General features: G+C 39.3%; 4 protein-coding genes across 6 annotated transcripts; all 4 read right to left on the bottom strand.

The window, feature by feature from the left end:
• LOC109224766 (SWI/SNF complex subunit SWI3B-like) lies at positions 9773–13565 on the bottom strand. Its single transcript, XM_019389278.1, has 6 exons — positions 13167–13565; positions 12631–13061; positions 11959–12330; positions 11379–11517; positions 10557–10681; positions 9773–10434 (listed from the first exon to the last, which is right to left on the bottom strand). Exons 1-6 carry the CDS (start codon positions 13486–13488, stop codon positions 10243–10245), a joined length of 1581 nt encoding a protein of 526 aa, XP_019244823.1. The 5' UTR covers positions 13489–13565; the 3' UTR covers positions 9773–10242.
• On the bottom strand, positions 35230–41371 carry LOC109224765 (RNA-binding protein 24-B). 3 transcript variants are annotated; one of them, XR_002067766.1, is made up of 8 exons: positions 40431–41371; positions 40099–40222; positions 38791–38920; positions 37902–37938; positions 37533–37770; positions 37247–37356; positions 36895–37007; positions 35230–35705 (listed from the first exon to the last, which is right to left on the bottom strand). XR_002067766.1 is itself a non-coding variant. In XM_019389277.1 (7 exons), exons 1-6 carry the CDS (start codon positions 40650–40652, stop codon positions 37259–37261), a joined length of 849 nt encoding a protein of 282 aa, XP_019244822.1. In that variant the 5' UTR covers positions 40653–41371; the 3' UTR covers positions 36893–37007; positions 37247–37258. The 3 variants fall into 3 exon arrangements, 1 of the variants encoding a protein (XP_019244822.1); XR_002067767.1 differs by having other exon boundaries at positions 37533–37635; XM_019389277.1 differs by lacking the exon at positions 35230–35705 and having other exon boundaries at positions 36893–37007.
• Positions 57962–62076, bottom strand: LOC109224764 (cinnamoyl-CoA reductase 2-like). Its single transcript, XM_019389276.1, has 6 exons — positions 61864–62076; positions 61394–61560; positions 60678–60863; positions 60216–60378; positions 58598–58787; positions 57962–58311 (listed from the first exon to the last, which is right to left on the bottom strand). The coding sequence occupies exons 1-6, from the start codon at positions 61982–61984 to the stop codon at positions 58179–58181; spliced, it is 960 nt and encodes a 319-aa protein (XP_019244821.1). The 5' UTR covers positions 61985–62076; the 3' UTR covers positions 57962–58178.
• LOC109224763 (cinnamoyl-CoA reductase 2-like) lies at positions 65524–70473 on the bottom strand. The gene is made up of 6 exons (XM_019389274.1): positions 70261–70473; positions 69371–69540; positions 68381–68566; positions 67917–68079; positions 66345–66534; positions 65524–65866 (listed from the first exon to the last, which is right to left on the bottom strand). Exons 1-6 carry the CDS (start codon positions 70382–70384, stop codon positions 65734–65736), a joined length of 966 nt encoding a protein of 321 aa, XP_019244819.1. The 5' UTR covers positions 70385–70473; the 3' UTR covers positions 65524–65733.

Genomic DNA, 72089 nt, shown 5'->3' with positions numbered 1-72089 from the left:
AAGGCGTTACAGGTCCTCCGTCTTTCTCTGCAACTGAAGTATCAAAATATTAATCTCTAAGTGTAGAAGAAGAAACATGCATCCCCTCGAAACAAAGGTTACCTGTCTCTCGAGGTAGCCTTCGTAGTTCCGGCTTCGACTCGCCTCGTACCGCAGGTATACCAACTCTTTTACCCTTTTGTCACAAAGAAGTCTGAGGGATTCTCTCCGTCAACGGCTTTTCCCAACCCGGCTTCACGGCGGAGCAGCTCGAATTTGAGCTTGTCAAAGGCCTATGAAAAAGAAGCCCAGTAAGAAAATGAAAATGCAAAATTGAAAAACCAATACAGTCGACCGAAACTCACCACAGAATAGAGCCGCTGAGCCTTCTCAAAAGTTGAGCGCACATCTACTGGCCTGGTCTCATCGGCCCCAGTAGAACCACTCCCGATGGGAATATGATCGCTCGAGAACCCGCTTGATTTAGGCGGCACCTGGCCTCGAACATCCCTCGAAGTACCTTCGACGGGAGAGGAAGACGGCGGCAGAAAATCTGTATCCCTCGAAGTGCCTTTGACGGGAGAAGAAGACAGCAGCAAAAGGTCCTTTTCCTCGAAGTACCTTCGACCGGGGAATAAGACGGTGGCAAAAGAGGATATCCCTCGGATCGAACCATTGATGTGTGGCCGCTCCCTTCTGCTGCGCCAATGTTCGCACAATGGCCATCAGGTACACAATCTACCTCAACGGTTGCATCTCCTTTTCGCCTCCGGGCAGACCCTGCTTCACTACAAATATCCTCGCCCACCGAGGATTCCTTACGCTTGTAATCACTCTTCGGCCCCGAAGCCGATGATCCTCCCTCCTCACCAAGAGGGCACGGTCTCATCTCGAAAAATTCTCCGACGAAGTTAGGAAACACAAAGGGAAATATTCCTTAAAGAGAAGAATCATACGGTACTCACCGTGGTGTTTTGCCTCCCATCTACCCTTCAACAGGTCTCGCCACTTGCGCTCATCGTAGGTCGAGCAAGCTACCAGTTTCCAAGTCCAATCCACCAGGTCAGGGACCTCGTATGGCATCCACGGGATTGCTGTAAAAAAGAAAAGGAAAACATCTTTACGGAGTCCACCTCCACCATGAACAAAAATAAAAAAAACACAAGTGTACCACTTACGTGTGAAATTCCATTCCTCAGGAAATGGCAGGAACTCCACGGGGATAATATCGACAGTCCGTACTCAGACAAATCGACTCATCCACCCTCGGTCCCCATCTTCTTCATCGTCGGCAACAAAGGGCCTGGTGGATCGACATTGTAAAGCTATCATGCCTCGGTAATGAAAGGGCCGGTACAATCTGATGAGATGGCTAAGGGTGAACTCAAGCCCGGCTTCCTCCGCAAAGACCCTTATCATCAATACTATCCTCCATAACGACGGGTGAACCTGTGCCAGGGTAGCCCGATATCTTCGACAGAAATCAAGCACGACTCTATTGAGAGGGCCCAATGTAAAGGGGTACGTGTATACGTTCAAAAACCCCTCTACATGAGCCATGATGTTCTCTTCCAGGGAAGGTACCTGCAATACCACCTTTTCTCCCCATCCGCATTCTCTCCTCACTGCCTCGAGGTGTTTCTCTCCTATTGATGACATGAACCTTGATGCATGCTCCCAATGGCCCTGAACATTGGGAGGTCTCTCTAACATAAAGTCCCTCCTCGAGACAAAACATCTCGAGGTTAGCTCACCGGACGCCGGCGGTGTACCACCGACCGAGCGGGAAGCAGAGACGGAACTCTCCTCTTCTTGGTGAGTGGGTTTGGGCGTAGCAGCCATAACAATGGCGAAACAAGAGAAGGGAAATGAAAACTTAGGGGAAAGCTTTGAATTAAAATGGTGAAAGAGCTGACGCAAGGAAAGAGAACTCTATAAAAAGGGTAGCTGCTCAAAGTGGCGGAATCCTCAAATAAGAGGAAAGCAAACTCATATATAGAGCAAGCGGCGACTGTCCGCCTACTGTAAAGGCCAATTAATTCTGACTAGGCCATTATCACTTTCGGGGAAGTGTACCGGCGGGACCACCTCGGTCATTTCATGGTTGTGTCATACGAATCACGATGTCGTACAACGTTCGGGGGGTCAAATATTCCCATATCAACCTAGCCTCGAGATGGTGCCCGATCTCGAGGATCTCTATTGCTATAACGATGGGCTCTAAGGAGCTATCCACATAAACCTAGCCTTGAGATGGTGCCCGATCTCGAGGATCTCTGCTATTACAAGTGCGGGTCATTCACCCGATTCTTTGGCCCCCGGGCAACCTGAGCCCGAGTTAGTTCCCACTCGAGGGTTATTATTAAAGCCTCAGGGATATCTTCGCCTTCAGTTCAATTTAAACGCTCTCTCGATTACTTCAGCCCAAGGGCCATCCGAGTTCGAGTGTATCCTCGCTCAGGGACCATCTATAACGCCTTAGGTGTGACGACCCAAAGGGTCATCACCGAATTTCTCTCTTTTTCCGTGCTTCAGAGTCCTTGAAAATCTCACCTTTAGTTTCCTCGATTTGCGTGCGCAGTCCGGGCGCGTAGCCGGAAAGATTATATGTTAAATTCTGTGAAAAAATTCAAAATGTGGCTTTAAAATGATTAAAGTTGACTTCGGTCGACATTTTTGGTAAACGGACCCGGACCCGTGAATTGACGGTCCCGGAGGGTCCGTAGAAATATATGGGACTCGGCCATGTGCCCGGAGTCGAAATCCGAGGTCTAGAACCCGAGGAAAAGAATTTTTCTGTGAAATTATTTTTCTGGAATTATTAAGGAAAATATAAATGAAAATTGATTTAAAACACTATGGTATCGGGCTCGTATTTTGGTTCCGACGCCCGGAACAAGTCTTAAATATGTGTTAAGCGCTTTCTGTAAAGTTTGGTCGAAATCGGACGTTATTTGACGTGTTTCGGACCTAAATATCTAAAATTTGAAGTTTATGAAGTTTGATGAAAAAGTGATGATTTTGAGGTTTGATTCCTCGTTTACGATGTTATTTTGGCGATTTAATCGCATGGTTAAGTTCGTAGGATGTTGTTGAGTTAGTGTGTGTGTTTGGCTAGGAGCCCCGAGGGCTCGGGAGTGTTTTGGAGGTGTGTCGGAGTGGTTTTTGAACTTAGAAAGTTGCAGAAAAATCTGGTATTTGTGCACAGGGATTTCCTTCTTCGCGATCGCGCCCTTCCTCTCGCGTTCGCGTAGTACTGAGTCTTCCTTCTTTGCGTTCGCGTCTTGGACCTCGCAATCGCGTAAGCCAAAAATAGGAGCCCAGTAATTTCCTCTTCGCATTCGCGTTCCACCGTTCGCGAATGCATAGCTTGGCTGATCCCTCCATTGCGTTCGCGTGGCCTTATACGCGTTCGCATAGAACAAACCTGGACCCCCCCCAGCATTTCCTTCTACGCGCTCGCGTTATCTTCCACGCGTTCGCGATGACCTGCCCAGTTTACCCTTCGCGAACGCGGTCCCCTTCCCGCGAACGCGAAGGGCATTTTTGCCCAGTGATTTTTAAAGCTCAAAAATAGACCAGTGACGGGATTATTCCCAAATTTCACACGAGCTCTTCTTCTCCACAGCCCCTAGGTGGCTTTTAGAGCGATTCTTCACCAAAGCTTCTTGGGTAAGTATTTTCTAACTCGTTTTCTTCATTTTCTATCATCATTTATCAAATTCCTAGACCTAAATCATGTAACTTAAGGTGTAAATTGGGGGAAAAGGGTAGAATTAGGGTTTTTCAATTTTCTTTGATTTAGACCTCGTTTTGGGGTCGAATTTGAAAACAAATTGTATATTCGGGCTCGTGGGGGAATGGGTGACATGGAATTAGTTCGAACCTCGGGTTTTGACCAAGCGGGCCCGGGGTCGATTTTTGGAATTTTGGGTAGAAAGCTTAGAAGTTCATATTTAGGCATTGGGTTTAGTTTGTTTAGCTATTATTAATATTGTAAAGCCATTATTTCATAGATTTGACTGAGTTGGAGCCGAATTCGAGGGGTAAAGCTGTACTAGAGGCTTGAGTTGATTTTTGGAGCATTTGAGGTAAGTGTTTGATCTAACTTTGGCTTGAAGGAATAGGATTAGAGTGTTATTATTTGCTAATTGCTAAATGATCGAGTACGGTGTATAGGCATGGTGACGAGTATCTATACACCGGTGTCTAGCATGACCGTGGGTCCTTGTTGTACTTATCCTGTTATTGTTATGACTCTTCCATGCTAATTGATGAATTCTACGTAATGTGAAAAGTATGAAGACTAATTATGAATTGTGAGTTCTTTGGAGCGTTGGCTCGAACGATAAAAAGGCTATTGAGTAAGAAATGAAAGAAATAGAAAGTGATGTGATTAATCCCTTGCCGGGATGGTTTGAGTATATTGATTATCTCCTTTACCGGGATGTGAAAGTATTGTTGTTGCTCCCTTGCCGGGATTTAGCTGTTAATTGTGTAATTCCCTTGCCGGGACATTTCTTATTATTTGTTTATCCCCTCGCCCCGTTTGGTTGTGACTACTGTTTGGGTGAGGAAGAGTGATAATGCATGGAGGGTCATTCCGTGCCATGTTTTGATTATATTTGCACGAAGGGTCATTCCGTGCCATATTTTGATTATATCTGCACGAAGGGTCATTCCGTGCCATGTTTTGATTATATTTGCACGAAGGGTCATTCCGTGCCATGTTTTGATTATATTTGCACGAAGGGTCATTCCGTGCCATGTTTTGATTATATTTGCACGAAGGGTCATTCCGTGCCATGTTTTGATTATATTTGCACGAAGGGTCATTCCGTGCCATGTTTTGATTATATTTGCACGAAGGGTCATTCCGTGTGATTATTTATGCACGAAGGGACATTCCGTGCTCTGATTTGATTATAATTGCACGAAGGATCATTCCGTGCCATGATATGAGAGTTATGTGAGGGAAAGCACGAAGGGTGATGCCGTGCACTTTATTTGATTGCTTTTGGTGAGAATGAGAGTAAAAGCACGAAGGTTGATGCCGTGCAACTATTGATTTTCCTGCTCTCATTAATTATTGTTATTGCCCTGTTTCTTACCTAAATTGTTGACTTTATATCCGGACTGTTCTCCCCCATAGTATGCTTCCCTCCCTCTTAACTGTTTAATTTCTGTATTCTTCCCTTTTATTGCATACATATATATTGAACTGCACAGGTTGGTTTGGTAGTCCTGTCTAGCCTCGTCACTACTTCGCCGGGGTTAGGCCAGGCACTTACCAGCACATGGGGTCGGTTGTGCTGATGCTACACTTCTGTGCTCTTTTGCACAGATCACGGTACCGGAGTAGCTTTTGGACCACAGCAGTAGTTGACTAGGAGTTGACTTCAGTCCAGGGACATTCGAGGTAGCCTTGCTAACGTCCGCAGGCCGGAGTCCCTTCCTATTTTATTCAGTTTGTTATCACTTGTACCGAGGCAAACAGTATTGTACCTTGTTCAGACTTTGTATGTAGTATTCTATAGACGTTCGTGAGTTAGTGACACCAGTCTTGGGTAGAAAAATGTTAAACTTCCGCATCTTTGGATTTTCAGTTATCTATGTTTTAAAGACTTCCGCTTTAATTTAAATGACTCGTTTTATTTATATTGTTGAGATGTTATCGGACAATGTTTTAATACTTGGCTAGCCTAGCTCCGATTAGTAGGCGCCATCACGACTCCCGAGGGTGGGAAATCCGGGTCGTGACAAACGAGGTCTAAATCAAAGAAAATTGAAAAGCCCTAATTCTACCCTTTTCCCCCAATTTACACCTTAAGTTACATAATTTAGGTCTAGAAATTTGATAAATGATGATAGAAAATGAAGAAAACGAGTTAGAAAATACTTACCCAAGAAGCTTTGGTGAAGAATCGCTCTAAAAGTCACCTAGGGGCTGTGGAGAAGAAGAGCTTGTGTGAAATTTGGGAATAATCCCGTCACTGGTCTGTTTTTGAGCTTTAAAAATCACTGGGCAAAAATGCCCTTCGTGTTCGCGGGAAGGGGACCACGTTCACGAAGGGTAAACTGGGCGGGTCATCGCGAACGCGTGGAAGATAACGCGAACGCGTAGAAGGAAATGTTGGGGGGGGGGGGGGTCCAGGTTTGTTCTATGCGAACGCGTATAAGGCCACGCGAACGCGATGGAGGGATCAGCCAAGTTATGCGTTCGCGGACGGTGGAACGCGAACGCGAACGCGAACGCGAAGAGGAAATTACTGGGCTCCTATTTTTGGCTTACGCGATCGCGAGGTCCAAGACGCGAACGCAAAGAAGGAAGACTCAGTACTACGCGAACGCGAGAGGAAGGGCGCGATCGCGAAGAAGGAAATCCCTATGCACAAATACCAGATTTTTCTGCAACTTTCTAAGTTCAAAAACCACTCCGACACACCTCCAAAACACTCCCGAGCCCTCGGGGCTCCTAGCCAAACACACACACTAACTCAACAACATCCTACGAACTTAACCATGCGATTAAATCGCCAAAATAACATCATAAACGAGGAATCGGACCTCAAAATCATCACTTTTTCATCAAACTTCATAAACTTCAAATTTTAGATATTTAGGTCCGAAACACGTCAAATGACGTCCGATTTCGACCAAACTTTACAGAAAGCGCTTAACACATAATTAAGACTTGTTCCGGGCATCGGAACCAATATACGAGCCCGATACCATAGTCTTTTAAATCAATTTTTATTTCCATTTTCCTTAATAATTCCAGAAAAACAATTTCACAGAAAAATTCTTTTCCTCGGGTTCTAGACCTCGGATTTCGACTCCGGGCACATGCCCGAGTCCAATATTTTTCTATGGACCGTCCGGGACCGTCAATTCACGGGTCCGGGTCCGGGTCTGTTTACCAAAAATATTGACCGAAGTCAACTTTAATCATTTTAAAGCCACATTTTGAAATTTTTCACAGAATTTAACATATAATCTTTCCGGCTACGCGCCCGGACTGCGCAAGCAAATCGAGGCAACTAAAGGTGAGGTTTTCAAGGCCTTGGAAGCACGGAAAAAGAGAGAAATCCGGTGATTACCCTTTGGGTCGTCACATTAGGGCTATCTTCATTTTATGTTCAAAGCAAGTTTTCGAGGCCGCCCGAGTTCAAGCAAAATCTCACTCGGGGACTATTTGTGAAAGTCTAAAGGCTATCTTTATTTTCAGATGATCTAGCAAACTCTCACTCGAGGACTAGCAACAAGGCCTAAAAGGGCTAAGCTCTATTTCAAAGAAAATCGGGACCCTGCTCTCGCTCAACTCGAACTCAGAAATCCCGGCGACCTAAGTTTGTACCAGATCAATCCAGACTTAGTCCGAGGGATGACAAAGAATCTCAAGAAATATCATATTAATCAATCGAGGACCGAAGGGATTACGATGTCCGGGTCTAGTATTCGGACCAATCAAAAGTAAAATAGAAGTTCAACACAAGCCAAAGGCAAATCGAAGAAACTTTTATATTGATAAACGACGGTTACAAAAGCCCACGAGGGGTCCTTACACAGAAACAAAGAAGCAAAAAACAACAGCTAAAAGAGCCTAATCTACTTTCGAGGATGCATCCTCGGGAGCAACATCTGCAAAGACCGTTTCCTCGAGGACCCCATTTCGACCTTCAGAGCAATATCTTCGAGAGTCTCCTCCGAAACAGCTATAGCCTATCAAAGAGCAAAAGCTTTTAACAAGCAGGGAAAATTGTGGCTTGGTGAAAAATTTGGCGAGTATGGGTCTCGTCAGCACTACTATTGTGAAGCCACTTCTTGAGACATTGTACCGGTGTGGGATGCAAAAGTTAGTAGATAATGACACCTCACTCCATGGAAAGCAAAAGGAATGAGGTGCCACACCAGGTTGAAGTTAAGAGAGATGAGCAGCGGTTCACGGTCCACATATCTTCTGATACGGGAAGAATTTGAGGCCCTTCCCTCATTATTTCGAGCCAACAACAACAACAACTCAGCACAATCCCACTCAATAGGGAAAAGCTTTGAAAGAGAGCCATAGCATGGCTGGCAACGTTGTTGCCGTATGACCTTATGGTCACGAGTCAGAACCATAAAGATGGAAATGTGGAAGGGGATGTAGAGAATGGAAAGGGCCAAAGATTGTTGAAAAAAGATTAAATGAAGTCTTGGCCCAAGCAACCCCCCATTTATAGGAGGACGAAAACGTAACCGACGGCACGATCAATGCCTTTGGGGAAACGTAACCGACGGCGCAATCAATGCCTTTGAAGAAATAGATCGACGGCACAATAAACGCCTTTTTTGAAAAATAAACCGACAGTGTAATCAGTGCTTTTTAGGGAGACGGACTGGTAGGACGTTTTCAGTCATTTGGAGCACTGACGTCACGGGCATGACGTCATCACAAGAGGTTCGAGAAAGTCAACGTCAAAATCGATTTTTATCTTTTCATTCTAAAAAACGCGGGAACTATCTGTATACGGCTAAAATCGGAGAGCCCGATTTTATGACCGTTATGACATTCCACGGCCCGCCTTCAGAAGCCTCGAGGCATAGTTCGAGATTCAACCGCGAGGGTCCCCTATGCTTGACCTTGGGGCAGCACAAATCGATGGCTGCCATGGACAAGCGGGAAATTGCCAAGACACGTGACTAAAGCTGACAATACCTGCAAAAAATAGTACTAGTCTGTACCAGACTAGTAAATAGTTGTACCAGCCATTTTTCTTTGTAATAATTACACATGTACGGTGTTGGGACTCCCCCTCCTATATAAAGGGGCCCCTTGTCATTTCTTACACATGATATTCAATACTAGAACAAGAACATTCTCTGCTCTCTACCTTAAACATATTTTCCCTTGATTTTATTGCTTATATTTATTACATTGCTTACATTTATTGCGTTTTATTGATTGTTCTTCATTTATTACTCATCATTGATCATAAAGAGTCATCATCAAAGCTCTTAGAACTGTTAGTCCTTCATCGGCCATCCACAGCCTAACGCTTTAGCTTGACCTCGAAGCCCAGAATAGGCTAGCTCGAGACCCCGATTCTCGGCCATTCGGTTTGTATAGCTTACTATCTTCAAGCTCTTACCTTATTTTCTAATCTCACACTTAGCATCTACTGCCTAACAACTAGCATCAAAATAAATCACGTATTTTTAAAACCACAAAATCAAATCTAATTATAATTACCATTTTCAAGGTAAACAGTGTTGTCGTGACTTGTGTAACATGCTAGGTTTCAACGACCTTACGAGGGCTCCCAAGCAATGGGAGGAGCCAAGGCTCTAACCACCGGAGCCAAGGCTCCCAAGAGTGCTCTTTCCATGCTGCTATCCGCTGCCGAAGCGCTCAACACCGTACCCTCAAAGTTCTCAATATTTGTTAAATGTGGATCCGGATCGGCTAATATAAATAACTTTTACACGAAAAATAAATTACTATTAACGGGATTACTTATCTATTCTGATCTAAGAAGTCATTTTTTTGGAAACAATAAAACCTAATACCTTCCTTTATTTAGCAATTTTTTATTATTTTTTACCATTTCAGAAGAAGCAAGTAAACAGTTTTTTGCCCGTCTCAGAGAAACAAAAAAAAAATGTCAAGCTTGAATTTCCATGATCCCATCCATTCCTTTCGTTTTCTGCAAATATTGTAAATTAATAAGGTATGGATGAGACCAATGTATTATGATAGGAGTTAAGAAGCAGAACTGGACAGGAAGCAAACAAGTGCAGAAACAATCCTCTAAGCTATGTTGCTCGGACTATCCGAAAATGTGGCCGGATACGTGTCGGATCCTCCAAAAGTAGTGCATTTTTTAAGGATCCGACACGGGTGCGGCTACATTTTGGAGAGTCCGCGCAACATAGCCTCTAAGAAGGTATAGCATTACATACATTGATTTCCATTCCGCTGTTAAATAGAAAAAACACAATAAAAAATGTAAATTACAAGTTCTGCAAGACCAGCTGACTTTAAATCCCTTGTATTGTTTTCTTTTAATATAGGCAACAGTTGCTGCTTCTCAGGGAACTGGGGAGAGGGGAATACAACATGTAAGTCAGAGATATAGAAAAGAACAGAGGTTAGCAGCTAAAGAAATTCATTCTGCTTTCTGATTCCTTTGGATTTGCCACTACCTAATATTTGACAAATAACTAGATCCCACTATGTTGGTAAGCAACTAATAAGAGACCATATTATACCAAGGGGATTTGTCATTCTGCCCTAACATTCATCACCTCCTCCCCAATGGTTTCTCCAGCGTTTGTAGCACCAACTTTATTTAGCAGCAAAGTAAGTTGATCAAAGAAGATTAGGTTCTTAAGCTGCATCAACTGTTGCCACTCCTTTTCCATCTGTAAATCACGTTCCTCAAAACGGGCAATTTTGTCCTCAAATTCCCTGGTCTGTAAAGCAAGGAAGCAAGAAAGCGAAAACATGTACAAAGATCAAATAGTGAGTATCACTGATGACTTCATCAAAGGGAGTTTGGAATATTTAGCACTTGATTTCATGTATATGAGTATACCTCGATAGCCACATCGGAGACGGCTCTCTCTAGGTCCTGTGCCTCCTCCTCAAGCTGAGACCGTGCTTCAACAAGAGCTCTTTCAAGTGTATCCTTGGCATGCCCATTGGAAGTGCCGTCCGTTTCTGCATAGCATAAGACCATGTCACTTACAGCAGGAGTTCATTGAGCCATCTAGAAGTTCTATGGTTTGCAAAATTGGAAAAATGAATGAATCATCTTCGTTTTCACTATTGCAGTTCCATGGAAATCTGCCTCATTTGCCAACAATACCACTACGAGGGAGATTATTGTCTTTAAAATTAAAGAAAAGTCTGCTCATTTGCAAGTTCCGCAAATTTCCCAAAGTTGCCGTAGTCCCGAGTATTTTCAGAAAAACGAGATTGGGACATCATATTGTCAATATTGGAACACCAAAAGCCTCTTATCTAAGTCGCATTATCACAAATGTTCTCAATGAGTAGTTTAATCACTCTAACTTAATTGTGTATCATGGTCACTAATGTTTCCCTCTAAAAGAAAGCCAATCCTGTCAGAATAACTGAGAAGAATTTCAGCTAAGCAACAATGGTAGTAAACATGATCCTTGGCATTCAAATACTGCAAAAATAGTGTCAGAAATCCCTGGCAGAACGCAGCCCACAATGCACAAAGAAGACACATTAGTTAACATAGCAGATTTGCAGCATAGCATTACTGCGAAAATCAAGAGTTGTAATCAGATAAGCTTTAGACAATTCTTTTTAAGATGCCTCGAGTATCTCACAACAATAACAAGGACTCTCATCAAAACCAAAACAAGTAATAAGTGATGATAGATACCTTGCTTCTCCAAGACACCAGGTAGAGATGCTAGACTCCCTTCCATTATTCCCTCACTGTTCTCAGACAAAGCCGTAACAGCGGCATGTGCTGCTAATTCTGCAACCTCTTTTCCCGCTAGAGCAGAAAGGAAAGCAGCCTGCAGTAAGATTCAAAAACTAAAGGAATCATTTGAGGTCTGACATGAATAAAACTGAAGTGCTACTTAATTAACTTGTCCCCCTCAAGAATTCCCCAAAAGAGTCTTAGTCCATAAGAAAGCAGGACGCTATAACAACTACTCCGAGACATAAAATAGAAGTTAATCAAAGCACCCCTGCAGCCCTTCTCCAGCACTACATAGCAATCCAAAGTCATAAGAAGTGAAGTTTCCTTTGATCATTTAGAATTTGAGTTGGTTCAGCAGCTATATTGAACTTGCAGAGTATCGTTGGTGAGGAAACATTTTCATTCCAAAGCAAATTTGTTTTCAGTTAATGATGTCCAGATTCTGTTTGATATTCATGGTCATGGTACTAAATAGAACATGTTGATCTAACGTCCTAAACACTTTCCGGTAATAAGAAATATGACGGAGTACCTGAGCCATAATTGGGTTGCTAGCATCAGCAAGGGGTGTGAGGCGCATTCTCTTGGATGGAAGAAGCATAGTTTCAGACCCAGGTTCATTATCCACTTCTGCAGACACGGGAGGGCCCATAAACTGCTCACCAAAAGGAAGCTTCACAAATCGAGCCACACATTCTTTCGCGCTTCTGCCACCAACATGCTCGGCAACCTTCTTCCAATCATCGCCATAATGCATAAGAGCTTCTAAAAGGTGCAAAGTCTCTTTGTCGGTCCAATCTGTCTTAACTTCTTCACTAATTTCAACGCGCCGAAAATCAGAAGTATTCATGCCGACTCTGAAATTACCACGAACATAGCATCTTGCACAAAGAGTCAAATCATACTGCACTTAAACAAACAAAGTTGATCTAACTCTTAGACCATAGCAACAAGTCCTAGAACCACTTAAGTAAACTACCAATTACGAGTAAGCCCAAAAAAGGGAAAATCTTTTTACAAAATTGAAACCACCAGTTATAAAAGTAGGAAGCTATGAGCTGAGCAGTGAGAGCAAAATTAAGCATGACCAGCCGAGGAGAAGTTAAAAGATTCAAACTTGATTCCAAAGGTAGTTAAATAACAAATTAATCCTTCTGAACAAGATAAACCAAACACCACAACAATGGATGATTGTTGTAATCACCTTATCAGAAACAAAACAGGCAATGCTGCAAGCTGATTTGCACGCACTGCAAAGTCTCTTCTTGGCGGCAGTAAAATCAGTGGGAGCAGTTCCATTAGCATCAGCATTTTGCGGAGCCGCGGAAGCAGAAGTAGACTTAGACTCTTTTTCTTCCCACTTGAGCAGCGATTTGGAAGAGTTAGCAGTGTAATTAATCAAGCCCCATGTCTCCAGGAAATCGAAAACCCTACGAATGGAACCCACATCACCAATAATGGTCTTGCGAGCCTCAGTAAAGGTTATTTTTTTAGTGGGATTATCTCTGAACCTATGAATAATGGAATTCCTATAGTATTTGTAAGTCCTAGGGTTCTTAGAAGGTGATCTTCCGTCGAAGAATTCAGGAAGAAAGCGAACCTCACTTTCATGTATGCTATTCCACGAAAACCAACCTAAAAGAAAAACACCGATACATCAATTAATTAATTAATCGATCCATTATATATGGGGGGAAAATTTAAGAAAAAAAAAGTAGCTCAAGAGTAGATGGGACTTACGGGAGTGACTGGGGATGTAAATATAATCAGGCTCAGTAAGGCGGGAAGAGAGGGTAGCGGGAGTCACGTCTTTGGAATCGGTGGCGGAGGGGGTGGTTGGGTTTGGGGAGGATTCCAGTTGTTGGGGACGCTTTGGGGGCAAAAGTTCAGATTGAGGTTGCTGTGGTGGTGGCAGTGGCTGTGACGACGTTTGTGGTGGTGGTTGTAGCTGTGGCTGTGACGGTGTCTGCGGCTGTTGAAGTGTAGGTGGCGGTGGCGGAGAGGTAGTTTCAGGGTTGTTGGGATTAGCTGCCGGTGACTCGCTGTCGCCGGTTTCCGCCATGTTCAGGTTACGGAATTAAGACAAGCTTGTGGGTATTTTTTGGGAGATTAAAGGCACTACGGTCCACGTCAGCTACTATATACGGCATTATAAGGTTTTATATCCCTATGTTTACTTTTATTTGGTATTTATACTAAAATAGATTTTTATTTTTGCTTATCACTTTATGCATATAAAGAGAAGATAGAAAATAATTTTCTGTTATACCCACAATATTAATTACTCATTTCAAATTATTTTGTCAAATCAGTCAAAACGTGCCAAGTATAAAAGAACCGAGGGAGTACTAAACTGCATTTAATTTCTATTTTGAGAAAAAAAGTTGTATTTTTAGTTTCTCAATAATTAACAGATTGGTGAAAAATAAAACGAACAGATTTCTTGTGTCTTATACAATTGAACAAAAATTTTTATTTTCATATTATTTTATTAATACTTTTGTCTGCTCGTTTTTTTTGTGTAATATATATATATATATATATATATATATATATATATATATATATTAATCTTGATTATATTTATAATTTTTAATTTTATTCTGTTACTGTCAATAATATTATCTAATTTTAATGAATAAAATCTCTACTAAATTAAGGTATAATTTCACATAAATACAACTCACACACCTGACTTGCAACACAATAGCCTAGATACCACTTTGCAAATCTATAGCCCAAAAAATAATAGGCTAATTCCCGAAAGATAGCTTATTTTGCTCCTTCTGTATACAACCAATTGTTTCATTCTGTTGATTTCCTTTGATTATTACGCATTTGATAAAAAATGCAAATCAGCCACAACGCAACTCAAAAATCCTGAATAATACATATTATCTGAAGGTAAGAAATTCAAACACTTTTATCTGCAATTACTGAAGCAATCCAACAGGAAAAAAGAAAAATAATAACTTGGTAAATGAATTGTATAATCCCTCCAACGCTCATACAACACATTACATGAAAAAGAAGAAGAGAAGAAAGTGTCAAACTTCTGTAGAACATCCTTATATACATCCTTATAAACTGAAAAAATATATAATTTATACAATATTATACACAAATATACATATTTATACACAATTATACAATACTGTATAACTTTGTATAAACATGTATAATAGTGTATAAGAGGTGTTTGTATATCCATATACACAATTATACACTAGTATACAGTGTTGATACAAACTGCTACATAGTTATGATTTTTATCCAAACCTAATTTTAGATTCGAGACTTCAAGGTCATAATAATAAAGACCAGAACTTCAAACTTCAAAATCTTCCAACATTAGTGGTTATTTTTTTGGTGCAAATCAAGTTTGAGAGCTATTTATTTCAGATCTGTGTGTATTTTCATGTTTCTTTCAAAAATCTTCTTCATTCTTCTGCTTGTCACCATGGACGACGGAGTCTTTCTTCGAGCCTTCTTCGAGCCATTAATGGCAGAACTGCGTGGGGGGGTAGAGGAGGGGGAATAGCGGGGGCTAGGTTAAGAGAGGATGAGGGATCTATGTGGGTTAGAAAGAAAGAAGTGAGAGGCGGTGAGAGAGAGAAGGGAATGAAGAAAGAAGAAAATAATAAAAACCCTAAAAGTATGTCTTTAATAGTGGGCTAAAGGCTGAAAATTTTTTTTCAAGTTATGTACAACATGGGCTAAATAGGGTAAGAGCTTCAAATGTGGGCCATTTTCGGTTGGGCTATTAGGCCCAGTGACATGGGCTGTAATTCTTTCCTAAATTAAAGGGACTTATATAGTCATTGAATAAACTTTTTGTTATGTATCTTTTTATTATATTATCTAATATTTAATATAATTACATTGTTAATAGAAATTTGTATTAGCATATTACTTTGTTTAATATTTTTGTCTACCACTTTCTTTTTGTAATATAATAGAAGATATATATCTTGTTAGTATTTTAGCATTTTAATATTAAAATAAAATATGCCATAACTCCACTACTCCATGATGTAGGAAATGGCATAACTCTTTTGTAACTCTTCTCCCATGTTCTACCACTAATTACACGCTAATTATCTCATGTTCTCCATGATTTCATAACTTATTGCCCCACTTTTCTTCCAATTTTAATTCAAGGAAGAATTCCTACACCTATAAATATGAGTCTTTCTTCCATAATGTGGTGTGAAAAATAATTGAGAGTGTTTCAATGAAGTGAGGTCACTACAAAAAAAAACAGCATTTAACGACGGACAATATCCGTCGCTAAAGAGCCTTTTTCCGTCGCTAAGCCAAATTAGCGATGGAATTGCGACCGATTTCCCTCTGTTGCTGATTTGCTCGTTGCTAAGCTCTTAGCGACGGAAAAATAGAATCCGTCGCAAAATTAGCGACGTTCTAGCGACAAATATTTTCCGTTGCTACATTTAGCGACAGAATTTCCGTCGCCATATTAGCAAATTATGTCGCTAAATTCATAATACATTTCGTCGTTGGTATACTTTTGCGACTGAAAGTCGGTCGCTAATCCATCACCAAATATTTTTAGAGTCATTTTATCTTTGCTTGTGGAGACAAAAATCGTCTGTTGCAATATGTCGCTATATTATTTTTTATATTTATTTCTGTTACGAAAAATACCGTCGCAATCTGTCGCAATATTTTTCCCTTTTAGATCTTTTTTATTATTATTTTAAATTTTCTTTGCTCATGCATTTTGAATGTAAATTATAAGATATCCTTTATAATAGCTAAAGTTTATATAAATTAACATACTTCAAGGTCCAAAATGATATCAAAATGCATATAGCTATTACAATTAAGTTCGAATTATCCCTAACACCAACAATAAAGTTCAAACAAAAAAGCTACCAAATACGAGGCTTAGGGGTTGAGGTGTCACGAACCCAGTTCGCACTCAGTGAACTATCGTGACAGCACCTAGTCTCTACGACTAGGTAAGCCTAACAAATTGCGAAAAAAGAAACAACAGAATAAAACTAGCCAAAAACTGCGGAATAACGTAATGAAACATTTAAGATGCCGCTCGGCATATACAATACAAACTTCTCAAATTGAAACTACATTTTCCAAAACTCGGAATCTCATGAAATCACAAGCTGTGGAATAACTACAGTGTTCTAACTCCATAGTGTCTAAACAAAAGAAAAGTACAGAAGGGCTATAACTAAAAAGAGAGTAGATAGGGACTTCTCGGTCTGCGAACACGACAGATATACCTCAAAGTCTCTAGAGATCGCCTCCCTCGCTAATGATATGGCTGAGTCGATGTACCTGGATCTGCACACGGGAAAACATGTGCAGGAAAAGGCATGATTACACCACAGCGGTACCCAGTAAGTGCCAAGCCTAACCTGGGTCGGGTAGTGTCGAGGAAGGTCAGGGCCCTACCGGTTATAAAATATAAAGCAAAGTAAGACAGTGTAAGGTGCAACAGTATAATTAAAACAATATCAGAAAATGAGAAGAAATCAGAGACAAATATACACTCAGTACACAGAAACATCGCCAGGGGATCTCCCGGGATCCCGTCCCGTAGTCCCAAACGTAAATATTCGGGGATCTCTCAGTATCCTCAATATGTGTGCTAGGGATCTTTTGGTATCCCGGGGATCTCTTGGTATTCTCAATATATGTACTAGGGATCTCTTGGTATCCCGAGGATCCCTTGGTATCCTCAATATATGTGCTGGGGATCTCTTGGTATCCCGCACTACAGTCAAGATTAATATATGTGTAGAGGATCTCCCAAAATACTCATCCGTAGTCCCAAAATAAAAACACAACAATATCAAGGAAAGAATCCACAATTTCATTCAAGCCCGTACCAAGAAATAGAGATTTCTATTCTAACATGCTGCACAGAGTTCACATAAACAGTTTAAACAGATAGGACAATTAATACACTTAAGCATGCTTCCCTAAACTACGCAGTAGGCTTAAAATACAAGTAATGTTCAAGAAGAAGAAACAAATTTACTTAATAAAAAACGGGTTTCCAACAAGTAGCACATGTACGCACTCGTCACCTCACGTACACGGCATTCATATAACAACAATACCAAATCCTAGGGGGAATGTCCCCCACACAAGGTTAGACAAGCCACTTACCTCGAACCAGCTCAATCAAGTCTATACCACGTTCTTGCCACGAGTATCCGACTCCAAATGGCCCAAATCTATACAAAGTAAATGCACAATGTAAATAACACTTCAAGTAACTAATTTAACTTATTAATTCTAAGGTAATATGCAAAATTAGGAAAAATGACCAAAACGCCCCCCGAGGCCACGTCTCGGAATCGGGTAAAATTTACAAATTCAGAATCCTCATACTCTCACGAGTTCATTGATACCAAAATTATTCCAATCCGACATCAAAATCTAGATCAAAACCCCAAAATTAGGCCTAGGAACTTTTCTCCACTTTTCCTCAATTTTTCATCCCAAACCCGAAATTAAATGACAAAACTAAGATTAGATTATAGGAATACAACTAGAAGGGATTAGGAATCGTTACCCACTGATTTCCTCTTCAAAATCCTCCCAAAATCGCCCTCACCCGAGCTCCAAATCAAGTTTCTAACTTTTGATTTCAAACCCTCGAAATATCTTATTTCTGCCCAGCAAATCCGCTTCTGCGGCCATGGGACTGCACCTGCGGTCCCGCTTCTGCAGAAAAATAACCGCACCTGCGATAACTCATTAAATTCCCATTTCTGCACCTGCGACCAGTTTATCGCATCTGCGGTCTCGCAGGTGCGTGCACAATTCCGCACCTGCGGCTTCTAGCTTTCCCTCACCTGGCCGCATCTGCGGTCTCCCAACCGCTTCTGCGGCGCCACACCTGCGGTCCCATTCACGCAGGTGTGGTTATGACAGGTTCAGCCAACATCAAATTTTCCTAAGTCCAATTCAACTTCCGTTAAGCACCCGAAACTCACTCGAAGCTCCCGGGACCTCAATCAAACATGCCAACCAATCCTAAAACATCAATCAAACTTGTTCCAACCTTCGAAACGCTCAAAACAACATCAAAACACCAATTTAACATCGGATTCAAGCCTAAGAACTCCAAAAATTCTCAAATTACGCTTTCGATCAACGAGTCTATCAAACCTCGTCCGAATGACCTGAAATTTTGCAAGCACGTCACATTCAACACTACGCAACTACTCCAACTTCCGGAATTCCATTCCGATCCCGATATCAAAATCTCGCTATCGAACCGGAAACTTCAAAAATTTAACTTTCGGCATTTCAAGCCTAAATAAGATACGGACCTCCAGAACACAATCCGAACACGCGCCTAAACCCAAAATCACCCAACGGAGCTAACGGAACCAACGGAATTCCATTTCGAGGTTGTCATTACACTGCTCCGACTACGGTCCAAATTCTAAAACTTAAACTCTCATTTAGGGACTAAGTGTCCCAAAACTCTCCGAAATTCCAAATAAATCTTCCCGGCAACTCACAATAGCAGAAACAAACACGGGAAATGCAGTTAATAAGGGATCGGGGCGTAAATTCTTAAAACGACCGGCCGGGTCGTTACATCCTCCCACACTTAAGCATTCATTCGTCCTCGAATGAGCATAGAGACATACCTAAAGTAGTGAAAAGATGAGGGTAACGGCTGCGCATATCCTGCTCGGTCTCCCAAGTCGCCCCCTCGACCAGTTGACCCCGCCACTGAACCTTCACTGATGCAATGTTCTTTGACCTCAGCTTTCGAACCTGCCTGTCCAATATCGCCACTGGCTCCTCAATGTAAGATAGGTCCTTGTCCAACTGGACTAAGGCAAGCTCATAAGCAACCTCCCAACACGTCTTAATATCTCAGAAGGACCAATAAACCTCAGACTCAACTTCCCTTTCTTCCCAAATCTCATAACGCCCTTCATAGGTGAAACCCGAAGCAGGACCCGCTCTCCAACCATGTAGGAAACATCACGAACCTTTCGGTCCGCGTAACTCTTCTGTCTGGACTGGGCTGTGCGAAGTCTATCCTGAATCACCTTAACCTTCTCCAAAGCATCCTGAACCAAGTCTGTGCCCAATAATCTAGCCTCACCCGGCTCGAACCAACCCACCGGAGATCTACACCGCCTACCATATAAAGCCTCATACGGTGCCATCTGAATGCTGGACTGATAACTGTTATTGTAGGAAAACTCCGCCAATGGCAAGAACTGATCCCACGACCCTCCAAGCTCAATCACACACGCGCGGAGCATATCCTCAAGAATTTGAATAGTGCACTCGGACTGTCCGTCCGTCTGAGGGTGAAATGTTGTGCTCAACTCCACCCGAGTACCCAACTCATGCTGTACGGCCCTCCAGAACCGTGATGTGAACTGAGTACCTCTATCTGAAATGATGGAAACTGGAATACCATGCAGACGGACAATCTCCCGGATATAAATCTCCGCCAACCGCTCCGAAGAGTAGGTAGTACTCACAGGAATGAAATGCGCGGACTTGGTCAGCCGATCCACAATCACCCAAATGGCATCGAACTTCCTCAAAGTCCGTGGGAGCCCAACTACGAAGTCCATGGTTATTCGCTCCCACTTCTACTCCGGAATCTCTATCTGCTGAAGTAATCCACCCGGTCTCTGGTGCTCATACTTTACCTGCTCACAATTGAGGCACCGAGCTACAAACCCAACTATATCTTTCTTCATCCGCCTCCACCAATAGTGCTGCCTCAAATCCTGATACATCTTCGCGGCACCCGGATGGATGGAATACCGCGAACTATGGGCCTCCTCTAGAATCAAGTCCCGAAACCCATCAACATTAGGTACACAAACCCGAACCTGCATCCTCAATACCCCATCATCACCAATGTCACATCTCTGGCATCGCCCTGCAGAACCCGGTCCCTGAGGGCACACAAATGAGGGTCATCAAACTGCCGCTCTCGAATATGGTCGAACAAGGAAGACCGAGAAACCACGCAAGCAAGGACCCGGTTAGGCTCCGAAAGATCCAATCTCACAAACTAGCTGGCTAAGGCCTGAACATCCATCGCCATGGGCCTCTCCGCTGCTGGTAGATAAGCCAAACTCCCCAAACTCTCCGCCCGACGACTCAAAGCATCGGCCACCACATTGGCCTTGCCCGGGTGATATAAGATAGTGATATCATAGTCCTTTAGCAGCTCTAACCACCTCCTCTGGCGCAAATTAAGATCCTTCTGCTTGAACAGATGCTGCAAACTACGGTGATCAGTATAAATCTCACAAGGCACACCGTACAAATAATGACGCCAGATCTTCAAGGCGTGAACAATAGCAGCTAACTTGAGATCATGGACAGGATAATTCTTCTCATGTACCTTCAACTGTCTGGACGCGTAGGCAATCACCCTACCGTCCTGCATCAATACCGCTCCAAGGCCAACCCTCGAGGCATCACAATAGACAGCATAAGACCCCGAACCGGTAGGCAATATCAAAATTGGGGCTATAGTCAAAGCTGTCTTGAGCTTCTGAAAGCTCTCCTCACACTCTTCCGTCCACTGGAACGGAGCACCCTTCTGGGTCAGCCTGGTCATAGGCGCTGCAATAAATGAAAATCCCTGAACAAATCGATGGTAATAACCCGCCAAACCAAGAAAACTGCGGATCTCTATAGGTGAGGATGGTCTGGGCCAACTCTGCACTGCTTCCACTTTCTTCGGATCCACCTTTATTCCCTCACTAGATACCACGTGACCCAAGAATGCCACAAAATCCAACCAAAACTCACATTTTGAGAACTTAGCATATAATTTCTTCTCTCTCAAAGTCTGGAGCACTGTCCTCAGGTGCTGCTCATGATCTTCCCGATTCCGGGAATATACCAGAATGTCGTCAATAAAGACAATGACGAATGAATCAAGATATGGTCGGAATACACTGTGCATCAAATGCATGAAGGCTGCTGCGGCATTGGTCAGCCCAAATGACATAACAAGGAACTCGTAATGACCATACCGAGTCCTGAAGGCAGTCTTTGGGATATCTGGCTCTCGAATTTTCAATTGATGATAGCCTGAACGCAAGTCAATCTTAGAAAACACACGAGCACCCTGTAACTGATCAAACAGGTCATCAATACGAGGCAAGGGATAACGGTTCTTCATTGTAACCTTGTTCAACTGGCGATAATCGATACACATACGCATAGAACCATCCTTTTTCTTCACAAATAAGACAGGAGCACCCCAAGGTGATACACTGGGCCGAATAAAACCCTTATCAAGCAATTCCTATAACTGCTCTTTCAACTCCGGAGGAGCCATACGGTACGGAGGAATAGAAATGGGCTGAGTGACCGGCAACAGATCAATGCCAAAATCAATGTCTCTATCGGGCGGCATGCCCGGAAGGTCAGCTGGAAACACATCAGAGAAATCCCGCACTACTGGGACTGAATCAACTGTAGGGGTAACAATACTGACATCTCTCACATAAGCTAGACACGCGTCACACCCCTTCTCAACCATACGCTGAGCCTTAAGGAACGAAATAACTCTGCTGGAAGTATAATCTAAGGTACCCCTCCACTCTACTCGCGGTACACCTGGCATAGCCAGCGTCACAGTTTTCGCGTGACAATCAAGAATAGCATAATGGGGCGACAACCACTCCATGCCCAGAATAACATCAAAGTCTACCATGCTGAGCAATAACAAATCGGCTCTGGTCTCAAAACCACTAAGAGCAATCAAACATGACCGATAAACGCGGTCCACAATAAGAGAATCTCCAACAGGAGTAGAAACATAAACATGAGAACTTAAATAATCTCGAGATACGCCCAAATACGGGGCAAAATAAGAGGACACATAAGAATAAGTGGAGCCTGGATCGAATAGAACCGATGCATCTCTATGACAGACCAGGATAGTACCTGTGATGACAGAAACAGAGGCGACAGCCTCAGTACGGGCAGGAAGGGCATAGTATCTAGCCTGGCCTCCCCCTCTAGGACGACCTCTACCTCCCCGACCTCCACCCCTAGCTGGCTGAGCAGGTGGGGCAGCAACTGGTGCTGTGATCATAGCCTGAGAACTCTGCGGGGCGCGCTGTGGCTGAGAAGTCTGTGGAGGTGCAGCCCTCCCAAGTCTAGGGCAATCCCTCACCACATGGTGTGTGTCACCACACTCAAAACAAGCTCTACGAGGATGTGGTGGCTGTGACTAGCTCGGGCCATGTCTGCTGGACTGGCCACTGGAAACACCTCATGCAGGAGGCGCACTGGATACTGGAGGTACGTAATAAGGCTCCTGAGGCCTAGGAGGAGCTGGAATACCACTGGCTGCTGGAAGAGCTGAATGAACGGGGCGACTCATATAACCCCTACCACGATGAGCTGAAGCTGGGGCACGGGCACCAGAATAATGGCACGACTCTCGAGACCTCTTGGCCTCCCTCTCCTCTCTTCCCGAGCATGCATACCCTCTACTCTCCTAGCAATGCTTACCACCTGCTGATAAGAAATATCCATCTCCAACTCCCGAGACATACTAGACCTGATACTGGGAATGATCCGCTCAATAAAACGTGGACCTTCTCGCGAACAGTAGAAACCAAAACTGGTGCATGCCTAGCCAAGTCGGTGAAATGGACAGCATACTCCGAGACAGTCATAGTACCCTGGCGCAAATGCTCAAACTCTGCGCGCCAAGCGTCCCTGAGACTCTGGGGAACATACTCTCTCGTGAACATATCTGAAAACTGAGCCCAAGTCAAGGAAGCTGCCTCATCCGGACTGTCTAACTCATAAGCACGCCACCACTGATAGGCGGCTCCTCGAAGCTGAAAGATAGTGAAGGAAACCCCGCTCGATCCTGATATACCCAGGGTACGGAGGATACGGTAGCACTCCTCTAGAAATCCCAGAGCATCATCTGATGCTAGTCCACTGAATGTAGGAGGCTGATACTTCTTGAACCTCTCAAGCCTCTTCTGCTCCTCCTCTGAAGCTATTGCCCTCTCCTCGGGCTGAGCTGGGGCTACAGGCTGTGCCGGTACAATCTCTAGGATCTGCTCCGCATGCACTCGCTGCTCAGGAGTGCGGGCGGCGGGAGTCTGTGCTCCTCTCCCGGCCTGGGATGTGGCTGCAGCAAGGGGAAGCAACCCTGCCTGAGCTAGAGTGGTGTACATAGTCATAAACTGCGCCAGAGTCTCCTGGAGAGCTGGAGTAGTAGTAGCAGTAGGCGTATCAGGTGTCTGGACTCCGGCTGGAACTGCTGGTGGCACCTCAGTGGCAGCTCGCGCGGGTGCTCTGGCTACACCACGTGCGCGTCCTCGGCCTCTACCCCAGCCCCGGCCTCTGACGGCTCCAGTAGGGGGCGCGGATGCCTGATCATCTCGGGTAGCACGTGTCCTCACCATCTGTGAGAGAATAGAAGACAGAAGTTTATAATTTCGATATCAAAGATCTCGCACGACAAGGAATTCAAATGAAGTGAACTTTTCTTAACAGTTACATAGCCTCTCTTGGATAAGCACAGACGTCTCCATACCGATCCGCAAAACTCTAATAAATCGGCCTGTCCTATGAACCTAGAGCTCTGATACCAACTTATCACGATCCCAGTTCGCCCTCCGTGAACTATCGTGACAGCACCTAGTCTCTAGGTAAGCCTAACAAATTACGGAAAAAGAAACAACAGAATAAAACTAGCCAAAAACTGCGGAATAACGTAATGAAACATTTAAGATGCCGCTCGGCATATACAATACAAACTTCTCAAACTGAAACTACATTTTCCAAAACCCGGAATCTCATGAAATCACAAGCTGTGGAATAACTACAGTGTTCTAACTCCAGAGTGTCTAAACAAAAGAAAAGTACAAAAGGCTATAACTAAAAGAGAGTAGATAAGGAATTCTCGGTCTCGAACGTGGCAGATATACCTCAAAGTCTCTAGAGATCGCCTCGCCTCGCTAACGATATGGCTGAGTAGATGTACCTGGATCAGCACACGGGAAACATGTACAGGAAAAGGCATGAGTACACCACAACGGTACCTAGTAAGTGCCAAGCCTAACCTCGGTCTGGTAGTGTCGAGGAAGGTCAGGTCCCTACCAGTTATAAAATATAAAGCAAAGTAAGACAGTGTAAGGTGCAACAGTATAATCAAAACAATAGCAGAAAATGAGAAGAAATCAGAGACAAATATACACTCAGTACCCAGAAACATCGCTAGGGGATCTCCTGGGATCCCGTCTCGTAGTCCCAAACGTAAATACTCGGGGATCTCTCAGTATCCTCAATATGTGTGCTAGGGATCTTTTGGTATCCCGAGGATCTCTTGGTATTCTCAATATATGTACTAGGGATCTCTTGGTATCCCGAGGATCCCTTGGTATCTTGAATATATGTGCTAGGATTTCTTGGTATCCCGCACTACAGTCAAAATCAATATAGGTGCAGAGGATCTCCCGGAATACTCATCCGTAGTCCCAAAAAAAAACACAACAATATCAAAGAAAGAATCCACAATTTCATTCAAGCCCGTACCAAGAAACAAAGCCATCTACAAACCTTAGATTCCCGTTGGCTACTTATATTTGCTCTTGTTCTTGAAAACACTCATCGTGTGTCTTCTACTGATTTTGCTCCTAGCCGATTTTTCTCTCTCATGTGTTTCTACTGTTTAGAAGAGACTGATGTTTTACCAAATTTGTGCCCTAAGGAAAATAATTAAGTGGTCTTCAGCGACGGATTTAGCTATGGATAAAGTTCCGTCGCTAAAAATAACATTATATTTCATTAAAAAATATATTATCGGTGGAAATTTTCGTAGCAAGGATTTCTAAAATATTTTGATAAAGAAATTAAGTCTAGCGACGGATTTTTCGTTTCTAAATCCGTCGCTATAGTTAAATAAATTTTGTCGGTCAGCTTTTGTCGCTAAATCCGTAGGTAAATTGAGGGCGCCAATATTTAGCGCCAACAAATAGCGACAAATTTTCGATTTCGTCGCTATTCCATCGCTATATTAGATACTAACTATTTTGTGGCTTTTTTGCAACGAAACTATTATTCCGTAGCCAATCCGTCGCTAATCAGCGACGGAACAAAATTTGTCGCTAAAATCCGTCACTAATTGTTGTTTTTTTGTAGTGGGTTAAAGTAGTGAAAAAAGAGAGTTTTTACTTTTGTTGAAGGAAGGTGTTCATCTTGGCGGAGCTTTGGACTCAACAACTTGTCTAGAGTTTGTTCGAGTCATACGACGTGATTGGGCTGTTGTATCCTAGGGGAAACAAGTCAAGAGGATTACTGCTGGACCAATGAAGACTTTGCTGCAGTGGGCTTGAATCTCCTTAAAGAGAGCCAGATATCTGCGCCTCAGCCTGAAGATATTTTGTTTCTTTTATTTTTATTTTTCAGCTGTAATTGTATTTTCACCAACAGTTTTAAGGAGATTCAAATGCCTACAGTTGAAAAATCCGCGGATATCAAGGTGGGAGATCTCAACATGCCATTCCTTTTCAACGTTACTCATTCAAGATATGGAAGGCTAAAGTACTTATTTATTTGAGTCTTCTCAACTGAGAAGAATCCAAGCAATTGAAAAATATAAGGATGATTCATACAAGTGTCGGTATTATCTTCTTAATTGTCTATCTAATAATTTTTATGATTATTATGATAGAATTTACTCTACTGCAAAGAAAATTTGGAAAGCATTGCAGAGTAAGTATGATACCAAGGAGGCAAGTGCGAAAAAATATGCTCCTAGCAGATTTTTTCGTTTTCAAATGGTGGACAACAAATCTGTAGTAGACCAAGCTCAAGACTTCATAATGAAAGTTGGAGAGCTCAGGTCCGAGGATATTAAAATTGGAGACAATCTTATTGTTTGTGGCATAATAGATAAACTTCCACCTTCATGGAAGGAATTTCAAAAACTATGCATCACAAACAAAAGGAAACTTCACTTGAGACGTTGATAATGCGGATTCGCATGGAAGAAGAGGCAAGAGGCCAAGATGCACTTATGCAATCGGAAGAGGGCACTCTACAACCCGCCACTACAAAGGTAAATTTAATTACATCAAATAATATTACTCCTGAAATTCACAAAAATACTTCTTTGAAGCCGAAGAAGAAGACTTTTAAGAAAAATTATGGTAGACCTCCCAAGAAGAATAATGGTGCAAACAACCAAGCACAGAATCAACAAGTTCAAATTGCGAAACCATGCTTTGTCTGTGGTTAGAGTAAGCATATTGCTCGATTTTTGCAAATTTCGGAAACGTGGCCCTACACCACAGGCAAACGTTACCGAAGAGCCACTAGTGGCGGTGACATTAACATGGTAGAAAATATTGATGGATGGTGGGATGATTCTGGAGCAAACCGTCATGTTTGCTATGATAGAGATTGGTTTAAAAAGTATACTCCATTTTAGGAGCCCAAAACCATCATGATTGGTGATTCTCACACAACTCTGGTGCTTGGAAAGGGAGAGGTCGATTGAATTTTACATCAGGAAGAGTGTTAACGTTGAAAGACGTACTTTATACTCCTTCAATGAGAAAAAATTTGATGTCTAGTTTTCTTCTTAACAAGGCAGGCTTAATAGAAATTATTGAGAGTAATCAATATGTAATAGTGAAAAAAGGTATTTTTGTGGGTAAGGGGTATGCATGTGATGGGACGTTCAAGTTGAATGTTGAGATGAATAAAACTTCTTCTAGTTCTGTTTATATGCTTTCTTCTACTAATTTTTGGCATGCTCGTTTGTGTCATATTAATAATTGTTATATGGAAATCATGAGCAGTTTAGGATTAATACCAGTGATTAAAAAGAATTTTGAAAAATGTGAGCCTTGTACTAAAGCTAAATAACTAAAAGACCTCATTTCCAATTTGAAAAAAAATAGAACTTTGGTAGAGAATGCCATGCTTATTGAGTCAAATGCACCTTTAAATTTGTGGTGTAAAGCTATTTTGACTGCATGTTATGTGTTGAATAGGGTACCTCATAAGAAAACAAAATTGACACCATTTGAGTTGCGGAAAAATCACAAGCCAAATTTGGATTATATGAGAGTTTGGGGTTGTTTAGCCTATGTTAGGCTAACGGATCCTAAAATTACAAAATTGGGTAAAAAAGTTGCCACTTGTTCTTTTCTTGGTTATGCTTCCAATAGTACATCCTATAGATTTTTAAATCTTGAAGAGAATATAATTAGAGAATCAGGTGATGCTATTTTCATGAAAATAAATTTTCATTTGAGTCTAAAAATAGTGGGGGTCAAAGAGATAAAGATAATTTTTTCTCTATGCTTAGTTCTTCTACTTCTATTTTGCAAAATGAAGAAAATGATACTTTTGAGTTAAGAAGAAGTAAAAGAGCTAGAATAGAAAAAGATTTTTGTCCTGATTTTTATGTTTTTAATATTGAAAATGACCCTCTTACTTTACAAGAAGCTTTATTATCACCTGATGCTATTTTTTCGAAAGAGGCTGTAAATGATGAAATGGAGCCACTAATTTCTAATAAAACTTAGAAGTTGGTTGATTTACCACCAAGTTGTAAAACAATTGGGTGCAAATGGGTCCTAAGAAAAAAGTTAAATCTAGATGGATCCGTTGATAAGTATAAGGCTAGGTTAGTTGCTAAAGGTTTTAAGCAACTAGATGACCTAGAATTTTTTGATACTTTTACTAGAATTACATCCATTAGACTTTAATTGTTGTTGCTGCAATTTTTGATTTGCATACTCATCAAATGAATGTAAAAACTACTTTTTTAAATGGGGACCTAAATGAAGAAATTTATATGGATCAACCTGAGGGTTTGATAGAAGCAGGACGAGAAAGTAAAGTGTGTAAACTTACTAAATCCCTATATGGCTTGAAACAGACACCTAAGCAATGGCATGAAAAGTTTGATTCCTGCATGATTGAAAATAATTTTAAATCAAATGAGTGTGATAAGTGCATCTATCATAAGTCTTGGAATAACTCACATGTAATTATTTTCCTCTATGTTGATAATTTGTTAATATTTGGCTCTAACATGAATGTTATTGGAGAAACTAAAAGCATGCTTAGTAGTCATTTTGACATAAAAGATTTGGGTGAGGCAAATTTCATTCTTGGAATGAAAATTACTAGAACATGTGATGGAATTTTCCTTGACTAGTCGCGTTATATTGAGAAAAGTTTGGAAAAATATAATTTTATTGATTGCAAGCCCGTTGTAACCCTTTTTGATTCAAATGTTCACTTATTTCCTGTAAAAAGTGACAATGATGTGATAAATCAAAAGGAATATGCTAGCTTAATTGGAAGCTTGAGATATGTGACTGATTGTACTCGGTCTGATATTGCATATGCAGTAGGAGTACTTAGCAGGTTTACAAGTAAGCCATGTAGTGAACATTGGCATGCCATAACAAGAATTATTTACTTGGTACAAAAACCTATGGCTTATTTTATAAAAAATATCTTGCTGTACTCGAAGGCTTTTCTGATGCAGATTGGAATACTTTATCTGGTGATTCATGTTCTACTACAGGTTATATTTTTACTTTGGAAGGTGGTGCTATTTATTGGAAATCGAAAAAGCAAACAATAATTTCTAACTCTACCATGGAGGTTGAGTTAATTGCTTTAGCTTCAGCTAGTGGGGAAGCGAATTGGTTGAGAGATCTATTATTTTAAATTCCTTATTTTGAAAAGCCAATTTCTCCTATTTTTAATTCATTGTGATAGTACTGCTGTTATTGGTAGAGTACAAAACTGTTATTACAATGGTAAATCCAGACCTATAAGGAGAAAACATAGTACTATGAGATTATATTTGACAAGTGGTACCATTAATGTTGATTATGTTAAATCTTGTGATAATCTTGCAGATCCACTGACTAAAGCCTAAGCCAGAGAAAGGGTCTGGAGCACATCGAGGGGGATGGAGTTGAAGCCCACAAGCTCATAAGTCATATACGAGGAAATCCAACCTGGGGACTAGAGATCCTATAACCAGGTTCAATGGGAAGAACGAATCATATGATGGCTTGGTTTGAAATGCACTATTTTTATTATTGTTCCATCCTATGGTATGAGTGCATTTATCCTGTAATGATTTGTGAGGTTGAGTTTTATTAACTCTTAATGAAAATCTGTAGCTCGTATGAGTGGGGTGTTAGAGTTACAGGAGCACCCTTGACAGATTTCACCTATGTGAGTGTGGAAGTAGGCCGCTTCCTATGAGAATTGCTTGTTCTAAAAAACATTCATGAAAACCGGATAACACAAGGCCGTAATGTCCTGGCTAATAAAGCTCATGTCAACACCTTGATTATTATGTGTAAGCAGTGATAATTTATTTTCCTAAAGCAGTCATAGTTCAAGTCTGAGACCACTGCTGACCCTGAAGTAAAGATCGTTGTTTTGCTAAGTGGAGGTTCAGTGCAGAGCACACCTTCATAATGCATAATAGTCTCCCTTCAACTGGTAAACTCTCTTATATATTTTAATATTAAATGATTGGGGGAATGTTAGTATTTTAACATTTTAATATTAAAATAAAATATGCCATAACTCCCACTACTCCATAATGTAGAAAATGGCCATAACTTTCATAACTCCCACTATTTCATGATGTAGAAAATGGCCATAACTCTTTTGTAACTCTTCTCCCATGTTCTACCACTAATTACATCCTAATTATCCCATGTTCTCCACGATTTCATAACTTATTACCCCACTTTCTTCCAATTTAATTCAAGGAAGAATTCCTACACCTATAAATAGGAGTCTTTCTTCCATAATGTGGTGTGAAAAATAGTTGAGAGTGTTCCAATGAAGTGAGGTTAAAGTTGTGAAAAAAAGAAGAGAGGGTTTTTACTTTTGTTGAAGGAAGGTGTTCATCTTGGTGGAGCTTTGGACTCAACAACTTGTCCAGAGTTTGTTCGATTCATACGACGTGATCGGGTTATTGTATCCTCGGGAAGACAAGTCAAGAGGATTACTGCTGGACCAGTGAAGACTCTGTTGCAGTAGGCTCGAATCTCCTAAAGAGAGCGAGATATCCGCGCCTCAGCCTGAAGATATTTTATTTTCTTTTTATTTTTATTTTCAGTTGTAATTGTATTTTCACCAACACATTTTATTACTATTGAAATATTTTTTTTATTTTAAAATTTATCCTTTTATTCTCAATAATATTATCTGAAATTTAATGAATAAAATCTCTACTAAGTTAATGAGACTTATATAGGCATCGAATAACTTTTTTGTTATGTATTTTTCTTTATTATATTATCCAATATTTAGTATTATTGCATTGTTAATAGAAACTTTTATTAGCATATTACGTTATTTAAATTTGTGTATGCTACCTTCTTTTATAATATAATAGAAGATAAAAAATTTTATTTTTTTATTTTATTCTATTATTCTCATTAATATTTTCTGAATAAATAAACTTTTTATTTTTAAAAAGAAAAACAAAAATTGTTAAAAGACAAAGAAATTTAAATTGGCAATTTTTTTTTGTAATTTTAGTGTTATTTTAAAATAATTTAAAAACTCCAACTTGAAACTACTTTCCAATTTGAATGGACAATTTTTTTTATTATAAAATAATTTAGGGTAAAGGGAGCATTACTTCTTTGTGCAGAGTACTTAAGATTTTACACACTCATGAAATACAGTTAACATATCCTAAATATAAGAGCATTTGTCTAAAATGAAACAATAACGATAGATTTGAGGAAAAACAGTATGGTAACAAATTGCTAGATGTTATAAAACAATAAAAGAACAAGAACAATATTGCAGAGAAAGAGAGAGAGATGAAATTCTTATTGAATTGTGGGATGAATTACAATGGAATAGAACCCTCTATTTATAGGGAGAGAGTGACTTAGCCACCAAGTAATAAACCCTAGAATCTCTCTAAATATAGACATTCACCATAAATACAATTCTATTTATAACACTCCCCCTTAATGTCTATTCAACAGATAATGTGCCTCGTTAAATCCTTAACTAAAATAAAACCCAGTGGGAAAAAAATTCTAGAAAAGAAAAAAGAGTACACATATCTAATAATACGCCTTTTCGTTGCCTCGTTAAAAACCTTACAAGGAAAACCCAGTGGCACAAAACCTTGTAAGGGAAAAAGAGTACAACGTGTATTAACTCCCCCTGATGAGAGCATCAATTCACATCCTTAAGCATTTGCATTCCAATCTTGTGCACCATCTTCAAAAGATCTTTGGTAGATATTTGATAAACAAATCAGCCATATTAACTTGAATGAATATATTGCACATTGAAATCATCATTCTTGATAGAGATGCAATGTCTTCATATAATATCGTGGAATGACTTTTCAATATCTCCATAGAGGTATTTTCGCTATCACATTATCATGCTTATAGTTATAGCAAGATACATATGTGCACAAATTGCATTTAGAATATGATACTTCAGGACCAAGAATTTTATATGCTTTAAGCGATTTAAATCCTTCAAGGATTGTCATATAAGTTAAGTCATATAAGTCATATAATAGAATTTAATTAGATGCATATCAAGTTTTCATGTCATGCTAGACAAATAAGATATCGAAAACTGATTGCACATATCATTGACTTTATACTTTTCAAGTATTTGAACTACATGTTCAAAACTACATGTCTTTCTTATGAAACCAATTCTATTCGAAATTGTTTTCCAGACTTAAGATCCTCATATATATTTAACGCTATTATAGATGTCGTCGACAAACATTTAATATCGGTTTTAATATTTTTTCATAGACATAACATAGAGATCTCTTCATTCCTATTTTCAGGTACCTGAATCTCTCTTGAGATTTTATGAAGTGTTATGTCATGTGATCTTCTAGATCACTTGCCTCCTTTATTATGATCATTTTGATCATTTGCTCATCTTCTTTATCAAGAATTTTATTTGAAACCGATTTGTCTATATGCTTTAAGCGTACCACAGACTTTGTCCTTCTAGGACTTAATAGGAGCATATGCATTGAGAATATAGTTACTTTCTTTGGGTCAGCAAATGCGTTTGGCATGCTTTGCAATATATTGCAAATGAATTATCCTTTTATGAACTTCAAGTTCATATTATCTTATTCGAGGATCTAGATGTACAAATGATAATTCATTCCACGTAACTTTTTCTCAACTGTTTATCATGTCTCCCCCTAATGTTAGAAAAACTAACTTGTTACCTCAACTTTGAGAATCCACCTTTGTGCGTTATGGTGTTAATCAAAATATACACCGCACATCAATAATAATGAGATAGGATTATTTGGTTCCTGACCTTGACCCACTTGTGAGGGGAGAAAATAATATACTTTGGTATATAACGTATATCAAACTGATATAGATAACTTTGTTCTCATAAGCAATTGTTTAGCTATTAAGTAGAGACACTTAATAAATTATTTTGCTAAACCAACTGTGATATAAACCAACTGTGATGTAAACCAACTTATCAAGATGAACTATCTTGAATAAAAAATCTGAAAATTATGTTCTAAATCAAATTATTGAGCAAGTTACCTCGCAAAACACCATGTTACGGGTTATCAATAATCGCACATGTAACCATCTCAGAGATGCATCTTATGTGGTGTATGTGACAGGTGAATGGACCCATATTCACCTTTGATATTTCCAGCATTCATGGGATTCAATCCCAATTTTAGTTGGTATATTAATTAATGAGAACAAGCAACATAAGAGAATTCGTAAAGAACTTTCAAGTTCTTTAATATTTACCCATGTGAATTCTCTTTTGTTTTTGCATATCATACTTAAATTGATATGAGTAAACCAATTATGCCAACTGAATAAATTATCAATATTGATAAACTTCAGATTTACACAATGACGTGTGCAATTACCAATAAACTTCAAGTTTATTATGATATGGGTTTTTATATCAATAAACTTCTCTTTATTGTGGCATTCTTTTGTTTGTGTAGTACAAATTGGAGAATAAAGCGGGTAGCTTTTCACATATATATTACCCCGCTACAAGTTGTAGTAATGGAAGATATTAAATCTTTCCTTTATTTATAGTCTCAATATAATCAGCCGCTTTCGCGTATACTTTAGAAACTAAATAAGTTTCTTTAAGACTTACTGCTATAATTTTATTTCTCCAAAATAGTAATAATTGGCTCTTCCAGAGCTCTCAATTAATTTGGTACTACCACATATTCATCAACATCAATATGGTGAATATCTCTTTTAAAGAGAAAGTTATACTATTATGGTTATGGTCAAAATTATATGCAAGATATGTTTATTGCATTAATGTTATTCTTTAATAACCACATTACCAAAATATTTTGGCGTGCAATAGGTACGTGACCAATGACCATTCATGCCATACTAATGACATTATTTTCTTGTATCATCTCAAACCTCCTTCTAGAGGTGAGTGCGTGGTATATTCACTACCACTAGCACGTTCATATTCTTCCAAGAATGAATATGTATTCATAAATCAGATGTTGTCACATTCACATCATGAATTGACCATAGTCATCTGTATGTGCTTATAAAATCTCATGTTAAATCGATGACAAACATTACTCACAGAGTGAAGGATTATTTTGAGAATCCTTATTATTCTCATTATCACAATGATGACGATTATAATTTCGTCTATTGCCACGTCCACATCCATTGATACATTCATAGTAATAATTTTGTCTTCTTTCAGACTTATCACATACTGCTATCACATTCTCTTAAGGGAATGAGAATGAAGCAAATTCAATGGGACGGGTATATATGCACTTCTTGTGCCCATAATCATACATAAATTTGATCATGGCAAGACATAGAAATTTTACCACTTCAGGTGGTTATAATTTCTTACAAACTCCATCAGAGTTATAATCAAACTTTGTTGTCTTTGCTTGTATTTAAAATCAATGTATAGAATAAAAGAGAAAAATACGATAAAATGCTTACCTTAAATTCAGAATTTAATCATGAAGGAAGTTCATGGAATAATTGACAATCATTATGCTCAATCCCAAAGCTTCTACTCAATTGATTAGAGTCTCGTGCTGATAACGTGTTATAAAACAATAAAAGAACAAGAACAATATTGCAAAGAAAGAGAGAGAAAATTCTTATTGAATTGTGGGATGAATTACAATGAAATAGAACCCTCTATTTATAGGAAGAGAGTGACTTAGCCACCAAGTAATAAACCCTAGAATCTCTCTAAATATAGAGATTCACCATAAATACATTTCTATTTATAACACTAGAACTAATATTTGAGCGTTTAAAAAGAAATGTTTAATAGTAAAGGGGTACTCATTTGTTACCATCTTGTGTGTCTATCTTGGACAATGACACAGACTTCCCCATCCCCGGAATAAAAAGCCACGTAATATTATGTCTAACTAACTATTCATTTGTTATTTACGAACAAAAGTACTTGCACATATTGAATGATTAGGACCAAAACTTCAACGAAATTCAATTACTTTTGTTTGAATCCCAGAAAAAAACAGCAAGAGGACAACTTTTCTCTTCAGATTTTGATCCATATAATATAAACTTCAGTTGCAAAGTCTGCTGTGCCCCGTCGCCTTCTTTTGCCGAACTTGCTTTGCACCCAAAATGCTCCAAATTATGGGATGCGTAGCGATGGTCAGCGGGTCATGTCACCATCAATGGTGATAACGCACACACACACAAAAAACAGAAAAAACAGTGCAAGAACATATTTCCCGTGGCCTTGAGATCCTGAAGCTACTTACTTCAGAGCTGAGCTCTCAATAAATAATCCAAATTACAGAATGAATGTCAATTAAAAGACTCGAGATTGTTTTATGCACAAGACTTTGAGAATACTATTAAACACAGTGCGCATGATGCACCAACACTCAAGACTATCTACACACCCAAACATGCTGGGGAGTTTTGACTATGAAAGAATCATATGTTGATTCTGATGTGAATTTTTACAGTGTTTATTTATTGCTACAGGGAGGGAGCCAGAAACCTATTCCAGCATCCCTCAAATGCATGACGTCGACTGACTCTCTGCCAGTTATCCCAACACCGGCAGAATGCAAGTACAATAAGATGATGATGTTGAAGGAAGTGCAATCCGCAACTTCCATGTTTCCTCACTCAATCATCAGGAGCGACTCAGACATTGAGCTCTCATGGTGAGTATTGACTTTGACTTTTTTATAACCTGCATCAAGGCAAATAGCATTAAGACTAAAGACAGTTGAGTTGAACAAGCAAACAGTTTTGGACATTTTGGACATGAGTTACCTAGGAGAAAGATAAACTTACTGCAGACCAAACAACTTCCAGTATTTACATACACAGCTTTCTTTTATTTTCTTTTTTTTTTTTTGGCTGCATATAGAATTAGTAGATTAATTTTCAGAGTTTGTTAGTTTCCATCAGCAGTTTCAATTCATATTGATAGCATGCAAATGGCACTGAAACATGACTGCCTGCCAAAGAAAGGACCTATAAACATAACCAAATATTTGATGCAAATTTAAACTGCACCAAACGAAGAAAAAAAGAAGTATATTGAACTATCATGATAGACTTTACATCTTCATACGTAACAAAGAGAGTTAAAAGCAATATGACATTTTCCTACTATCAACCACTTCAAGAACCCAATATAATACGCGTAGCAAGAGGAGGAAGACAACGATGAAAATGAGGTAATAAAAATATGTCAGCTCCAACTGATGTGTAATTATACCGGCCAGGCAGAGGAGGTTGCAAATAATTTTTGGAAAAACATCATCATCAAGCATTTACTGAAAATTGAAAACCAACATCCTTGGGAGTTCTTGTACACACAATAGGTACATTTCAGCCCAAATCTAGTATTTTTTTAATACGACAGAAGTTTCCCCCCCAAAAAAAAAAGAAGCCCTATAATATGTTATCTTTCTTTTTTAGGGATAAGTGAAACCATATAATGATTTTAATATACGGTCATTTGCATAGAGGAGAAACCCCAAGCCCGAACTACTTCAAGCTGTGGGAAACACACTACCTCCTCTGTCTCATTCTAATTGGCCTGCTTTCTGTTATTGGTAAATGCAACTGACCGTATATTAAAATCATNTGAGAGAGAGAGAGAGGAAGAATTTAAAGGAAACAAAAAAGTTAAGCCAAAAGCAAAATCTAGTACCTCTAGAATGCAAAGTGAAGTAGTGAACATTTGCAAGGTTAGATTGAAAGCCCGCCTCTCAAGTAGCAGTACTGCTTCTTTTAGTCCTGCTGCCTAGATTGCAGCAGCAATCTCTCTCTCTCTCTCTCTCTCGTGTGTGTGTGCGTGTGTGTGAGAGAGAGAGAGAGGAAGAATTTAAAGGAAACAAAAAAGTTAAGCCAAAAGCAAAATCTAGTACCTCTAGAATGCAAAGTGAAGTAGTGAACATTTGCAAGGTTAGATTGAAAGCCCGCCTCTCAAGTAGCAGTACTGCAGTACTGCTTCTTTTAGTCCTGCTGCAATCTAGGATACCTAAAGGTCAAAAGTAGAACACAAACATCAGCAGGAAAATTTTGGTTGCAACTTGCAAGAAGCAAATACATACCGCGTGTGAAAATACAAAAAGACTTCTCAGTAATTTGATTAACAATGTACAAGAGGTGCTCCTTATAGGAATCTTAAGCTATGCATAATATGGTAGATAATCAATCCCTATACTAATAAGGTAACTAAATATATTAACACTCTGTTGGGTCTGAATCACCTTTTACCTTGATAAAATATCACCCTGCATTGTGGTCAGAACCGCTACCTTGCATAAATTGAGGAGAATGAGTAGGTAGTATAAACTGTGGCTGTGGAGTAACAGGCGCTCCGACACCTAAAAACAAAAAATGGTTGCTTTATGATACTGCCAACTTTAGACCAAGCTACAGAAATAGATGAGGTTAAAGCATGTTTCCTAGATGTTGATACATCTGGAATACAGATTAACATCAAAGATATGCAAGGATACAATGCATGCATAAATATAAGACACAAATAAAAGAGATGTGCCTGCTGGGTATGGTGCTTGAATAGTTGGAATGGATGAAGCTGTCATTGCATTGACACTAGGCCCGCCAAACTGAAGAATCTGATGACCTGGCACTGCATAACCCTGCAATGTTGTATAACTGTGACTTCCAGGAACAGCCTGACTTAGCTGGCCGTAAGGATACATTGTTGTGTTAACACTTCCAGGTACACCATATATAGGAAGGTACTGTTGACCTCCATAAGGATTGTAAACACCCTATCGGATAAAATTACAGTACGCATCAAAATTGAGTCACACTGTCAAGACAAAATTGCACTTGAACCTTTTTACTGCAGAAGAAAGAAAGGGATAAACTGTAATGTCTCCATTTATGCAGTGCTACTAACCTGAGGGTAAACGTAATCCGCACCATATGTTGCATACCTGCATTAAAAAATAATATAGAGCTAACAATCTTTCTAAGAGCTGCGATTTTAAATGTAATTCACAAATATAAATGAGTCCAAACTCCATGTGATGAAATGTACTAACAAATGACTAATCAAGATAAAGGTCTAAGGTCCATCAAGTGAATGAACTAATTTTTTTTTTAAATTATGAATAAGTAAAAGGTTCTTCTAAGAAAAAAGGGTGAAATCTAGTGCTCTTTCTCAGTAAAACGAGTGAAACCATTTGTTCTGCATGCACATAAAAAACTCGTGAAATTCAAAAAACAACGCAATCTCTCTTTGTGCTAATGATTTATGATATTGTTGCCTTACAAAAGCAGTCACATTTGAACACAATTTTTAATGGCCACAGGCAGGCTAATGTGCAGCTGAAAACATGCAATATGAAGGTAAACGATGCACTAGCTTGTAGTTTACAAGCAAGAATAACGAGCTAATATAATTTAAGATTCTATACTCCAAAATTATTTATATGTAATAATTTAATTAATAACTATCTTATTATTCTCAGGCACACTAATTCTTATATATCACACAGTTCACCAGATTAAGATTTGAGAAAATTGTCACAAGTTGGCTGCAGCCAAAATTCTGACTAACTTATGAATCATAGCCATGACCATTAGTATGGAATCTGTAATCCGACTACAACATGAAAGAAATTATGTGATTATGACATTTAAAATTCAAATGATTCAGGAAAGGTCTACATTCCAGTAGAAGGGTATAGTACAAATGAATCTTGCATAGTCCAATTAGTCATTTTCTTCCAAATTTATATGTGGATTGTGGAGACCTGTAGGCATGCCTTCGACACACAGCTTACCCATAGGGAGAATACATCAAGCCTTGCTGGTAGCCATAAGAAACCGGTTGCTGGTAGCCAAAGCTTCCAACATAAGCACCCCGAGCAGCTGGTAGACCTGATGGAAATGGAGTTGATGACCTCAGACGTCCTGTACCCAATAAAGTGGAAATAAGCTAATGCACTTGAAAGAATGAGCGTTTTTTTCTTTTTGGTTTCTTCCACTTTTCAGGGTAGGATGTGCCATAAAAGATAATAATGGTTAACTATTATTTGTTTGAAGCTGATCAGGTTGTGGTATTAGATCTCTGTCAAACACATAACCTGCCGTGAAAATCATCTTTCACGGGATCCTTTTAAAAGAGATGATCCTTATTGATGTTTTTGTAACAAGTTTCAGGCAGCTTCACAATTACTCATATAAAATGCCATTAAGGGAACTTTGCAGCTCCCCTAATTTCGAAGATTATCAATGTGTTAGAGAGAAGCCAAGGAAACAGCTCTCCACATCGACTATGCGAAAGGTCAGATAAGTAATTGACTAAGCTTGCTAGCGGTGTATCTTTTTTACCAATCAATATTGGAGGATTCGAAGAGCAAATCTCGTGGTCACCGAGGAGGTAGATAGTTATAGGGAATTTGCAAAGAATTAAAGAATTTTTCTAAACGTATTGCACCTGTTATGTTACAAAAATCAGGCATTTCATTTCAGCAAACAAGGGAGTTGTTCAATGGCCTATGTTCATTGCATCGCTTTGTCATGAGGGATATTTTCTTGTTAGTACAGGAGAAAAGACTAAAGAGTGTTCTGAAGCACGGTTATTAATCACATGCACTTCATCATGCTCAATCGTCTAGTCAAGCCGATCATTTCAGTTCAATGAAAGATTATCAAAATACAAAACTTCATCTCTATTTTCCAGACCCTAGCTTCTTATCACTCCTCCTACTATCTTTATTCCACCACTGAGTATCAATCCTAAGGCTTATCTTCTCAAATTCTTTTTACTTGTGTGACAATTTCTCCCTCAATTTTCCATTTCTTCATCTCAAACAATATCTCCACCATATGATAGCTGAATATGGATCATACATTTTCTTATATAAGCTGGGAGTGCATGCAATTTTAACAAGAAGAAATATAAGCAAATAGAAAAACAGTCTACAAGCTAAATACAATTGAAAGCGATGGAAGAACAAGTCATCCAACAACACTTGACATTATTAGTGAGCTCATCAGAGTGCCCAGATGTGCAAAAAAAAACTCGATGGAACAACTATGATATTATAGAATAGAGCAGAGCATTCAACCAAAATAAGCTACAATACCAAATGGCACAGTAGGCCGAGGTCGCCCTAACGAAGCCAAATTACAATTTGCTCGCCTCCCATCGATAATTGGAGCAGGATCAGCACAAGCTCTCCTCGCGGACTCTGGGTCCAGGAAAGTCACCTAAACCCTCCATAGAAATACCATTGCAGAAATTATGTCATTCAGTTATAGCAGGCAATTAAAATGATTTAGCAAAATGGACCATTTTTTTATGCGTAAAAAGAAAGAGAAAACAAAAGATAGTAAAAAAGTTGTAATCTTTTTCAAATTCAGTAAACAAATATAAAACATTGAAGGAGAAAAGTAAAGCAAACAAAAGGAGACTGACAAAGCCATAGCCTTTGGATCGGGCAGTATTTTTATCAGTGATGACAACAGCCTCAAGGATATCACCAAACTGCTCAAAGTATCGCCTGAGGGTTTCACTCTGAGTTTCCCAAGCAAGGCCTCCAACAAAGACCTTAGTAAAAGTAGTGTCCCCAAATGGAGAATTATAAAATGGAGCAGAACCTGAACCCCCAACTGCTCCCTGCTGTTGTTGATAAGCCATAAACCCAAATTTGATTGGAAAAACGAAGAGAAGAAGAACTAAGGGAAAATTACTTTTAGACCAGAAACAAGAAGCTATTCACGTTATACAAAAGTTGATCAAGTAAAAACCCCACCTCATTATAAACAGAAAATAACCCCCTAAAAATTGGCAGAAAAGATAGAGAAAATCTACAGGAATATACAAAAAGAAGAGAAGGGTGGTTTGAAGCGAGAGCTAAAGAGGAGGAGGAGGAGGAGAGGAAGAGAAAACAAAGGATCAAGAAGAAAAAGGAAACCCTAGAACTAAAAAAGAGAGAGATTAGTAGGTCAAAAGGTAGAAGGAGGGTCAAGGTGGGGTTTTTAAGAGGGGGAGGGTGGATCAGCTGTACAAGAGAGCAGAGTAAGAAGGAGAAGAAGAGGGGGTGGGTGGGGTAAAAAGGTGAAGAAGCTGGGTCATCATCATACAAAGAAGAGCACGACAAGTTAAAAAAGGAGAGAGCGAAAAAGTAAGGAAAATAACTGAGGCTAATAAGCATTCATGGCGGATCCTAAGAAGTGGAACAGTAAAAGAAAGGAATTTGGATTTGATTTTGAAGAATTGGGATTGGAATTGGTGAGAAATGATGGAGAGAGAGAAAAACAGAGCATAACAGTAGAAATAGAAGGAGAAACAAGTGACTCAATCATCATCGTTTTTAATTGCACTGTGAAAACCAAATGGATTTCTCTCCTTAACGGCTTTATACTCTCTTTATTTTTAGGCAATGGAAGTAGTGGCAGGTCAGCTTTGGGCAGCTGGGCAGCTTCTTTTATGGTCCTACACTCCTACTCTCTTTTCCTCGTAAAATTTTATTTTGTGTTTCATACAACTGACATTAGTTGTTTGAGTTATTTTTTTGTCTCACAGTTTTATGGATCCAAATTTGTTAAAAAAAATAACAGAATATGAAGACGAAATAATTAGGCCTTGATAGTATAGTCACTGTCCTTAAGGAATTTAAGCCTCCTAATTTCGTTGCTGCAGGGATTATGGCAAAATTCCTCCAGGATTCTACAAAGCCTCTCAAATCCGAGTTTCAGCAATTAACTCGAATTTCCCACAAGAACAGAATAGTTGTGAGTTGTAGAAAATAAGTAGAAGAGAAAGAGATGAAAGTTTCAGATGATTTCGTTTTGAAGATGATATAGGTATTTATAATACCTCTAGGAGTCTGTTGGAATTAACAGATTCATCTCTTCATAACAGGCACCTTTTAAAACTAATAGTCACCTTCTTTTGAATTTAAAAAAATTTGTTAAAAACGTTTTTAATTAATCAAATAATGGGTGACTAAAATATTAATTCGGGCTACTTAATTGGCCCAAGGCCCAAGTGCCCCAAAGTGCCCAAGTGCCCAATCTTGACTATTAATAATATAGCCAAATTCTAGTTTCCCTCCAAAACATCTTTAAAATATTCAAATCATGTAAGACAAAGAAGTGCTTTTAAACACTTCTTCATTTCTTTCTTTTCCAATGAGGGACAAAGCAACCTCTTCTCAAATACTCCCATCAAAACACTAACTAATATAATAAGATTTTTGTGGACCCAGAAGTGTAAGATTGGGGTCCACAAATTTTGTGAGACAAAAAGTAGCCTCACACAACTAATGTCAGTTGTGTGAGACACACAATAAAACTTCTCATCCGAAATTAACTAATTCAATTAATTTCAATTTGCACCACATAAAGCTCATTAATTAAAAGAAGAAGCATTCCTTAATAAGAGTTTTTCTATTCGTAAAGTTCAAATCTACAACCTTTAATTAAGAATATAAAACTCTCATCAATCCCGCCATATTCTTGGCGATCCTTCATATTTTCTTTATTAACCAAATAATTGTAATTTTTGTTCAAGACTTCCCCACTTGTACCCCTTCTATATACTACTATGACAACTATGGCACTTTATTACTTGAATCTTTTCAAACTCAATTTACAATGTCAATCGAAATAAATTAGATCAGACCAAACAGTAAAAAGATTGCATAATTTAGATAGCAATTATTTGATGGAGTAATATTTACGAGGATTGATGACGACTTTAGAACTTACTTGGTCTCAATCACACACACATAAACATGTGTATGTATATCGTACAAATTTTCTTTAGGGAAGGTTCTTAAATTTGTCTTGATTTTCATTTTCTTGACAATTAGCCTATTAAACATAAGCATGCGAATTCCCCGCTCAAATGTTGCGTTCCAGCCTAGTATTAATACGAATGGTGACAATTACTAGGTGCTTCTCGGATATGTTTATATCGAATTGTCCAAAAGCTTATATAAACTTCTATATTTCCCATTGTATACGGTCGAAATCAGGCACGTCCGATTTCCCAGGCTCGAGGGATCGCCTTAGGTCCGAGTTCAAGTAAGCTCGAGTTCGAGGTCGACAGACTAGACTCGAGCTCGAGGACGGAATGCAATGCCCTAAGATAGGAGTGCGAGGAATACCGAAGTTAAGTATGCTCGACCCCGAAATTGTACCCTTATGGATTTGTAACAGAATGAGCTAGATTCCTGCCACGTCCCCAAGATCATGACGCAAATTCCGGAATAGGATTGTACGATTCCGTACTAGGCGGTTAGACAGCTGTGCCAATAATATTCCTTACTGTAAATAGAAATGTACCTTATTTAGAGTTCCCATATTATATAAAGGGGACCCCAATCATTTGTAACATCATCTAGTCATTGGCAAAGAACATACTCTCTACTTTTCGCTTACTATTCATCAGAATTCTCTTTCTCTTTACTGTTCTTATTTTATTGTTCCTAGTTCGTCTGGAGGTCACTGAGCTCGAGGTCGCTACTGCTGAGTAACATTGGTTTGATTCGTTTATCTCTTTCATTTCTACTTCATATTTCTTGATTATTAATTCGTATTGAACTAAATCACATATCTTTAAAACTACAAATCAAATTTAATTGTTACTCGTATTTTCGAGGTAAATAGTTTAGTGCCCACCGTGGGGCTAAAGATAATAGTGATTATTTCTTTACTGATTCTCGTTACACACGTTATTTTTACACTTTTTCTTGTCAAGATTTTCTGATTCTCAGGATTAAATATGTCAAACTCGCAAAATATACCTGTTCATGACAACGAAGATCTTGGATTCATGGGGAAAACAACAATGCAGGGGTCGGTGTACCACCAATAAACCCTGGGAAAGTGCCAAATCTGGAACCAGTTGACGTTAGTTCGCATATTGCTTTAAATGCAGATCTAGGCGCAGACCCCGGAGGGAGTGTACGCAGAGAAGCCCGATCTGGGGGCCAAGGAAGACCAAGTATAGGAGATGGAGGAGTCAGCCTCCAAGTGATATTCAAGATGTTGCAAGCTCAGCAGATCGCCATCGCTCAACTTGAAAGTCAGAATAAAACTCCGAGTATAGCTGAACCAGATAACACACGACGAGCTGAACCAGCGCCCAAGAGGTCGAACGAAAATGACTCGGGGACTGACCCCGCCATTATGAGGATGCTCGAAGAGGTCATCAAGAGGATCATGTTCGGGGTAAAGAAGATTGAGGACAATGATAAGAAGGTGGAGACTTATAACTCCCGTGTTGACAAGATACCGGGGGCACCTCCAGTTTTGAAAGTTTTAGATGCAAAAAAGTTCATACAAAAACCATTCCCTCAGAGCGCGGCTCAGATGCCTATCCCAAAAAAGTTTCGCATGCCCGATATACCCAAGTATAACAGGACAACTGACCCTAACGAGCATATTACTTCATACACTTGTGGGACTAAGGAAAACGACCTTAGTGATGACGAGATCGAATCAATATGGTTAAAAAAGATTGGAGAAACATTATCAAAAGGAGCTATGATTTGGTATCACAACTTGCCTCCTAACTCTATTGATTCGTTTGCTATGTAAGCAGACGCCTTCGTGATAGCACACGCCGGAGCCATAAAGGTGACAACGAGAAAATCCGACGTCTTCAAGATAAAACAAAGGAACGACGAGATGTTGGGGGAGTTCGTGTCTAGGTTCCAGATGGAACGAATGGAGTTACCACCGGTCTCGGATGACTGGGGAGTACAAGCTTTTATGTAGGGCTTGAATGAAAGGAGTTCGATTACGTCTCGACAGCTAAAGCAGAATTTGGTCGAGTATCCAGGCGTGATGTGGTCCGATGTGCATAACCGTTATCAATCAAAGATTAGGGTCGAGGACGACTAGTTGGGAGACCCCTCGGGTTCAGTTCATCCTAACAGATCGGCAGCCAGACCCATGAGGGATACAGACAGGGAATCGAGGTCAAACAAAGAACGGTATCAGTCGTATGTCGATCGGAGAAACAACGGTTCGGGTCGTAATGCTCCTTGGAATGATCGGAGAAACGATCGAGGACAAAGCTCTCGGGGACTCATGAGTAAGAGCGGGTTCGATAAACATACCAATCCCATGGAGGCACCTCGATTGTTAGAGTATAATTTCAGCGTAGGCGCATCAGGAACTGTGTCAGCCATTGAAAGAATTAAGGATACTAGGTGGCCCAGGCCTATCCAAACTGATGCTTCTTAGAGGAATCCAAACTTGATGTCTAAGTATCATGGCACACATGGCCATAGAACCTAGGACTGCAGGCAGCTAAGGGAGGAGGTAGCTCGACTGTTCAATGAGGGTCATCTTCGAGAATTTCTCAATGATCGAGCTAAAAACCATTTTAGGGAAAGAGATGCAAGAAAAAAATGAGCAGGAAGAACCAAACCATGTAATCCACATGATCGTTGGCGATGTCGACATCCCACAAGGACCTATGTTCAAATGCACCAAGGTATCAATCACCAGAGAAAAACGGACTCGGAGCTATGTGCCCGAGGACGTCCTATCTTTCTGTGACGAAGAAGTAGAAGGCATATCCCAACCGCACAACGACGCCTTGGTAATTTCTATTCTTTTAAATAAAATTCAAGTTAAGCGTGTTCTAGTGGATCCAGGTAGCTCAGCAAACATAATCAGATCGAGGGTCGTGGAACAACTCGGCCTACAAGATCAGATCGTACTTGCGTCTCGGATCCTAAATGGCTTCAATATGGCAAGGAAAACAACAAAGGGGGAGATAATCCTACCAGTAAACGTAGCCGGGACCATACAGGACACAAAATTCCATGTCATCGAAGGCGACATGAGGTATAATGCACTCCTCGGGGGACCATGGATACACAACATGAGGGCAGTGCCTTCAACTCTTCACCAGATGATAAAGTTCCCAACAGAAGAGGGAGTGAAAACAGTCTACGGAGAGCAACAGACTACAAAGGAGATGTTTGCTGTCGAGGAAGTGGTGCCGATACCAGAGCCTTCGACCTCGGAGAAAGCGAGCATCAAAGGTAAGCAGGTGGCTAAATAGCAATCACCGCCCCCAGCCTCGACGGAATCTGTCACGCCCCAAACTCGATGAGGCATGGCTGGCACACGGTGCCGTACTCGGCCCGAGCGTACCACTCCTTACTGTGAACTCTGGAGGGGTAACCCTCAACTTAGGCCGATGAGGCCATATTCTGAATCGTCTGAAAATAACGTCTCTCTCATCTATGGGGTAAACATACCCAAAAGTTGATATATATAACTGTGCAGGCCGGTGAAACCGCCATGAACATCTACTGATATAAAAAATATGCAGGACTCGTCTACAAGCCTCTAGCGATAGCTGAACTATAGCATGGTCGGGACAGGGCCTCGACCTGCCTATCAAACCTGTATATATAAAAAATGGACTCCAAGGTCTAGACCTGGTAACCCCGAGGAAGTAGAGCTTACCAACCAAGCTGATGTTTGACTTTGTCTACTGGGAAGGTCTATCCAGTTGTCTATCAAGACCTGCAGAAGGGACGTCAGTACAAAATAATGTACCGAGTATGTAAGGCAATAGAATAACTGAAAGCTGAAACTGAACTGATAATATAATAACTGAATGTAACTGGGAGTCAAAGATAATCTGAAGATATGCTTACCTACTGATACAAACTCAACTCTCTCCATATAGTATGTAGAATAGTTGTCCGGCCCTATAAGGCTCGGTATGTGTAACTGCTCTGCCGTAGTAGGCTCGCTCATAGGCGCTCGACCATACTAGGCTCTATATCTCGACCATTCTGGGCTCGCTCATAGGCGGTCTGCCACAGTAGGCTCGGTATATAACTTACCATCTGATTAGAGGTTGCCGAATAGGGGCCTGCCCATCGATTATATCTCGATGGTGGTGAAAATACTGTAATACTGTATATATATAGACTATCTGCTCCCTTGGCTGAAAGAAGATAAAACTAAACTGAATATGAAGTCCCGATAAGGGAGAATACTGTAACTTAGGAGACTAGGAAAATGTACATAAATTCAGGAATATGAACTTCTCTTTATGTCTCGTTACAAACACATGTAGTTACTGGATCATGCCAAAATGAAAGAAAGGTTTAGCCTTAACATACCTTATCACGATATGTCTAATAACCACGTTAAACTCGTCTTTTTGCACCTTATTCTACAACAATGATAACAATACTATCATCAAGTTATGGAAGGTACAACTATCACACAACGAACGACAAGCTTATTTTGTAAAAGAACGGGCAGCATCCCCCTATAATCTTTACTTCCTCCTAATTCGACACAACACCAACAACACCAACAACACAAGAACACAACAATAACAACATATATACATCATTTTCCAACCTTATATCTATCACAAAATCCCACAAAACATCCTAACATACCTCTATCACTCCACACACAAAACGACAACCATAGTAGTGTCAAACAACCTAAAAATGTAACGACGAACGACCAGCCAACCACCCTGCAATTATGTGGTGTTTTTCCACAACCTTTCTCCTCCAAAACTCCACAAAAACAGCAGCAAAAGAGACAACCCAACAGCAACATGAAACATCCCACAAAACAGTCCACTACAAGTTGAACAACTCGAACTCACGGCTTCCGATCACTGTCCCATGAGTTCTTACAATTATTGAATGAATTTCTCTACTTTTACAGCAGAAAAAAATGATGAACAAGGGCAATATACTTACCATATTTGGTGAATATCTCAGCTCCTATCTTGATTCTTTAACCCTTAGGTTTTTCTCCAACTAGAACTTGAAAAGAAGAGAAAATTATTTAAGGTTTTGTATTGAATTTTTGGGAGAATTTTGCTGGGGTGTACATCTGATTTTTTTGATCTATTATGAGTGTAATATATGAAGGAAATCATCCCTTAAAAGGGCTCTTTGGCCGACCTTGGAGCTTTTAATTGAGGCCTCTCCTTTTGGCAAGTAGGTGATGCACCTACTTGTCACCTACCAGCGTATGCAGTCTCGCGAAAATATTAATCTCTCTCTATTCCAGTGTCGTATCAATGTACGGTTTACTCTGTTGGAAACTAGACTCATAGATATTCAATTTGGTAGGTAGATCATCCTGTAATTCCATGTACATTGGGAGAAATGCTCAACTACATTTGACCTAATTTTCAGCATATTTATGAATGTAACTTGTGATGTCCACAACTCGCTTGACTTCAAAACTGACACACGACTATCATACGACTAAAATAACTCATAATATAATCTCCATATAATGTTAAGCACCCTAGTCTCACCCCAATAGTACATGTTATAACATTCCCAACTTGTCGATTTTTGACGAAACTAATTTTCTTCAATTCATTTAGCTTCTAAGCATTCAAACCCTCTTAGTACTTGGTATTCATGATCTTAAATATTTGTAACCTCCAAGTTAACATGATTAACTTACTTGATGTACTTTCGCAGATGATCTCATTTCATAGCTTCCATCAGTTGACTTGCAACGTACTTTTACGTACGAAAACATGGGGTTAACAGAATCGGAGCAACAGGTAATCGAAGACGAAGAAGAGGACTTCCTTACTCCTCGAACATTTGTCATTCCCGAAGAGTCCGATGCAACCAAATAAATTGTCGAGGAACTGGAGCAGGTCATACTGATCTAATACATGCCCAAGAGAAAGGAATACCTAGGAACGGGATTAACCCCCGAACTCAGGAAAAAACTCGTTCAACTTCTTATTGATAATATGGATTTCTTTGATTGGTCCCACTTAGATATGACAGGGATTTCACCGGAAATCACCACACATCGGCTAAGCATCGACCCCAGGTTCAAACCAGTAAAGCAAAAAAGGAGGCCCCAGTCCGAGGTGAAACATGCGTTCATAAAGGACGAGGTAACCAAACTTCTTAAAATAGGGTCTATTCGGGAGGTAAAGTACCCCGAATGGCTAGCCAATGTAGTTTTAGTTCCTAAAAATGGAAATAAACTTAGAATGTGTGTATACTATAAGGACTTGAACAAAGCATGTCCGAAAGATTCTTTCTCACTGCCCAACATCGATCGTATGATCGATGCCACGGCCGGCCACGAGATCCTAACTTTTCTCGACGCCTACTCCGGGTACAATTAGATTCAGATGAACCCGGAGGACCAGGAAAAGACTTAGTTTATTACTAAATCTGGAACTTATTGTTACAACGTAATGCCCTTCGGGCTAAAAAATACGGGAGCTACATATCAACGCCTAGTCAACAAAATGTTCGAAGAACAAATAGGTAAAACAATGAAAGTTTACATTGATGATATGTTGGTTAAGTCCCTTCGCACAGAGGGCCATTTGAATCATTTGCAGGAAACATTCAAAATTTTGAGAAAGTACAACATGAAGCTCAACCCGAAGAAATGTGCCTTCGGAGTCGGCTCGGGTAAGTTTCTGTGTTTATGGCGTCGAATCGGGGTATCGAAATTAACCCCGATAAGATCAAGTCCATCAAGGATATCACGATCATGGATAGTGTGAAGGTCGTGCAAAGGCTAACGGGACGAATAACTGTCATGGGTCGATTCATTTCGAGGTCATCAGATCGAAGTCACCGGTCTTTTCCTTGCTTAAAAAGAAGAAAGATTTCGCGTGGACCCCGGAATGTCAGCAAGCCTTACAAGAATGGAAGCAATATCTATCGAGCCCGCCTTTGCTTCACACCCCGAAGGTAGATAAAAAACTTTATCTATACTTGGCAGTGTCTGAGATAGCGGTAAGTGGTGTACTAGTTCGAGAAGAGCAAGGTATGCAATTCCCTGTCTATTATGTGAGCCGAACTTTAGGAGATGCTGAAACTAGATACCCTCACTTAGAAAATTTAGCACTTGCATTGATAAGCGCATCTAGAAAGCTAAACCATATTTTCAGTGTCATCCCATATGTGTATTAACAACTTACCCCCTTCGAATATTTTGCATAAGCCCGAGCTATCGGGACGGTTTGCCAAATGGGCCGTCGAACTCGGCGGGTACGATATCGAGTATCAACCCTGAGCGACCATCAAGTCGCAAATCCTAGATGACTTCGTGGCCGATTTTACGCCGACCCTCGTACCCGAAGTGGAGAAAGAACTCCTGCTAAGTTCAGGTACATCATCGGGGTATGGACCCTTTTCATAGACGGTGCCTCGAATATGAAGGGGTCCGGGCTCGGCGATGTCTTAAAGCCACCTACGGGTGGTACCATTAGACAATCTATCAAAACTTCTAGGTTGACTAATAATGAGGCCGAGTATGAGGCTATGATTGCAGGTCTCGAACTAGCTAAAGGTTTGGGAGCAGAAATCATTAAAGCCAAGTGCGATTCACTATTGGTGGTGAACCAAGTAGCCAAAAGTTTTGAAGTTCGAGAGGATAGAATGCAACGGTACTTGGATCAACTACAGGTAACTTTGCACCGCTTCAAGGAGTGGACTCTGGATCATGTGCCTCGAGAGCAAAATAGCGAGGTCGATGCACTTGCTAATATGGGATCCTCGGTCGAAGAAGATGACATCGTCCGGGTTCTGTCGTCTAGTTATCTAGGTTTGTGGTTGAAGAGGGTCATGCCGAGATAAATTCAACAAGTTTGACTTGGGACTGGAGGAATAAGTATATCAACTATTTAGAGAATGGAAAACTCCCATCGGACCACAAAGAATCGAGGGCCCTACGAACCAAGGCTGCCAGGTTTGCGTTAGATGAAGATGGAACATTGTACAGGAGAACGTTCGATGGGCCATTGGCAGTATGTTTAGGGCCAGGGGACACTGATTATGTTCTATGAGAAATCCACGAAGGTACTTGTGGGAATCACTCAAGCGTAGAGTCTCTAGTTCGCAAAATCATTATGGTAGGATATTACTGGGTCAGCATGGAAAAAAATACTAAGGAATTTGTCAAAAAATGTGACAAATGTCAACGGTTTGCACAAATGATCCATCAGCCCGGAGAACAACTCCACTCGGTCCTATCCCCGTGGCCTTTTATGAAATGGGGGATGGATATAGTCGGCCCTCTACCAACGGACCCAGGTAAAGCTAAATTTATTTTGTTTATGACTGATTATTTTTCTAAATGGGTGGAAGCACAGTCTTCGAAAAGGTTAGAGAAAAAGAAGTTATTGACTTCATCTAGGACCACATCATATGCCGGTTCGGGACACATGCTGAGATTGTATGTGACAATGAAAAACAATTCATCGACAGCAAGGTAACAGAGTTCCTCGAAGCACATAAAATAAAGAGGATCTTATCAACACCATACCATCCAACCGGAAATGGACAGGCCGAGTCAACAAACAAAACTATCATTCAAAACCTGAAGAAAAGGTTGGACGATGCAAAGGGGAAATAGGGAGAAGTTTTACCCGAGGTCCTTTGGGCATATCGAACAACATCGAAGTCTAGCACGGGGGCTACCCCATTTTCTTTAGTATATGGCTCCGAGGCCCTTATCCCTGTCGAGGTCGGAGAACCCAGTGCCAGGTTTCGACATGCATCGGAGGAATCAAATCACAAGGCTATGAACACCAGCCTTGAGCTATTAGATGAAAAACGAGAAGTAGCGCTCGTTCGGATGGCCGCCCAGAAGCAAAGAATCGAGAGATATTACAACAGAAGGACCAACCTTCGACACTTCGGAATCGGGGACTTAGTTCTACGGAAAGTCACCCTCAATACTCAAGACCTGAATGAAGGGAAACTGGGCCCGAATTGTCAAGGACCGTACCGAGTCCTCGGAGTTGTTGGTAAAGGATCTTACAAACTTAGCACACTAGAAGGTGAGCAATTGCCGAACAATTGGAACATATCGTTACTCAAACGATACTATTGCTAAGGTATGAATGTATCTTCCTTGTCCATTTGAATTTAAAACTAACTTATTGCAGATGTTCGATCGAAGATATCGAAGGCACCTTTTTACACGAAGGCCTTAGGTTTTAAAGCATGCGTTGCACTCTTTTTTCCTTAGGTCGGATTTTGTCCCAAATAGGTTTTACCGCCAAGGTTTTTAACGAGGCAACAACTATATGCTACCTAAGGAGAACTCAACAGTATCTAAGGCTTCTTTTCAATTAACCATGAATACTGGGGGCATCACCCTCGGAGGTCATATTTTCGAGGAAAATACTTCACGCCTAAGAGGGCCTCGATAAGAAAACTTTGTAATGGGCCAAACGGTCAGATGAACCGTGTCCATATAGAATAGTCGAGCCCCGACGGCAAAACATGTACGCATGTATCAATTATTTGAAGAAGCATTCTGTTTATATTAAAAACACTTTGTGTTTCAAAGATCTACTATTATACGAGCTCTACACTTATAATCCTATGGCTTAAGAGCCAGAGCACGAATGTACACTCGAAATACTCGGGGACTGTCATCGACAGGCAGCATGTCCGTGTCAGCAAAAACTCGGACTCATAAGACCTCAAATAGGCATCCCCTCGATACAAAGGCCAAGGCCAAGGCCAGCATACTCGGGGATTAACCTTTCGAACAAGTTCAAAAAGTTATCGGGAAACAAGTCCAAGAGACATACCTGAAGGCTACGACCATATTAAAGGCTACGGCCGTATTAAAGACTACAGTCATATAAAAAGGCTACGGCCGAAATCATGCGGCTTGGAGACGTCCGACTTCCGCCATAAATTAAAAGCCTTCAAACACTTTGAAAAACCGATTAAATCAGGCTACCCTCGGCAAAAGCAAATAAAGGGCTTCGATAAAATCAGCTCTCGAATAAATTAAAGGCTTCGATAACATCAGCCTTCGAAACAACCTCAAGAGGTATTCGAATATGTTTACATAAACAAATTACTAATAAGGTCTCGATACGTCGAACCTTCGAAAAACCCAAACGGGTACAAAAAACACATGCTAAGGCATACAAAAAATTTCACTAAGCTTTTAGCCGAAAAGAGGAAAAAATTATAGCCGCTTTAGAGGCCAAATTGGCCCAACTTAAAGAGCCTAAGGGCCAACCTAAAAGAGCCTAAGGGCCAAAATATATAGAGTTTGAGACCTTGCTCTCACTCAACTCGGACTCAAGAGTCCCGATATCCCGAGCTTGCATCAAATCAATTTAAACTTAGCTCGGGGATTAACAAAAACCTTAAGGGGTATTATATTGATCGATAAACACCTAAGGGTTTATTATATTCCGGGTCCAAACCAGTACTCAAACTGATCATTTTGAGTTGTGCAATTGAATTATCCACAAATAAGGACAAAATGAAATTCAACACAAGTCAAAATTGAGACAAAGAGGTCCTTTTGTATTTCCAAGAGATTATTACAAAAGATATTTACACGAGGGGTACTTGCACAAAAACACAAAATAAAGAAACTTAAATCTACTCCGGGGACTTCATCTTCGTCTCCTCCGCTCTCGGAGCCACTGGCTGAATCCTCGTCATCAGAAAGCAAAGCGGCATCCTCTTCTTCCAAAGTCTTTGCTTTTTCAATATCGGCTGAGAGATCGAAACCCCGAGCATGCACCTCCTCGAGGGTTTCTCTCCGGCACCGTCGCCTGGCATGATCAAGTGCACATGATAGCTTAACTTCGGCCGCAACGGATATCTCCTTTGCCCGGGTGTTAGCTGCTTCAGCACCGCTCGGTACGAAGATATAAATGCCTCTGCATCAGATTTGGCCTTGGCAAGCTCAACACCAGATTTAGCTTCAAGCTCCTCGATTTTGCATCTTTGAGCCAGGCTCTCCTCCTTCACACTTTGAAGATGGCGTTCGATTGAAGCCAGTTGCTCCCGAAGAGTATCCTTCTCCGAAGCGAGACGGTCCATGTCTTGCCTCCACCCTAGGGTCTCGGCCTCCTTCATCTTGAGCTCCTCTCGGAGCTGCTCCACCAGCTCGCCCTTTTGTTGAACCTGCAAAGTTGAAGCATTAGCCGACCAATCGGGTAAATGCATAACAAAACTCCGTAGGGTATGTTACCTTTTCGACAAGCTCGGTCCGCTCTTGACGAGCCTCCGCCAGTTCAGCTCGAAGGTCACTGACCTCCTCCTCTTTCTTGACATAGAGGGTTTTAAGACCGTCCTTCTCTTTCGATATTTTCTTAAACTCGGCCTCACATCGAGCAAGCTCAGCTCGAGACTTGGAGAATACTTCTTTATGGAGCGTCACAGCCTTCACAAAAAGGGAAAAGTTAGGCTCAGAACAACAAGGATAAGGCGCAGGCGTAATTTTAAAGGACAGAAACTTACTTGTTTGAAGAGCCGATGGGCCTCGTCGAAAATAAAAGAAGCATCTGGGTCGGGTCCATCTTCGATCCCTGCAAGGCACTCTCGAAAGATATCAAGCCCTTCGTGACTCGTCCCCACATCAGGAGTTCTCATGTTCCGAGCATCTCGGAATTGCCCCTTAGAGAACTCAGGACTAGGCGGCGACTCGTCCACATTAACTACCCCAAGTGATCCACTCGGGGCATTCTCCTCTCTTGAAGGACCTCGGGACCGGGCCCCTCGGTCTCACCCTCCAAATGACCTCCAGACGAGGCGCTCTTTTTCTGCCCGATGGCTCGGGGACTTTGCTCGAACTCCCCTCGAAGATTTCTTCGGTCCTGGCATGAACCACATCAGCCATCATCGGTTCGGCAGACTTCGAAGCGTCAGTGCTTCCTCTTTTACGAACTACCAACAGGCAGTCATCATCCTCCCTCTCTTCCTCCTCGTCCCTAAGGCGTTGGACCGCTCCTGGAGAAAGGGCCATAGTATCGGCCTTAGGCTTTCGAGCCTTGCTTTCTTCGACTTCGGGGAATTTGCAGGCGACCCCCTCTTCCTTTTCTTTTCTTTGGAAGGCTTTGGGATTTCCTCTTCACTGGGCAGGGGAGGCCGCATAGCAACGGCGTCTCCGAGGCCTGCATAAAGACAGAGTGAGTATTTCTCTGAGAAACACAAATAAACAAACAAGAGGACTCACCATGGTTTTTAACCTCCCATCGACCTTTGGCCAAATCACGCCAGCTGCGCTCCGTGTACGAAGAAGTAGAGACCAGCTTCCGGACCAACCTTCGAGGTCTGGGACCGCACCAGGAAACCAAGCAAGAGCTACACCATCGGAAAGGGGTTAGACCGAGAAAAAAGATGAATTCGAGAAAGAAAAGGAAAAACAGGGCATAAAGTCATTATCAACAAATGTGTTACGTTTCATATTCCATTCTTCGGGGAATGGTATCCTCTCAGCAGGTATCAGATCGGAAGTCCTGACTCGGACGAACCAGCTCATCCACCCTCGATCTTTGTCTTCATCGATGCTGGAGAAAAGAGATTTTGTGGATTGGCACTGCAGCTTTATTAGGCCGCCTCGATAGAGACAAGGACTGTATAGCCTGATCAGATGATCGAGGGTAAAAGGCATTCCCTCGACCTGTTTCGAAAAGAATCTGATCAGATTGACGATGCGCCAAAATAAAGGATATATTTTGTCGAGTGTCACTTGGTATTGTTGGCAAAAATCAAGAACAACTGGATCAATGGGACCCAGAGCTGGATCGGTAGGGCCCAGCGTGAATGGGTAGGTGTACACGCTTAAGTACCCTGCTTTGTGAGTAGTAATGTCCTCTTTAGGGGAAGGGATCACTATATCTTTATTCTCCCAGTTACATTCCTTTTTTTACCTGCTGGAGCTCATATTTGGTTATCAAACAAATGTATCGAGACATGGGCTCACATCGGCCTGGTGTCGATACAGGTTTCTCAATTTGGAAATCGGAGGTTGTTTCACACGGCGGGGGAATACACTCTTCGATACGAGGTGGCACTACCGTTTTACTTTTGGTCGGTCGCGATGATGGAGAGGCTTTTTCTTTTTGAGGAACAGATTTAGATGTTTTGGCCATTATGGTGTAGAAATTCAGAGAGAAAGGGTTGATGATGAAGTAAGGGCAAGTTAAAGAGAAGGATGAACTCAGAGAAGTTGAAGGAGCTAATAAGATTTTGAAAATGATTAGAGAAATAAAGTTTGCAAAAGTTGTGAAGTTGGCCTATTTATAGAAGTCACTTGAGCGTATTGGGGAAGCCAAATAGCCGACCGTCAGCTGCCTCCAATTAATGACTTTGGGAACTGCGCGAAAGTGACCTTTCAGTCACTTCAGCCGCTGACATCACAAGATTGGCATTGGGACCGAGGCATCGGAGCATTGAAGATCAAATCGTTTCTTATCGACCTACTCTAAGAAACGCGGGGACTATCTGTATACGGTCGAAATCAGGCACGCCCGATTTCCCAGGCTCGAGGGATCGCCTGCGGTCCGAGTTCAAGTAAGCTCGAGTTCGAGGTCGACAGACTAGACTCGAGCTCGAAGACGGAATGCAATGCCCTAAGATAGGAGTGCGAGGAATACCGAAGTTAAGTATGCTCGACCCCGAAATTGTACCGTTATGGATTTGTAACAGAATGAGCTAGATTCCTGCCACGTCCCCAAGATCTTGGCACAAATCCCATAATAGGATTGTACGATTCCGTACTAGGCGGTTAGACAGCTGTGCCAATAATATTCCTTACTGTAAATAGAAATGTACCTTATTTAGGGTTCCCCTATTATATAAAGGAGACCCCAATCATTTGTAACATCATCTAATCATTGGCAAAGAATATACTCTCTACTTTTCGCTTACTGTTCATCAGAATTGTCTTTTCTCTATACTGTTCTTATTTTATTATTCCTAGTTCGTCTCGAGGTCACTAAGCTTGCGGTCCCCACTGCTGAGTAACATTGGTTTGATTCGTTTATCTCTTTCATTTCTACTTCATATTTCTTGATTATTAATTAGTATTGAACTAAATCACATATCTTTAAAACCACAAATCAAATTTAATTGTTACTCGTATTTTCGAGATAAACACCCATAAGAAGCTTATTTATAAGGCTAAGAAGCTTATTTATAAGGCTACTTTCCCAATAAGCTTTAGATACTCCAACATAAACCTCATGGAAATCAGTGTTCCATGAGTGCAAATGAATAATTCCCCCCCCCCCGTCCCCNTACTTCTTAACAAGACACACTGGAAACAGGAAATCAAAATCTCATAAGAGAAATCCGATTTCATTATGCTGCTTTTCGTAACTCCTACACCAGACACAACAAATAGGATACTAGATTCCCACTGAAGAAGCCTAAGGTAGAATGGAGAGAAATTCACCGGTTAGGATAGTTGTAGTTGGGGTAGTGTCTCTTCAGCATGTCAACCAAATCCTGTGATTTCGCTTTATGAGCCATGCATATGTGTCTACCTTCAGCTTCAGGTTTCTCATAAACCAGCACCAGCGCTTCAGCTAAATCACGTACATCTATAATAAACCGGCTCTTGTTTTCCAGCTCTTCATATCCTTCTACATGAACGACACAAGAGTGAAGAGAGGGAGGTCAGTCACTTCAAGTGAAAATATGAGAGAACCATGACCACGAATCCATATACATGAAATCATAGAAACAACACATGAAGCCATCAATATAAATTACATACTCGATACGTTATTTGTATTGACGTCCCTTTTGCCTAGGGACGCTGCGTTTTATGCCCGCAGATCCTGATAGATAGGTTGAGAGTCCTCCAAATAGGCTATCAGCTCAGGGGAAGGTGTTGGTGCGCTCCATTGCTTCAGAGTTGCTTATTTGGTCAGTATGATTAGTACATGTATTGATTGGTACGGCGGGGCCTATCCCGACCTTTATGATATTTATGTACTCTTAGAGGCTNCCAAATAATCCAGGGGTAGCGCCAGGGTTCAGCTTAACTCAGTAGATTTGATTCAAACCTTATATTTATTTTAGGAAATTCATTAAATATGCACAAATTAGTAATTTAGAACCCAATAATTTAAAAGAATTGAAATTTTGAATCCATAAGCTTCAAATACTAGCTCCGCCTCTGCAATAACCCCAGGGAGAGCAAATAAAACAACAACAAACAACAACAACAACAACAACAACAACAACAACAACAACAACAACAACAACAACAACAACAAAATAGCACTCAAAAGGAGTAAAATATAACCTCCTCAATCCAGATTATATTATTACATATAGATACTAGTTCGCAAGAGTATTATCTTGAAAGACAGGCAGGGCAAGTACCACAAAGAATATTACAATAAGTAAAAGGTGGACTTGATATTTTCTCTTCTTTAATCAAGAATGCCCGCTTGTTTATAACTTTCAACAGCATCGATTAGAGTTTCCTCCAGTGGCCTACATTTCCAACCCAACTTCTGCAGTTTCTCTGTGCTATAACTTCCTTCCTCCATCACATCGGTAAAGCTGTAAAATAAACAGTATTTTTAGGACAGCAGATTCAGATAAATGAGGAACCTCTATGTAGAAGGAAAACAAGAACACTTATCAACAGAATCAATCAAATAGACCAAATTCATTCGCATTTTGTTTGTTACTTCTTAACAAGACACACTGGAAACAGGAAATCAAAATCTCATAAGAGAAATCCGATTTCATTATGCTGCTTTTTCGTAACTCCTACACCAGACACAACAAATAGGATACTAGATTCCCACTGAAGAAGCCTAAGGTAGAATGGAGAGAAATTCACCGGTTAGGATAGTTGTAGTTGGGGTAGTGTCTCTTCAGCATGTCAACCAAATCCTGTGATTTCGCTTTATGAGCCATGCATATGTGTCTACCTTCAGCTTCAGGTTTCTCATAAACCAGCACCAGCGCTTCAGCTAAATCACGTACATCTATAATAAACCGGCTCTTGTTTTCCAGCTCTTCATATCCTTCTACATGAACGACACAAGAGTGAAGAGAGGGAGGTCAGTCACTTCAAGTGAAAATATGAGAGAACCATGACCACGAATCCATATACATGAAATCATAGAAACAACACATGAAGCCATCAATATAAGAAAATGCAAAGCGTTACAAAACTAAGCGAACAGAATTTTTAAGCGTTTGTGTTCCCATTAGGTGGTCAATCTCGAGGGGAATGGAGATACAGCAAATCTTGTTAATGTTACAACAGAAAAAGTAGGTATAGAGGGGTTGCGATATATCCCTATAGGTGGAAGTTTGTATGTTTCAGAAAATGATCTTATATTCCAAGATTCTCAATCAGTTCGCCATAATTTCCATGATTATTAGGTCAATTCATTTGCTTACAAGGAAATTAACATTTACTATCATTAAACACAACGTTTAGTAGCTATTGGTGCATAGTAGCTGGGATGTCTTTTATCTAACCAAGCAATATACTCGGGACTTCATGGGTAAAGCAATGCTTAAACCATTAGAGCAGAAGGATGAGAACATAGCACCCAAGCAATGTTTGTAACCAAGACTATATCATGACCAACCGGCCTACTAAACATTATCAATTGACAAATACAGCATGTAACTTTACTTATTCTCTCATATTTCTTTATTTCTTATTCTATACATAATAAAAAAATGACTTGTGCAACATACGTGAAGGGCAAATGGAGAAGTGACACAATTTATCTATCATATTAGATAATTATGCAAAAATAAATTGGTCAAAGGGAGGATACGGGATCCAAATTTGGTAATTGAAGCACGAAAGGCTCCCAGCAGTTGTCCAAAACATCAGAGGGTATAAGTTGAATGCATACATAAGGAAGAACTCATTAATTAGTACGCTGAATTGAAAATAACTAGTTTCTCTAAATGTTATGGACAAAAACTCCTAGCCACCATCAACCAACACATTAAGCATACAAACCTACAATAAACCTACTCAGAGTCTCATAAATCTCATGCCGAGGTAGATCATAGATGTGCCACAGCTGCAAAGAAATTTGGCTAGCCCATGTACATGGAGAAATAATACTATAGAAACCTCCACTTGGAGCTTAGATAATATGCCTCAAAGATGGTAAGCACTTTCTTTGCTTTCAATAATCTCTTGCTCAGAGTCAAGCATGAAGTATTTGGGAGAACCAAAATACGACAAGACTTATTATAGTTGCACATTTAAATCATTCTGGCATTTTAAGCATTAGCAAAGAATTTGACAAATACTGCGTACTAAATGCATGCCCATATTCAGAAGAACAAATTTAAAAAGGATTTTGGGAAAGTGAATTCTGATTATTCAGCAGTGAGCTATTCATGCAACCAGAGATGTAGAAATAGAAAAAATAATGCAGATACATCCACACTCTAAGGTATAAACTACGCCTTGTTGGTACCTTTCAGCAGCTTAATGAGAATTAAACTACTGGCATTTGTTGTCTTCTGCAACATTGGTCCCCATACAATTGTTGGGAGCACGGTTACAAGATCAAGTCCACTTTGTTTTGCATATGACCAAGCTTCTGTCTCAGCCATCGTTTTGGAACAACTATACCAGTTCTGCATGAAGGTGGAACCAAAAAATTCAATCAGATAGGGAACAGCTCTAGCAAAATAAGCATTTAAGATTCAAATCTGAAATTACCTTTGAAAATCTAAGCAAATAAGACAGGAAACTGCCTAGCTAAATAAGCATTCAAGATTCAAATCATAAATTACTTTACCAACACTAAATATGGTATGTAAGAAGTATGTTGATTATTACCGATCACAAAAGAAATATGTGATTATTAACTAAAAATCTTATAATGACCACAAAAAAACAAATTCGGAAACTTGTACTCAGTAAAAGAAGTTACATTAGTTGCTTTGCAGTATTCACTGTCCGACCAACAAGTCTCGTCTTTCACTTGGTCCTTTGGCCAGTTGGGGTTATAGTCAAGAGCAGAATTAGAAGATACATAAACAACCCTCTTGATGTTTGCTTCAGAACATGCCTTCAGAACATTAAGTGTGCCTTTTACTGCAGGCTCAACAATTTCTACCTGCAACAAAGCCACCGAACATATCAAGAAGATATTTTTTTGTGTGTGTAGAACTAGCACAAAATGGGAATACAAAAGCAATCTAGAAATTGCAGATTTTTTAATCCCAGTACAAGGTATCCTGGACTGGACGGACCTAATTTTCAAATGTCTTAGGCTCCCAGATCGTGGAGCTCCTAAACAGTGTCTCTTATCATAATACTACCATTAATCACCCTCAGAAAACTTATTTTGATAGTACAATAGTGTAAATCCCAACATAAATTCACTAATCACCATCTTGTTTTTTTTTTTCATTCTGTAGAAATATACCTCTTACTCTAAGCACTTTCAACAACTAATAACATGTATTAAAGATAGGCTACTGCTTGTGAAGATTCCACCGATATCTGGAGATCTACAAAGTGAAACTAGAGAATGTGATTGATATCAACAAAGTGAATAAGTTTACATGTTTAGAGAAGCTAGTTTTCTTCCATATGTGGACAGAAATAAAGAAATTTAACAGGTAATAGCAAATTCATAAATACCTCAGGATTTGGTACAGAGGATGAAGGAACAGGACTAGCAAGATGAAAGACACCATTACATCCTTTGATGGCTGCAGCAAGCGAGTCGTAATCTAGCAACTCTGCTTTGAAAAGCTTTAGATTCTCAGCAGCTTTGTCAAGATTCATCAAATGAGAATACTCCTCACCTGCAAATTCATTTACAATAAAGCCTCTTCAGTAATATTTACCTACTTAGAATAAGATTTAGATTTTACTACTCCCTCTGTCCCAATTTATATGGTCGAATTTTGAGAATCAAACTTCTTAATTTTGACCCTAAATTTGGACATATAATCGTTAAATTTTTTGAAACAAAATTTATATATTTAAAAGCTACTTAATATAAGTTACAATTCAAAATATGTAAAAGGCATATGAAAAAATCGCAATCAAAGAGAAACTGGACTCAACTCCGCCACATAGATTAGGACGGAGAGAGTACTACTTACAATCTCTAACAGTGCCATGAACAGTGTAATCCTTAGAAAGGAGAAGCTTCACTAGCGACGTAGCAATAAATCCAGCTGCTCCTGTTACGCACACTGTACACTTCTCACCCGTCAACGCCATTGTTCTGTTATTAATTTTTCTTCTATGTGGGAGCAAATGAAGTTGTTGTAGTGTTTTTGCTTTTGCTTTTCCTGTTCTCACTCTCACTTTTATCTATTATAAACTCCGTTTGGATCACAGTTACCCATCGTTTTATAATGTATCGTATTGTACTGTATTCTATTGTATCGTATCGTTTTATGAATACAATATTTGAATAGATTGTATTGTTCGTTCTTGTTAAATAATATTTTGCTGTTTTGTTTGACTGTATCGTACTGTAATAAGTTTACTACAATACCCTCAATTATTTTAAATATTTAATTTATCAAAAATTACACATAAAAATTATTTAAGAAAAGCACTTTCTACTAACTAATCACTAATTATGTCTTATATATAAATTAAGCAATTAAATTCATGCAAATTCTATCGAAATTAGTTGAACAAGTTAATAATATTAAAAATAATAATAAGTACACTATATTTATAATTAGATCATAATAATAAAAATTTTAAAAAAAATATTAAGTAGACTCCATTCAGACAAAAGTAAAACAAAACATTTACCTGAAGAGTATGGAGAAGCGGCAGAAGAACAAAATGAGTTTTTCACGTATGTAGGTTATTATATACTAGGTTATATTTGGGATGTCGTCTTGAGAATTTATATCGGTTATTAGACTTCATATAGAATTCTATTACAAAATTATGTAAGAAAGAGACTTTGCTATTATTTAAAATAAAAAGTTAAAGGGTAAAATAGAATTATAAAGTAATAAGTTAGGGCATAATTAGAAAGAAAAATAGGAAACGATCCCACCACACCAAATCGGTTGTTTTAAAAAATAGGACTTTCCATTGTTCCGGAACAATGGATTTAACAATACAATACAATCAATTTTAACTAAACAATCAAAACAAATATTGTTTGGTGAAAACAATACAATACGATACAATAGGTAACAACCATCCAAACAAGCTGTAAATCATTTGTCTTCAACAAAAGAAAAAGCATTACGGACCATGCACACATTAATTTACTGTTTTCCGACGGCTAACACAGTCCTTTTGCATTGTGTAGATCTAAAACCATTAAAATATGATTCCACTTAAACTTTTAGCGTTCAGAGTTGGTACAAAAATTTTTCTGTCGTTTATACAGGTAAGTTTTAAATTTCACTATTTGCAACGTCATGCTTCACCAGATGATAAATCTTACACTCTATTTGGATTATTATTCCCCATCGTTTTATAATGTATTGTATTGTATTGTATCGTATTGTACCGTATCGTTTTATGAATACAATGTTTGGATAGATTGTATTGTTTGTTATTGTTAAATAATATTTTGTTGTTTGGTTTGACTGTATCGTACTGTACTGTAACTGATAAGTTTACTAAAATACCCTCAATTATTTAAATATTAAATTTATCAAAAATTATGCATAAAAATAATTTTTAAAAACAAAATAGAAGAAGGCAAAACACAATAAGAAAGAAGAACAAAGGAGCGAGACAGAAGAAAGCAAAACAAAGGAGCACAACTAATTAGAATTGAGTTACAAGCAAATTAGGAGAAAAATAAAACAGAAGGCAGCAAAACACCTTTAACATTGGTCTGGAAAAAAACAAAGTAGGTTATAAGTTGGAGATTTGGAGTTAAAATAGAAAAAAGATAAAGGGTAAAATAGAATTGTGGAGTAATAAGTTAGGGCATAATTGGAAAGAAAAATAGGAAACAATCCCACCACACCAAATCGGTTGTTTCAAAAAGGGGGACTTTTTATTGTTCCGGAACAATGAATTTAACAATACAATACAACAAATTTTAATGAAACATCAAAACAAATATTGTTGTGGGATAACAATACGATACGATACAACGAGGAACAACCATCCAAACAAGCTGTTAAAATGATTATTTTTTGTCATTTTGATATGAAAAAGATTTGCAACTTGTAATAAATAAAATTAGTTGGTGTGACAATTTTATGACTATTTTTCATAAGAACAAAATAAAAAGTTTTAAATTAAATTTCTCACTTATAAATAAGCGACATTCTTCTTGAAACAAATAAAAAGAAAAATAACGTGAGTTGCAACTACGTTAAAATAAAGAGAGAGTGACTTACAACTAAAATTTAAAAAGCTTAATTTTTCCATCATACTTATTAGGTTACCAAAATCATAACTACACGTAAATATTCATAAAATGTGAAACTAGAAACATAGACAAGTCAAAAATTGCTACAACTTAAAACTTGAGATATACTGGTGATATAAATTATTTATAATATATATAAATAAAATCCAAATTCAAAACGCTTCGATTCTCCTTTAATTGGTTGAATCACTGCTCACAATATTCACCCTCGGATTATGGAAAGAGAATGGCAAAGTCAGAATTACAAGGATCAAAACAACGCCTACATAATATCACCAATAAAGTGTTTGGTTAAATTTTGAATCTTCGGATATGCCAGTGAACTATGCGAATTAGGACAGATATGCCCGTCGTTGATAGTTTGGTACAGATATGTCCAATCCATCCAATACTTGCTCATCCATGCCCTTAGTTTAACTGAACCACTATTTTGTCTTTCTTAAATAATTAATAACCGGACCCAACTAAAATCTGCTGACTCGATCCGTTAGGACCCGACCCACCCTTATTTCAAAGATATTTTTTGATATATTATTTTGTTTGATTGAGAAATTGTGTATTTATTTATTTGAGTAATTTGATAATCGATTTCTTTTTTGTTATACATCATTTTGGAAAGTAATCCTACTAAAAGTAGTAATTGATATTTATTTATTATTCTAATAATATAATATTTGAATTAGGTTATGCTTTCTTCAAGCATTTTACCATCTATTTTTATTTTTCTCAGTGGTGCTTGTTATGAAATAATTAATTAATAAAAATAAAAAAGAAGCACCACTATTTAAAAAATTTATTAATTATTTCATAAATAAATTTGTAATGGAGAAATAATCCAATAAACTAATATTCAATCATATAATGATCACTTATCTAAACAAAAAAACGGATCCATCAAGTTAAGTTATAGTGAACATGGAGTTATTCGTATTTGTATTGGTGAAAAATACAAATAGACTGTGAGAAAAATAACGATAGATGGTAAAATGATTGAAGAAAGCACAAACTAATTCGAATATTATATTATTAAAATAATAAACAAATATCAATTACTACTTTAGTACGATTACTTCCCGAAATGATGTATAACAAAAACAAATCGATTATCAAATTACTCAAATAAATAAATATCATTATCACACAATTTCCCAATCAAACAAAAATAATATATCAAAAAATATCTTTGGAATAAGGGTGGGTCGGTCATAACGGATCGGGTCGGCAGATTTTGGTTGGGTCCGGTTATTAATTACTTAAGAAAGACAAAATAGTGGTTCCGTTAAACTAAGGGCATGAATGAGCAAGTATTGGACGGATTAGGCATATCTGTGCCAAACTATTAACGACGGGCATATCTGTCCTAATTCGCATAGTTCACTAGCATACATGGCCCTTTTCCGTTGAATCTTTCATACTTAACATAAAATTCAGCATTACACAAAACATGGTTTGACTGTCATTTTTGTTGCCCACATAATTAAATAATACTTGTATGTGCTATGCAGGAATCTATGTATTATTTTATTATGCTGTATCAAAAATGCAGAGTAACAACCACAAGCTATTACAATAAGCAAAAAGTGATCTTGAGATGTTCTCTTCTTCATTCCAGAAAGCCCCCTTGTTTGTAACTTTCAACTGAATCAATTAGAGTTTCCTCCAGTGGCCTATATTGCCAACCCAACTTCTGCAGTTTCTCTGAACTATAACTTCCTTCCTCCATCAAATCAGTAAAGCTGTAAAATAAACAGTACAATTCAGGACAACAGATTTAATTGAGGAACTTCTATGCACAAGTGTAACAGTACACCCAACTAGTGACATGCCCGCTTTGAACCTAGGGTTGCACGGCCTTAAAACGCGTCGCGTCACTAATGCCTAAGGGTTGTTTCCTTATATATCCAGCATCTCGCCGGTTAAGACGTTTTAAAGTCGTGCGGGCTTAGGCCCAAAACAGACAAGTGAGGAACTTCTATGCAGAAGGACAAGAAGACTACTTATCAATAGACTCAATCAAATAGACCAAATTCATCATGCACTTTTTCCTTTGTAACTTCTTAACCAAACGCATCACGCACTGGAAAAAGGAATCACAATCCCATAAGAGAAGTCGATTTCGTTACGCCGCTTTTTTGTAACTCTTAAACCAGACACAGGAAATAGGACACTAGATTCCGATAAAGAAGCCTAAGGTAGAATTGGAGAGAAATTCACCATTTAGGATAGTTGTAGTTGGGGTAGTGTCTCTTCAGCATGTCAACCAAATCCTGTGATTTCACTTTATGAGCCGTGCATATGTATCTACCTTCAGCTTCAGGTCTCTCATATACCAGCACCAGAGCTTCAGCTAAATCACGTACATCTATTATAAATCGGCTCTTGTTTTCCAGCTCTTCATATCCTTCTATATGAATGACACAAGAGCGTAGGCAGGGAGAGGTCAGTCACTTCAAGTGAAAAAATGAAAGAACCATGACCATGAATCCATATACATGAAAACACAGAAACAACACATGAAGCCATTAACATAAGAAAATGCAAAGCAACTCAGATGATACAAAAGCGGATAGACTTTTGTAACCGAGACTAATGTTCTCTTTTATAACCAAGAAATTCTAGAGGGCTAGTGGCACACAGTTCAAAACTTGATCGATGATGCGCCTGCCTCTCTACCCTTTTCCACTTAAATAGTAGGCTCTTGTCTGCAGCAGGCTCGAACTAATGACATGTGTCTAACCCAAACTCTGCTCTTACTCCTAGACCAAAGTCCTGGGAGCTACATAGAAATTGACATGCATTAACATTAAACACAATGCTTAGTAGCCCTTGGTGCATAGTAGCTGGAGGACTTTTATCTAAACAGGCAATACACTCGAGAATTCATAGCTAAAGCCATGCTTGAAACACTAGAGTAGAAGGATGATAAAGCACCTGAGGATGCTTGTAACCAAAACTATATCACAAACTGGCCTACTAAATTTTATCAAATGACCAATATATATTTCTTTATTTTTTTTATTTTATAGATAATAAAGAAAGTCTTCTGCAATTTACATAAAAGGGAAATGGGGACGTGATGCTGTCTCTTTGTCATAATAGATAATTGTGCAAAAATAAATTGGTCAAAGGGAGTATATAAACTTCAGACGAGCCAAATATGGTAACTTAAGCTAGAGGGGCGTCCGGCAGTTGTCCAAAGCATCTGGGGGTATAAAGTGAATGTATAGATAAGGAAGAACCCCTTAACTAGTGCGTGGAATTCAACATAATTATTTTATCTAAATGTTATGGACGAAAAGTCCTAGCTACCACCAACCAACATATTAAGCATAAAAAACTACTATAAACTTGAGCAGTTGAGCTCAGTCTCATAAATACCATGCTAAGGTAGACATGCTACCAAGCTGCAAAGCAATTCAGGTTAATCCAGCTACATGGACAAATAATATTGTAGAAATTTTCACTTGTAGCTTAAATGATATGCCTTAAAGATAACTAGACAGCACCATTTTGCATTCAATGATCTCTTACTCATTGTCAAGCACCATGTATTTTGGAGAACCAAATGTCAATATGACAAGACTTGTTATAGTTACACATGTAAATCATTTTGAGACTTTTAAGCATTGGCAATGAATTTAACAAAACTGCATGCTGAACACATGTCTTGTGGGAAAAGTGAATTCTGTTTATTTACCAATGAGCAACTCACGCAAGCAGAGATGTAAAATAGAAGTAATGCAGAAACATTAAACCAGTGAGGTATAACTATGCCTTGTTGGGTACCTTTCAGCAGCTTAATGAGAACCAAACTACTGGCATTTGTAGTCCTCTGCAACATTGGCCCCAAAACAAGTGTTGGAAGCACAGTTATCATATCAAGTCCAGTTTGTTTTGCATATGACCAAGCTTCTTTCTCAGCCATCGTCTTAGAAAAACAGTACCAGTTCTGCATGCATGTGGAACCACAAAACAATCAGATAGGAAACTGCTCTAGCAAAATGAGCATTCAAGATTCAAATCTGAAATTCTCACCAAAACTAAGCCAATCAGACAGGAAACTGCTCCAGTAAAAAAAGTATTCAAGATACAGATTGTAAATTACTTTACCAACACTGAGTATTCAAGATACAGATTGTAAATTACTTTACCAACACTGAGTATCATACTAAGAAACATGTAGATTATTAACTAAAATCTTAAAATGTCCACAGATCAAATTCGTAAACTTGTATCAGTAAAGAAGTTACATTAGTTGCTTTGCAGTATTCACTGTCCGACCAACAGGTCTCGTCTTTCACTTGGCCCTTCGGCCAGTTGGGGTTCAAGGCAGCAGCAGCAACAGAAGATACAAACACAACTCTCTTGATGTTTGCTTCAGAGCATGCCTTCAGAACATTAAGTGTGCCTTTTACTGCAGGCTCAACTAGTTCTACCTGCAATCAAACAATTGAACATATGAAGAAGATAATTTATTTGTGCAGAACTAGAGCACAGTGGGATTCGTTATTTCCAAAACCAAACTAGAAATGCAGATCGTTTGATCACAATACAATGTATCCTGGATGGACCTGATTTTCCAATGTCTAAGACTCCAAATGGAGGAGCTCTATAGATAGCGTCTCTTATTATAAGAACTCAACTGGTCAAATTCAAATCAAGTGTCTCCTTTTGATGAATGATCGAAAGAACCACTTTAAGTAATGAATATTATTCAAATATTGAGACGAAAGAACTCCTTTGCTATCAGAATATCCAATATTTCGAAAACAATTCACTGATTACCCATAGTCAGGAATAGAATAATTGAGGGAAAGATATTACGATGATAAAAAAATGACTGGCAAAAGATAAATTGGCGAATCTCTGTTGAAAAACTTTTTTGAATAGTACTTTGTGTAATCCCAATATAAATTCACCATCTTGTTTTTCATTCAGTCGAAATATACCTCAGAGCACTTTCAACAACTAATAACATGTACTAAAGATCAATAGGCTAGACTACTCGTGAGTCATGAAGATTCCACTTTTACCTGGTAGTCATAAAGTAAAACCAGAAGATGTGATTCATATTAACAAAGTGAATAAGCTGATAATCTCTTAATTCGTGGAGGTATGTAAAAACTGGACACTGGCCATGTTGGTTTATTAGTTTACTCTGTTTTAAATGTTTAGGGAACCTAGTTTTCTTCTACATGTGGTCACAAGAAAAAATTTAACAGGTCATAGCAAAGTCACACCTCGGGATTTGGTACAGAGCTTGAAGGGACGGGACTAGCAACGTGAAATACTCCATTGCATCCTTTGATGGCTGCAGCAAGCGAGTTGTAATCTAGCAAGTCTGCCTTGAAGAGTTTTAGGTTCTCAGCAGCTTTGTCAAGGTTCTTCAAATGAGCATACTTGTCATCAGCTGCAAATTGATTTACAATGAGGCCTCTTCAGAAATTTTCAGCAGAAACTAAAAAACCCCTACAATTTTAATTATTATACCATGTTACCAAACAAGAACGATGTTTTCTATTTGGGCGCATTGGATGTATGAAAAATATGCTACCTTTTGTTTCTCATAACACAGTTAGTTTCTTCAATGTTATCAGCAGAAAGGATCATGAGTAGAGGACAAGGGGGGAACACAGCAAGCGAAAGGATGAATCAACTATAAATATCTCTGAAAATCTAGGTATTGCCATAAGATATAATTTACAGCCGTTCTCAATTCAGTTCTCAAATTATTCAAGTCAATCGAAATTCTCCTTTAAAAAAAAAAAGATATTTTGATTGCAAAAATTGGTGCAACTGTAAGTATTAGGTCAATATATTCCGCCTTACAAGAATAAATTGAAATATTTATAAATGATCAATAAAGCCGACTCAACTAATTTGGAATAATTGATTGCTTGCTTGAAAGTTGAACCAATTTCTTAGGAATATTCACCTAGAGGCTAGAACATTCGGTTGAAATAAAGGGCTCCTTCCCAGCTGAGGCTCCTAACATATACTCCGTAGTTTGAAAACTAAGAACAGTTCTAAAACACAACTGACAATCTTGTCGAAAAAAGTTTTTACCTTTCTTTTCAATACTATTACATATATTGAAAAGTAGAAAAATAGGAAATAAGGATTTACTTACAAGGGTTTCTAACGGTGCCATGAACGGTGTAGTCTTTAGAAAGGAGAAGCTTAACTAGCGACGTAGCGACGTAGCCACCTGCTCCTGTTACACACACTCTGCATTTCTCCCCCATCAACGCCATCGCTCTCTGCAATTATTTATTTCCCTTTTCCGTTTCCTTTCTCACTGCCACTCTTGTTGCATTAGGATTTAGGACCATTCACACTATAGTAGTACTCTACTTTCCTTTTTATTCTCTTCCAAAACAAAAACACACATATTTTTAAATTTGAAAATAATTCAACTTTAAACTCTTTTATTTTACCCATTTATCTTTAATGAGTAGCTTTTATAGCCACACAAATATCATGACCCCACAAACTTTTTATCCCTTAAGCTTTTAAGATCACAAGTTTCAAAAATATTTTTTAAATATAAAACCTAATAACCATATTACTAAAACTGGAAGTGTCTCGAGTTCCTAGTGTACCTTTTTTTTTGTAGTTTTAGAATTTTACTTCCCTAATGTCTAGTATGAGTGTTCTCTCGTCTTACCAATTTTCTATTTTGATGAATAACAAGGAACATGAAATAATTTGATTTTGGACTCGCACTTATATATGGAAAAAAAGAAAGAAATGTATTTACTCGCATTACAAATTATTTACTCCTATTAAAAATTTACTCTTATTACTTATTTACATCAAATTATATGTCTTATATTTATATTTTTAACACTTATCCATCAGGAAGTGCATGGATTAAAAACATTTAAATAACAAATCTAACCTTCATAATTGCAAGCAAACTTATATCTTGGTTGAAAAGTTATCATATACTTTTAATTTTTATGTTTATACTAGTAGTTCGTTATAACACATCACCTTTAGATACAGTCTCATATCGTCAAAACATAAGAGGGATGCTAGGTATATAAGTTAACAAGCTTTAGACTTTAGTGACGTGTTTTAAACATGTGAGGGCCTAATGTTTGACCAAAAAGTGTTAAACTCTTTTTAGTTAAATTAATTTAAATGAATGGATAAGGGGTAAATCCTACTCAAAGATAATTGACTCTAGATTAATGAATGATAAATAAGAAGAGTTGTGTAAGGTTAGGCTCATGAACTCATTAAGATAATGGAAAAAAAATCTAATGTATATGATGAGCTTACATTCATTCGTGACATTGTTAATCCATATTGTAAAATAGAGAATAAAGAAAGAATTCACCATTAATGACCACGGGGTGTATCTTTATTTATTCCATAACAATAGCTACAGAAGATGAATAGCAAAGCTCTGAACCTTCTCTCATCTTTTAGATGGATTCTCCTATTCACCTCTTTTGTTAGTGAAGAAGTGTGTGATTTGTACGAATTTTTCTTCCTTAGTTCTCTCACCTAGTATATATACTAAGTATTCTCCTTTACACAACGGTCATTAGCCAGAGTACCTCAGCCCCTTAACTGTGTTACAGTTTGACCCTCTGAAATGTTGTAACAACCAATTCACTGTACAAGCATTCTGAGTACACGACCTCGACCGTGGCCGAGGTGCTTGTCGCTATAGCTTTATACGAATGCGACTTCGGCCCAAATGACTGTCGTTCCTCTTTCCGTAAATTCCTGTTTGGTCAGATTTCGACCCACACAGTTAGTCCCTCCGCCTATTGAGGTCGTCTTTTGGCGAGCTTGATGGGCGGACTCTGTCGATTCGAAAGTTGTGACAAATCTGAGCGCTTTGTGCGAGAGGCGAGTACCCCGTCACGAGGTAGCGACGTGACGTTTCGAGAGCTGTATCAGACTGTCACGTCTGTTGATACCCAATTTTCNATTTTGCAAGCA

The sequence above is a fragment of the Nicotiana attenuata genome, chromosome 4 (genome assembly GCF_001879085.1).
Source record: "Nicotiana attenuata strain UT chromosome 4, NIATTr2, whole genome shotgun sequence".
NCBI classification, from domain to species: domain Eukaryota; kingdom Viridiplantae; phylum Streptophyta; class Magnoliopsida; order Solanales; family Solanaceae; genus Nicotiana; species Nicotiana attenuata.
Note: the sequence above shows the minus strand (reverse complement) of the source record. Positions and strands in the feature narration are given on the sequence as shown.

Coding starts and splice junctions, on each gene's coding strand:
- LOC109224763 (XM_019389274.1), bottom strand. CDS start 70,384: ATGGCGTTGATGGGGGAGAAATGCAGAGTGTGTGTAACAGGAGCAGGT. Junction 68,080..68,380: donor AATACTGCAAAGCAACTAAT/GTAACTTCTTTA, acceptor ACATGCATGCAG/AACTGGTACTGTTTTTCTAA. Junction 66,535..67,916: donor TCTCATTAAGCTGCTGAAAG/GTACCCAACAAG, acceptor TCATTCATATAG/AAGGATATGAAGAGCTGGAA.
- LOC109224766 (XM_019389278.1), bottom strand. CDS start 13,488: ATGGCGGAAACCGGCGACAGCGAGTCACCGGCAGCTAATCCCAACAAC. Junction 12,331..12,630: donor CCTGTTTTGTTTCTGATAAG/GTGATTACAACA, acceptor GTTTAAGTGCAG/TATGATTTGACTCTTTGTGC. Junction 10,682..11,378: donor TGGTGTCTTGGAGAAGCAAG/GTATCTATCATC, acceptor TATGCTATGCAG/AAACGGACGGCACTTCCAAT.
- LOC109224765 (XM_019389277.1), bottom strand. CDS start 40,652: ATGGCTTATCAACAACAGCAGGGAGCAGTTGGGGGTTCAGGTTCTGCT. Junction 38,921..40,098: donor TCGGCCTACTGTGCCATTTG/GTATTGTAGCTT, acceptor TATTGGGTACAG/GACGTCTGAGGTCATCAACT. Junction 37,357..37,532: donor TCAAGCACCATACCCAGCAG/GCACATCTCTTT, acceptor TTTTGTTTTTAG/GTGTCGGAGCGCCTGTTACT.
- LOC109224764 (XM_019389276.1), bottom strand. CDS start 61,984: ATGGCGTTGACGGGTGAGAAGTGTACAGTGTGCGTAACAGGAGCAGCT. Junction 60,864..61,393: donor CCTCTGTACCAAATCCTGAG/GTATTTATGAAT, acceptor GCTTTGTTGCAG/GTAGAAATTGTTGAGCCTGC. Junction 60,379..60,677: donor AATACTGCAAAGCAACTAAT/GTAACTTCTTTT, acceptor ACCTTCATGCAG/AACTGGTATAGTTGTTCCAA.